This window comes from Musa acuminata, chromosome BXJ2-1 (assembly GCF_036884655.1).
Source record: "Musa acuminata AAA Group cultivar baxijiao chromosome BXJ2-1, Cavendish_Baxijiao_AAA, whole genome shotgun sequence".
In the NCBI taxonomy this organism is placed as follows: domain Eukaryota; kingdom Viridiplantae; phylum Streptophyta; class Magnoliopsida; order Zingiberales; family Musaceae; genus Musa; species Musa acuminata.
Genome location: NC_088338.1, coordinates 13,340,746 through 13,412,403, shown reverse-complemented (window position 1 = coordinate 13,412,403; position 71,658 = coordinate 13,340,746). Strand labels below are relative to the sequence as shown.

The 71,658-nt window shown below is 36.6% G+C and overlaps 7 protein-coding genes, 1 long non-coding RNA gene and 1 other non-coding gene across 13 annotated transcripts; 3 read left to right on the top strand and 6 right to left on the bottom strand.

Moving 5' to 3' along the window:
• Positions 1-15,174: 15,174 nt before the first annotated feature.
• Positions 15,175-19,792, top strand: LOC135598982 (cullin-1-like). Its single transcript, XM_065093573.1, has 18 exons — positions 15,175-15,266; positions 15,355-15,454; positions 15,960-16,145; positions 16,252-16,299; positions 16,371-16,574; positions 16,645-16,722; positions 16,797-16,886; positions 16,983-17,063; positions 17,154-17,205; positions 17,602-17,750; positions 17,822-17,971; positions 18,061-18,116; positions 18,197-18,317; positions 18,392-18,553; positions 18,710-18,853; positions 18,939-19,157; positions 19,254-19,421; positions 19,547-19,792. The coding sequence occupies exons 1-18, from the start codon at positions 15,229-15,231 to the stop codon at positions 19,646-19,648; spliced, it is 2,148 nt and encodes a 715-aa protein (XP_064949645.1). The 5' UTR covers positions 15,175-15,228; the 3' UTR covers positions 19,649-19,792.
• Positions 19,793-20,215: 423 nt separating this feature from the next.
• Positions 20,216-20,558, bottom strand: LOC135598983 (uncharacterized). Its single transcript, XR_010481755.1, has 2 exons — positions 20,418-20,558; positions 20,216-20,337 (listed from the first exon to the last, which is right to left on the bottom strand). It is a non-coding gene; the product is annotated as an uncharacterized LOC135598983 (long non-coding RNA).
• A 64-nt stretch (positions 20,559-20,622) lies between these two features.
• LOC135598981 (pentatricopeptide repeat-containing protein At5g12100, mitochondrial-like) lies at positions 20,623-25,132 on the bottom strand. The gene is made up of 2 exons (XM_065093572.1): positions 22,825-25,132; positions 20,623-20,760 (listed from the first exon to the last, which is right to left on the bottom strand). The coding sequence occupies exon 1, from the start codon at positions 25,073-25,075 to the stop codon at positions 22,922-22,924; it is 2,154 nt and encodes a 717-aa protein (XP_064949644.1). The 5' UTR covers positions 25,076-25,132; the 3' UTR covers positions 20,623-20,760; positions 22,825-22,921.
• Positions 25,133-26,294: 1,162 nt separating this feature from the next.
• LOC135598120 (pentatricopeptide repeat-containing protein At1g31790-like) lies at positions 26,295-28,429 on the bottom strand. The gene has a single exon (XM_065091659.1). It carries the CDS (start codon positions 28,391-28,393, stop codon positions 26,945-26,947), a length of 1,449 nt encoding a protein of 482 aa, XP_064947731.1. The 5' UTR covers positions 28,394-28,429; the 3' UTR covers positions 26,295-26,944.
• A 14,142-nt stretch (positions 28,430-42,571) lies between these two features.
• Positions 42,572-46,043, bottom strand: LOC135586363 (SPX domain-containing protein 4-like). The gene is made up of 4 exons (XM_065093568.1): positions 45,949-46,043; positions 45,462-45,803; positions 43,276-43,435; positions 42,572-43,191 (listed from the first exon to the last, which is right to left on the bottom strand). Exons 2-4 carry the CDS (start codon positions 45,753-45,755, stop codon positions 42,761-42,763), a joined length of 885 nt encoding a protein of 294 aa, XP_064949640.1. The 5' UTR covers positions 45,756-45,803; positions 45,949-46,043; the 3' UTR covers positions 42,572-42,760.
• LOC135598980 (uncharacterized) lies at positions 45,809-53,201 on the top strand. Of its 2 annotated transcripts, none has more exons than XM_065093571.1 (3): positions 45,809-46,035; positions 47,066-47,210; positions 52,816-53,201. In XM_065093571.1, the coding sequence occupies exons 1-3, from the start codon at positions 45,856-45,858 to the stop codon at positions 52,881-52,883; spliced, it is 393 nt and encodes a 130-aa protein (XP_064949643.1). In that variant the 5' UTR covers positions 45,809-45,855; the 3' UTR covers positions 52,884-53,201. The 2 variants fall into 2 exon arrangements, with proteins under 2 accessions (XP_064949643.1, XP_064949641.1); XM_065093569.1 differs by lacking the exon at positions 52,816-53,201 and adding an exon at positions 51,562-52,062 and having other exon boundaries at positions 45,813-46,035.
• LOC135599599 (small nucleolar RNA snoR104) lies at positions 50,465-50,583 on the top strand. Its single transcript, XR_010481948.1, has one exon. It is a non-coding gene; the product is annotated as a small nucleolar RNA snoR104 (small nucleolar RNA).
• Positions 53,202-55,573: 2,372 nt separating the features above from the next.
• Positions 55,574-56,114, bottom strand: LOC135598119 (putative glutaredoxin-C14). Its single transcript, XM_065091658.1, has one exon. It carries the CDS (start codon positions 56,040-56,042, stop codon positions 55,731-55,733), a length of 312 nt encoding a protein of 103 aa, XP_064947730.1. The 5' UTR covers positions 56,043-56,114; the 3' UTR covers positions 55,574-55,730.
• Positions 56,115-59,131: 3,017 nt separating this feature from the next.
• On the bottom strand, positions 59,132-63,782 carry LOC135598118 (lipase-like). Of its 4 annotated transcripts, none has more exons than XM_065091655.1 (11): positions 63,665-63,782; positions 63,421-63,510; positions 63,131-63,210; positions 62,372-62,437; positions 62,186-62,233; positions 62,020-62,087; positions 61,467-61,539; positions 61,219-61,380; positions 60,447-60,641; positions 59,549-59,637; positions 59,132-59,478 (listed from the first exon to the last, which is right to left on the bottom strand). In XM_065091655.1, the coding sequence occupies exons 2-11, from the start codon at positions 63,485-63,487 to the stop codon at positions 59,268-59,270; spliced, it is 1,059 nt and encodes a 352-aa protein (XP_064947727.1). In that variant the 5' UTR covers positions 63,488-63,510; positions 63,665-63,782; the 3' UTR covers positions 59,132-59,267. The 4 variants fall into 4 exon arrangements, with proteins under 4 accessions (XP_064947727.1, XP_064947725.1, XP_064947729.1 ...); XM_065091653.1 differs by having other exon boundaries at positions 63,611-63,748; XM_065091657.1 differs by lacking the exon at positions 63,131-63,210 and having other exon boundaries at positions 63,665-63,704.
• Positions 63,783-71,658: the final 7,876 nt, after the last annotated feature.

The window sequence follows — 71,658 nt, the reverse complement described above, 5'->3', positions numbered from 1 at the left end:
TCTCATGATGGAGAAAATCGCGTATGTCCTTAATACGGTGATGCCTACGCCCGAGGAAGGGGCAAGCGAAGATGAGATCACTCGCTACATGAAGTACATTGATGACTCCACTCTTGCTCAGTGTTACATATTGGGCTCCATGACTCCTGAGTTATAGAGATAGCATGAAAAGATAGATGCCAGATCCATTCTCCTATATGTCCGTAAACTGTTTGAGGAACAAGGAAGGACTCAACGATATGAGATATCCAAGAGCCTCTTCCATGCTAGGATGACTGAGGGGACACTAGTTTAGAACCATATCCTAAAGATGATTGAGTGGATAGGGAAACTTACAGGTCTAGGAATGGTCCTAGAGAATAACTAGTGTATGGATCTTATGCTTCAGTCCCTACCATATTCTTTTTCACAGTTCATAATGAATTTTAATATGAATAATCTTGAGGTGTTAGGATCGAGTTGACACTAAGGGGGGGTGGGGGGGGGGGGGGGGGGGGGGGGGTTGAATTAGTGCAGCAGATAAAATCACGTCGATTTGAAATCTTGTTGCAATTAAATCCATTTCGGAAGATGTTAACTTGAAAGTATACGGAAAAGTGCAGTGGATGTAAAGCAAGTAAGGCAGTTTGTAGTTAAGGTAAATAGCAAAACAGAAATGCAAACTAATTTATAGTGGTTCGATCGTCGTGACCTACATCCACTCCCGATTCCTCTTCCATCGAGACCATCGACATCCACTAACGATCTTTTTTCAATAGGTAAAGACTAGTCATCTTCTTACAACTCTATTCTCCTTTTGGCAAGCTTAGGAGAGAACCTTTATAAGTTTCACACCTCTCTTAGAATGAACTCTAAACTCTTAAGAGGTGGAGGGGAACACTCAACAATTTTCAAGCTTTTTTAACTAATTTTCATCAAGGATTCATTTTTCCTTTTTACCAAATTCTTGCCATTCTAAGTAGGAAAGAGTATGGTATTTATAGGCCCCAAATGTATTTAAATATGGAGCCCAAAATTCAAATCCCCGAGATTTCGGGGTACGGGCGGTACCATCGCTTACAGCCTGACATTGGGCGGTACCATAGCCCAGTCTGGCAGTAATACCGCTTGGGAGACTGTGTTTGGATGGTACCACCGCCCAGACTAGTGATACCACCGCTTGTTCTGGTGATGCCATCGCCTGACCCAACTTTTGGGTCATTGAATGGGCCTCCCAATGAGCCCAAATTAGTCCCAATTAAGGCCCAATTGGCCCCTAACTGAGTTAGAATAATTACACCAAAAGCTAACTCAATTAGCCTCCTAAACTACTTCGATCTTAGATATATGATTACATAGTATGAATCCTTTGTCCGGCATGTCATTGGTTCATCCGGCACTCGTCCAATCATTCGGTGCATCGTCCTCTTTTGTAGCCTTTTGCCCAATCGACATGTTGACCTCTGTAACTCCGATCTCCTTGGTGCAATGTCTGCTCCTTCAGCCCGATGCCCGAATTCATGGCACGAGTCTTCTACCGACACGTCGATTAATCCTTCGGCCCGACATCCAATCTTCTGACATGTTTACTCCGGCCCAATATAATTCTTCCTACTTTAATTAATTTGTCTCTCCTTGATTGAAGCTAGTCCTGCATCACTTAAAAATACATATTAGATCACAAACTCATCAATTAATTTCATTATCAAAATTTAAGATAACAATCTTCCCATTTTTTATGATGATAACCAATTAATGATGGGGTTAACCTTAACTCCCCCTATAAATATGTCATATTGATAGAACCTTGAATTCAAGTCAAGTCAAATTTAATCATGAAATCATTATGAGTCCAAGCAATATAAAATCATGCATAATCAATTTTTCAATACATCATTTCATGCATGATCATCAACATAACTTCTCTCCCTTTGTCATCAACAAAAAGGAGAAGTACAACTAGCATATTTTTGATATATAATTTCAAATCACTGCATAATTTCATTATTGCATATATCATTATGCAAGCTAGTAATTTTCTTTCTTCTCTTTTGAAAAGTATAATTTTTTGCTTCCTTTGCAAAGTGCAAGCTAGCAAAATTTCATATCATTTTACAACATGCAAGCTAGCAACCATTTTATGTTTTGCAAGTTTATAAATTTTGCTAGATGTTCAACTTAGCATGTTTGCTTTTCTTTACGATGTTCAAACTAGCATGTTTTTGAATGCGAGATAGTAAATAGCAAGTTTAGAACATGCAAGCTAGTAAGTTTTTTTACATATGAAAGTTGGCAAAATTTTTACATCTTTTGAGATGTGCAAGATAGCACTCTTGCTTCTCTTAAGATTGCAAGCTAGTAAGTTTTTAGTGATGTTCAAGATAGCAATTTCTATTTTCTCTTTTGAGAAGTTCAAGCTAGCAATTTTGCTTTTACTTGGGATGTGCAAGCTAGTAATTTATCCTCTTTTGTCATAGGCAAAAACGAGAATCATTCAACAATACAAGTGTTTGAAAGCATATCAAGTAAATTTTACACCAATTTATCCAAGCTAGCAAAACTCTCCCTTAATATGCAAAACTTTTCCCATTACATCATTTTTCAAATCATCACATGAAATATATCAAGAAAAATTAACTTAGTGATGAGATATATAATTCATGAAGATAAATTACGACTATCAAAAGATAAATTATGATTCTTTTTTGATAACTCAAATAGCGAAAAGAAGAATCATAGTAAATGATCTTAATTCAAAAAAAATCTCATGTTATAATTCCAAAAATTCACAAGAAAAATCATGATTCATTTGTGATACAAACAATTATTTTCAAAATATTCATCATTATTTTCAACTCATTCAATTTGTCAAATCAATAAAGTGACTCCCAAGAGATTCAAAATAAAATAAAAAGATTTATCAATCTCTCTAAATGCAAGTGATTTCCTTTCTCTCCTTTGTCATTGTAAATAAGAAAGAAGAATTTTTAATGATGCAATTTATTTCTTTCTTACATCAATGCTCTAAGCATCACATAAATACAAAGGTAATCGTATGAAAATTATGACATAAAAGATATTAATATCAAATCATAAATGCCATAAGACATGATTTATTTCAACATATCTATTCTTTTTTTTATAAATGACAAAAAGAAACATAGGAGATCAAATGATATAATATCTTGATTCATGCATAAGAAATCTCAAGTTATAAATCTCAAAAAATCAAGATAAAGCTTATTCAAATTCAAATTGTCAAATCATCAAAATTACTTTCAAGAGATTCAAAATGACATAAGCAACTTTATCAATCTCTTAGTGAAAAAATCGATAAGATAGAGAAAAAAAATTTCAAGAAATATTATTTTATCTTTTTAGTTGTTTCAATTCATGTGATTTATTTCATATAAGCATGCTAAACATGCATCAATGTTTAAAACCAAAAAAGAACTTTCATTACGACAAAGATCGATAATCTATAAATCACAAAAATAATCATACATAATTTTAAAATATAAAACCATTAAACATGATTTCAAATCATCATTATGCATCATTAAATCATCAAGTATGATTTCATTAACCATAAAATATTTTTAAATGAAATAAAAAAGCAATACGAAAATCATTAAGATATATATTAATGCTTTAAAAACATATGTAGGATTTATCTTAAGCATTAGATTTAAGTCTAATATTTTGTTCCTTTATCATAAAGTATGTAATTTTCGTGATCATTTTCAAAATTACTAGAAGGATAAGTATGATTCCTATTTTTTTTTTATAATGCAACTAAAAAAAATTATAAATAATTTTTAAAACTAATTTAATAACAACTCATGAAATACATCATGTAATTTCGAAATAAAACAAAGGAGTTTCGTTTGAGTTGTTTACCTCATTGTCGAGAGTCATCAAAGTGAAATTCGTCATTTCATCTTCATCGGTTTGCTCCTCGTCATTGGATGAGCTCGATTCATCCCAAGGTACTTCCCTTTTCTTGTGTTCATAGCAAGTAGTTGCGTTCTTTTTAAGTTTATTTTTGTTCTTTGATTCTTGTTTTAAAAACTTTTTAAGCTTTATTGTGAGAAGTTCAAGTTCATCGTCACTTGAGCTTTCGCTCAAGTGGTCTTCTAATGTTCTAAGTGCAAAATCTTTTTTTTTTCTTTGGAAGGTAGTTCTCAAGCTCTTCATGAGCATTACAAGTCATCTCATAGGTCATTAGTGATCCGATAAGTTCGTCGGGAGGAAAGTTGTTTAAATCCTTGGCTTCTTGAATGGCCGTTACTTTAGAATCCTAATTTTTAGAAAGAGATCGTAAAATTGTGTTCACAAGTTTAACGTTTGAAAAACTTTTACCAAGAGCTTTTAGATTATTGATGATATCCGTAAAATGGGTGTACATGTCTTCAATAGTCTCGCTTAGTTCTATTCGAAATAACTCAAAATCATGCGTCAAAATATTAATCTTCGAATCTTTAACTCTACTAATGTCTTCGTGTGTAATTTCAAGAGTGTGTCATATATCAAAGGCCATTTCACAAGTAGAAACCCGATTAAACTCATTTTTGCTCAAAGCACAAAATAGAGCCTTCATAGCTCGCATTTAAAGAAAAAGTTTTCTTCTCTAAATCATTCCATTCGTTCATTGGAGTAGAAGACTTTTGAAAGTCGTTTTCAATTATATTCCATAAGTTTAAATCCAAGGAAAGCAAGAAAACTCTCATCCGAGTTTTTCAATAAGTGTAGTCCGTCCCATTGAACATAGGAGGACGAATGATAGAAAAGCCCTTTTGAAATCTGAAAAAAGCCATTTCTCTTGGGTGTTAAACCAAATAAGAAATAATATGGCTCTGGTACCAACTGTTAGGATCGAGTTGGCATTAAGAGGAGAGAGGGGGGGGGGGTTTGAATTAGTGCAGCGGATAAAATCACGTCGATTCAAAATCTCATTGCGATTAAATTTATTTCGAAAGATGTTAACTTGAAAGCATACGAAAGAATATATTTGATGTAAAGAAAGTAAGGTAGTTTGCAATTAAGGTAAATATCAAAATAGAAATGCAAACCAATTTATAGTGGTTCGGTCGTCGTGACCTACATCCACTCTCAATTCCTCTTCCGTCGAGGCCACCGGCATCCACTAATTGTCTTCCTTCAATAGGAGAAGACCAACTACTTTCTTACAACTCTATTATCCTTTTGACAAGCTTAGGAGAGAACCTTTACAAGCTTCACACCTCTCTTAGAATGAACTCTAAACTCTTAAGAGGTGGAGGGGAACACTCAACACTTTTCAAGCTTTCTCAACTCTTATTCATCAAGGATTCGTTTCCCCTTTCTACCCAATTCTTGCCATTCTAAGCACAAAAGAGTAGGGTATTTATAGGCCCCAAATAGATTCAAATTTGGAACCTAAAATTTAAATCCCAAAGATTTCGAGGGTACGGGCAGTACCACCGCTTGCAGCCTGACACTAGGCGGTACCACCACCTAGTCTGGTGATACTAATGCCTAGGAGACTATGTCTAGGTGGTACCACCACCCAGACTGGTAGTACCATCGCCTGACAACCTCAGAGACCAGGTTTTTTGAGTTTTCTAACTCACAGGTGGTTCCACCGCTTGACCCAACTTTTGGGTCACTCAACAAGCCTCCCAATGAGCCCAAATCAATCCCAATTAAGGCCCAATTAGCCCTTAATTGAGTTAGCATGATTACACCAAAAGCTAACTCAATTAGCCCTATAAATTGCTTCGATCTTAGATATATGATTACAAAGCATAAATCCTTTGTCAGGCATGTCATTGGTTCATCTGACACTCGTCCAATCCTTCGGTGCATCATCCTCTTTTGTAACATTTTGCCCAATCGGCATGTTGACCTCCGTAACTCTGATCTCCTTGGAGCAATGTCCGCTCCTTCAGCTCGATGCCCGAATTTACGGCACGAGTCTTCTGCCGACATGTCGACCGATCCTCCGGCCCAACATCCAATCTTCTGATATGTTCACTCCGGCCTAATATGATTCTTCCTGCTTAAATTAATTTGCCTCTCCTTGATCGAAGCTAGTCCTGCATTACTCAAAAACACAAATTAGATTGAGGAATCATATGTCGTTAGACATGGTACGGTCCTTGATGAGTTTCGCTGACCTACCTATCTCATTATGGGGATATGCCCTAGAGACCGTAACTTACCTTCTAAACAGAGTTCTAACTAAGTCGGTAGTATCTACACCATATGAGATATGGAAAGGGAAGAAACCCGATCTTAAGATTGTTAAGATTTGGGGCTACCTTGCCCACGTTAAAGGACACAACCCCGATGAGTTGGAATTAAGGACGGAGCGGTGCAAGTTCGTGGGATACCCCAAGGAAACTTGTGGGTATTATTTCTATCATCTCGAGGACCAAAAGATCTTTATAGCCAAGAGAGCGTGTTCCTTGAGAATGAACACATTCTTGGCAGAGACAATGGGATCATGATAGAGTTAAGCGAGGTTGGAGAACCTAGCTCAAGCACCACTCTATAGCCTGAGTCTGTTCAGGTACCTAACACACAAGTTCCAACTTTACGTAGGTTCGGCAGAGTATCTCATTCTCTTGAAAGATATGTGGGACATATTAAAGAAGAGAATGTTAGGGATATTGATCCTCAGACCTATGAAGAGGCTGTTATGAGTATAGACTATGGGAAGTGGCAAAAAGCCATGGATTCTGAGATGGATTCCATGTACTCCAATAAGGTTTGGAACCTAGTTGATGCATTCGAGGGTATTGTATACATCGGTTGTAAGTGAATCTTTAAGAAAAAAATCAAAGTAGATGGAAAGGTAGAGACCTATAAAGCAAAGCTAGTGGCTAAGGGGTATCGTCAAAGGCAATGTGTTGACTATGACGAAACCTTCTCACCCGTAGCCATGCTAAAATCCATCAGAATTTTATTAGTTATTACATCACACTATGATTATGAGATCTGTCAGATGGATGTGAAAACTACATTCCTCAATGGCAACCTCGAGGAGGAGGTGTATATGATATAGCCCGAGAGATTCATGTCCAAGGACTGCCCAAGTAAGGTGTGCAGGTTGCTTAGATCCATTTATGGACTAAAGCAAGCTTTCTGAAGTTGGAACATAAGGTTTGATGAGGCAATCAGATCTTATAACTTCGTTAAGAATGAAGATGAGCCTTATGTATAGAGGAAGGTAAGTGAGAGCGCTATCACCTTTTTGGTGTTATATGTGGATGACATCATGATTATTGGGAATAATGTAGGAATGCTATCCACAGTAAATGCTTGGTTATCTAGATATTTCTCCATGAAGGACTTAGAGGAAGCATCCTATATCTTGGAGATTCATATCTATAGAGATAGATCCAAGAGGATGTTTGACTTGTCCCAATCTAGGTACATGGACACCATTATCAAAAGGTTTGGCATGAAAATTTTCAAGAGATTCTTATATCGATGAGACATGGGATATCTCTTTCTAGGAGTATGTCCCCAAAGACTCCTGAAGAAAGGGCGAACATGGATAGGATACCCTATGCCTCAGCAATAGGGTCTATCATGTATGTCATGCTATATACCAGGCCTAATATAGCACATGTTCTGAGTATCACGAGTAGGTATCAAGCGGATCCAGGCTTCGAGCACTGAAAAGTAGTAAAGTATATCCTTAAGTACTTAAGAAGGACTAAGGATCTTTTACTAGTATATGGAGGTAGTAGCCTCAGAGTTGAAGGCTACATAGACTCGAGTTTTCAGTCCAATGTCGATGATAGCAAGTCGAATTCGGGCTATGTGTACACCTTGAATGGAGGAGCAGTGTGCTTGAAGAGTTTCAAGCAAGATACTATTGCTGACTCGACCATAGAGGCGGAGTACAATGCTGCAGCAAAGGCAGTAAAAGAGGAAGTCTAGATGAAGAAGTTCATCACAGATCTGGGAGTCGTGCCAAGCAACGAGGAGTCGATTCTTTTATATTGCAAAAACAATGGGGCGATTACTCAAGTGAAGGAACCCAAGTCTCATCAGAAATCTAAGCATGTTATAAGGAGGTTCCACCTAATTAGAGAAATCATGACCCAAGGAGATGTAGCAGTGGAAAGAGTTCCATCCAAAGATAACATTGCAGATCCACTAACAAAGCTATTGACTCAGATTGATTTTTAGCGTCACAAGCGTCTGATAAGGATCATACACATAGGTGATTGACTTTAGTTCAAGTAGGAGATTACTAGTCACAGGTGTCATGCAAGCCAATTACGTGAGTGATGGCACATGTGACTTGACACACAGTCCTTTTGCTTATTATATTTTGACATTTATCACTTTATATTATTTGTTGCATATATATATATATACATACATATATATATATATATGTATATATATATATATATATATATATATATATATATATATATATGTATATGTATGTATATATATATATGTATGTATACATACATATATATATATATATATATGTATACATACATATACATATATATATATATATATACATATATATATATATATATGTATGTATGTATATGTATATATACATATATATGTATATATATATATATATGTATATATGTATATATATATATATATATGTATATTTGTATATGTATATATATATACATATATATACATATATATATATACATATATATACATATATATATATGTATACATGTATATGTATACATATATATATGTATACATATACATGTATACATATATATATACATGTATATGTATACATATACATGTATATATATATATGTATACATGTATATGTATACATATATATGTATATGTATACATATATATATGTGTATTGTGATGTCCTTTGATTTATGCAATGAGAATCAGATTGTGATACGATCACGATAATGAGACCGATTCACCTTTAAACATAAATCCTAAATAATCCCGGTCATAGGTTATTCGAGAGGGACATTGAGATAACCAGACATACTGGTGTGTTGTATACCCGTATATATGATGGATGCAGCTGGTCTCATAGCTGCTTGTATGGAGACACTAGCGATACAATACAGGTGCTCATTGGGGAATGAGTTCACTAATTGATCTACTTACGAAATGCTGAATGGTTGATGATGCCTTATTGTCAGACAGCGATTCCGTAGTCTCAGTGGTGTATCTAGTCCTTAAACTTGAGATACCAAGGATGTCCTATATAAGTGCTCCACTCTTTGATACTAGACTTATAGGTTTGGATGTCCCAGATCTAGCACAACCGATCATCAGGAGTGGCAGTCAACCTTACGAAGGTTATTGAGTGTCGATAGAGGATCATCCACTCTCGGTGTCATGAAAGGAATGTCCCATGTGTTCTTGCTCAGATAAATTCCTAGCTATGGTCATTTGGATTGAGAGAGAAAGAGTTCTCTGGAAGAATGCGATTAGAGCGAGACTCGAGTAGAAATTGTATGGGTTTGACAGCACCATACCCGGTATACAGTCTTTGGGATATTAGATGGATGAGGGACTACAGGTTAACGGTAACCAAGGACAAACATGTCCAATGGATTGGATTCCCCTGTATCGTTTGGGGACTGCGGTGTAGTGGTCTAATACGTCCGTAGTCGATGAGTCGAGTTAATTATTATGGAGATAATAATTCACTAAACCAGAAGGAGTTCTGATAGGTATAACTCACGGCCAGCTCGATATTGGGCCTAGAGGGTCACACACATATGGTAGGCATTGCGATGAGTAGAGGTTCGGATATGAGATATCTATCGAAACCCATATCTTATTGGATATCCAATAAGCCCCTAAATTATTGGATCCTATGGATGAGATCCAATAAGAGCCCATGAGAGATTGATTATTGGATAGAGATCCATTAATCTAAGAGGCGTAGGTAGTTGGGTGGAGATCCAATACCCAATAGGGGAGGATCCATTAAAGTTAAGTTGACAGAGGACCTCTATAAATAGGAGAGAACTAGTGGTTCATAGGCTAGAGTCTTTTGCTTCCTCTCATATTCTCCTTCCCCTCTCCACTTCAGAGAAGGCCTGGAGTTTTGAGGAGCGTCGTCACAGCCTTGCTGTGTGGATCACCGCTAGAGAGGAGGGCACTTGACCTCCTTCACCCTCTCCTAAAGATCTATAGGGATTCAAGGATATATGATCTCCCTAGGTTACATAATTTATCTCACACGTGGTTTTCTATTTTGTAGATTTTTGTGCACCAATCTTCACACGATGACGAACATATCTTTGGGAATTGAGGATTTTGTTTTCTGTTCTTCCGCTGCATATGTAATGTTGCCCCCAAGATTTTCCAATAGCTCAGTCACATCAATCTATAGTACCCGAGCCATGCTGCTCGGTCACATCAGTCATACAGTGCCCGAATCATGTCGTTCGGCCACATCATTCAGACAGTGCCCGAACCGTGCTGCTCGATCACATTAGTCTTTAGTACCCAAGCCATGCAGCTCGGTCACGCCAATCTATAGCGCCCAAACCATGCCTCACGGTTATGTCAGTCTTCAAATAACCTAAGCCGTGATACTCAGCTGCATCAATCCTTCAATATCCAAGCCAAGGTGCTTGCTGTCTCTGACCGAATTGCTGCACCCAATGTCGAGCAGTGTCTCTTATCAAATCAAAATCCTAACAGTCTTCCCCAACTGACCCTATCTATGACCGATCTCTACTCCTAGAAATCCCCGGCCAACCACCGGTCGTACCACTAGTCATTATACAAGCAAACTCGACTCACGAGATCACACTGCGCCATACACAAGCCCCTCGGGGAGTGACCCGGTACAAGCCACTCTCTAAGGGAGGGAGAGATTGATAGGGCACATTTTGGAAACCTACCCTCCAACCACTACTCATAGCCACATCAGCGTCAAGGTCAACATAATGGACCACGCCCCCCGCTCAACGTCGTTTCACAAAGGTTGAACGACGTTGATCGAGTACAGCGCTGTTCCACAAAGATTGGGATGGTGCCGACTAAGTACAGTGCCGACCCACAAAAGTGGGGACGGTGCCGACCAAGTACAACGTCGTCCCGCAAAGATCGGGATGGCGCCGACCGAGTACGGTGCCATCCCGCAAAAGTCGAGATGGCATCGCTCGAGCACAGTGCCATCTCGCATAGGTCAGGACAACACCAACCAAGTACAGTGCCATCTCGCAAAGATCGGGATAGCACTGACCGAGTACAATGTCGTCCCGTAAAGGTTAGGATGGCATCGAGTGCGACACCGCTGTTCGACGCCATGGCACTAAGGATGCCCAACCTCTGCTCCAAGAGTAAGCTCGTCACCTGATGGGTCAGCAACCATAAATATGATAGGTACAACCAGTTCCCGGGCTGAAGGATAAAAACTCATCACGGGGCCGACGACGGGGATCGGTTCTTAGCCCATTTTCTATCCAGTTCTAACAAAATCTTCAGAGGGGTCGAAGTCAGGAGTCCCCTTCCCGACCCCGACCTGTGTGTAGGGATCGACGATAGAAAGGAATGCGGCCAGCCAAAGGGGAGTCTCCAGATCTTAAAGCTAAAGCCCAAGCCCGACCCCATCGGATGACAACTCCCATCGCTCGAGTATCGACGTGGATGATCTTACGTACCTGGGATCAAACCAAGCCGTACTAACCTCTCAGCCACGGTGTAAAGGATCGCTATAAGTTGCCATAACCATAAGCTCAAGGATTCTATTAGACTCTACACCAATAACGTGCTCAGTAAGGCTTATTTAATGTTTAAGAAAGCAAACGTTTAAGAAAGCAAACGTTTAAGAATTGAAGTCTAATTCGGAGAGTGTATATCAAAAGAGTCACAAGCTACATTATTAACATTATTAGTATCAGTGGGAAATATTTTGTTTTGGATGTCATAGTGCCACATTATTATCATACTAACTAGGCAAGCTTAGGAGATGCCATCTCAGTGCCCTAAGACCTTGTGGTCAATTGAGTGATGCTTGTCGAGTCTTAATTTGATTGTCAACTCTAGAATATTAATTTTTTATTATTTATATATACTTAGACATTATCAAAACATAAGAACTTGGATTTATTTGTATGCCTTCCATATTATATTTCGAATTTTTTTAAATTTCAATAGAATTTATATTTATTTTAATATTTTTATTTTTTATTATTCATTTGGGTTGATCTAATTGGTTGGTCCATTTTAGTTGCTAAAATAAAGTGTTTACTTGTGCTTGTACTATCTTGAGTTGGATAGTTTGCTTGTTTACTAACATATATTTTTTATGTCCATAGTATATTTTGTAAGGTTTTTGGAAGGTTGATATTTTACGGATGAATATTATAGAGGTATCATATAACTTAGGCAAAACTAATTAAGTTCATGATAATAAGGTAACGAAAACAATATGACATTTACGTATCTCATAAGTTGCATATATGATGGGTTTCGTCATATGCTTCACAACATCCGTGCTTTCATCAAATGCTTCCAAGCTAAGAAGATGAAAACTTGAAAGAATAAGCTCCTATTGAATCTCTAAATAGAAAGGGGACTATCCTTAGTTGTCAATAGTAGGCTATCTCTAAATATTTACATGTCTCATTTGGAAGATAAGATGGTGCTTGGTGCTTGCTCGTGATGAGGGATCATCGGATCCACAACTATAACAACTATAATTGATTATCCATCGATTTCTATGTAGCCACCGGGAGGTAGGGGTTTATGTCATGCCTATCAAAACTTGAATTTTTTAGGTAAGTTGTAAAACACGTTATATAGAGATCTAGTAGATACCTAATTGGGCATAGAGACTAGGACAGTCGATGTTAGGATTTGTGTAAGTGTATTTGAATTTTTTTTTGGGAAAATTAATTAAATAAAAATATAAGAGAAATAAAAAAGCAAGTAGGTGCCTAAATAAGAGCACAAAAGATGCAAGCATTTACATTGGTTTGGTTTCACGACCTACATTTACTCCTTATTTATTCATTTGAAGCCATCAGTTTTCTCTATCTTGATCTTAGTCTGAATGAGTATAAATCAACTAACCTTACACCTTTCTCTGTTTTAAGATTTAGTAGTAAGTCTTACACTTAAAAGTATTCCTCTCTGAATTATTCATCGCTTTATAATGAACAACCCTTATAATTTAAAAAAGGATTTTTTGACAAGACAAACTTGACACTAAAAGCAAAAGAACACTTAGTAACTCTCTCCTCGAATCACCAACCTAGTGAAGTTTTATAAAGGCTCCAACCACCCCAAAACATGGAGTATATCAATCAAAATAACCTGAAACTAGAGTATTGATGGTATTATCATTGCTCTAGGAGATGCTACAACTGAAACATTGAGTCGATACTGATCAAGCTATCTGGGATATGCTGGATGGTATCACCACTTGTATGGGCATTGCGACTACTTAGGTTAGGTGGTGCCATTGCCAAGCATAGTCAAGCCTAGTAAGGACCCAAACAGCTCATAGAAAACCCCATAGTAGCTGGTTGACCTAGTAAAGAGATAGTTTTAACCTAATTACAATTCAACTGCAGCCTATAGCTTTTCGACTAACCATTCAACACATTAGTGATCCTTCAAAATATCAATCAATCATTCGACACATTGACAATCCTTTGGCATGTTGATTAATCTCCACGATATCGATTAATCCTATCATTTAATGCTCAATTCTTCAACTCAACGTCCGATCTTTTGGCACAATGTTTGATTCTTTTCTTAATGTCCAATCCTTTGGCTCAATATTTGTTTATTTGATCATTTCATGATCCACACTCTTAAAGTATCATTAGTATCACTTATACAATAAATATACTTATAAAAATATCAATTATCTAAATTCATTAATTGATTTTATCATCAAAATATAAGACTTGATAATAAAAAAGAGTCATCACTAGCAAGGTGAGATTTGACTCGATTGCGACACTCTTGCGAGCAAGAGGAATAAGGAGTTAAGCTCGATATTGGTTATAATGTTAAAAGTCAAGAACAGCATTTTCTAACCAGTCTCTTCTTTGGGGTACTTTGATTTTAATTTTCTTGTGATATCTTTCTTTGGGCCCTCCTTACATCAGTATGTTAATGTCAAAAAGGATCATCAACTCCATGTGAACTGATGTAACCCTATTCCAAATATTGTTATGTTTGAAAATTAACGACCCTTTGTAAACATCCAAGTTGACTAGTCCTCAACGTCTCCTTCTTCTAATAGTAGATTCATTTCAAATCGTAGGATCATAAAAAAATATAGTGAAGACATATCCAACGAGTTCCCTCTAACATCTAAACGAATGAAGACCTCAAGAGTATAAATATAATTTCAAGAGTTCAAAGATAAGTATATACCTAGAGTTCTCACCATTTATAAATCCTAAAGTGCGAAATGAAAATTACTCTTTTGAATGTTACATTAGCGTTTAGGGTTTAGGATTTAGGGTTTAGGGTAAGCTTATATATCATTCTCATGTTAACCGAGAAAGCTTATATAGTAAGTATTATAAAGTGCCATGCTAACCGATCTATGATGTTTGTGTTCAGTCGTGATTGATCCTTTCACAATATTACAATTAATTATCAATTGAATTATTAATATTGATATATATACTTGAATTATATTTTTTATGTCATATGGAATATTCCTTTAATTTTTATAATGTTAGTTTTTATTTATTGTCAATTTTGTTCGATCAAATTGGCTCGTCCGATTCTCAATGCATTGAACCAAACCGAAAAAGGAATAATTCTTAAAGAAAAGGGGAGGGAAAATAAAGAAGGGATTAATGTTAAAATAAAAAAAGTAAAGAACAATCTGTAGGCAAATAAAAATAAAAACGGGGCGCTCTTTAAGAATTGTTTTTTTTGCCAAAAATTGTCCAAATTACTTTCGGGAGGGTCTAAAGAAAGACACGGAGAGCCCCCACTGAAGTTGCCATCACCAAATGGTCGGCTGCAGGCGTGGGTTGGATTCGATGCATGGAGACGCCTACGCCTCCCCTATATATAATAAGCCATTCGTTTTGGGTCTCCCATCCCATATTCCTACGTTTGTCGAACTTGATTTCGGCTGTAGTATAAGGATCCCGATTCTTTCCCGCAAGGCGTTGCCGTTGGATTCTGAGGTGGTTCTTTAGCAGGATGCCGAAGACGGTGGATGTTGAGGCGGGAATGGCGGTGCTGAAGCAAAGCGTCACCAAGCTGACGAACATCCTGGAGGGCCTTCCCGAGATGCCGTTCAACACGATGGAGTATATGCTTCTCTGCACGTACGTTGTGTCCACCTATTCCTTCTCGCTTTCGCTCTTATCGTTCCTTCGTCTGATGATGGATTTGTTGCTCTCGTTGTTATGTCAGGACTATCTACGATTTTTGCACTATGAAAACCCCCAATGATCTCAGTGAGCAGTTATATGCGGAGTACAAGAAATCGTTGATGGACTACCTGCATTCCACGGTGAGCATGAACCGCTTGCATCTGGATTTACACAATCTTAATAAAAAGAAAATATTTTTTTTCCCGTGCTTATCTGCTCAGCTTTGATGGTGGAATTGAGTTGGGCCTCGACACCCCTTGAATAAGTTACCTTTTTTGTACTCTTCAGACAACTTGATTTCGAGTAGGCCGGTTGACTATTAGTCGCTTGCATGCAATTGTGTCGATTATAAGTACCATCGGAGTTCAGATTTAGTTTCGTTTGCAGATGCTTAATATAGGTTTCACATGTTTTCGCTTTTTGTGAAAGGTAAAACCATTGGAGAAACAGAAGCTCTATAAAAGAAAAAGGAGGAATACGCAGAATTCTGTCGTCTGTGCATTTTGGATGCAAGTTTGATGAACGATTCAAATAGAACTTGCATTTTGGATACGATATGATCATTCCATCATGTAAATTGCAAAAGAAGTCTGTATCAATGCCATCTTGTCCTAGTCTTACGAGAACTTCTTCTCTTTCGATCAGGTCTTACCTTCTTTGAGGTCGAAGAACGATGAATATATGCTGAAGGAACTCGTCCGGAGATGGTTAAATTACAAAGTCATGGTCAGATGGCTTTCGCGTTTCTTTCATTACCTCGATCGCTATTTTGTCAAGAAGAAGGCACTTCTTCCACTCAAGGAAGCTGGGATTACTTGCTTCCGTGACCTGGTGCGCCTTCATCCTTCTTCTGTCACATCTCTGCAACATGTTTGCTTTCGGTGTATTGAACTCGAGTCTCCTGCGGGAGTTAATTGTTTTTTTTTTGTGGTTATAGGTTTATGAGGAGATGAAAGGAAAAATAAAAGATGCCGTCATCTCTTTGGTAAGTCTAGTCACTTTTCTTCCTTTCGAGCATTGAACACGTTCATTGATTACGCTGTGTGTTTCAAGCAGATTTATCAAGAGCGAGAGGGGAGTCAAATAGATAGACCTTTGTTGAACAACGTCGTGGAAATTTTCATTCAGATCGGTTTAGGAAGTAAAGAGTATTATGAAGTTGACTTGGAAGCCCCTTTGCTTCAAGACACCGCTGCCTATTATTCCAGGAAAGCTTCAAAATGGATTCTCGAGGATTCATGCCCGGAATACATGTTGAAGGTACTTTTGTTGCGCGACCATTCAGTAATTATCACTCACCTAACGCTGAAAGCGTCTTGGCTTTTGTTAGGCTGAGGAGCGCTTGAAGCAGGAGAAGGACAGGGTTGATCATTACTTGGACCATACCACTAAACAGAAATTGATAGAGGTATATTTCGATAATATCGATGAATATTTTCAGCTGGATAAATTCATTTGAGTCGTCATATTGTTTGTTTATAGAATGTGGAACATCAGTTGCTGTCTGTAAATGAAATCCAACTTCTAGAAAAGGAAAATTCTGGATTGATTGCATTACTTCGAGACGGCAAGGTAACTCTCTCTACCTCTTAGATGCCGATGAGTTAGATTATGCCCCTTTCAGGATTTTATGAAACTTAACAACCATTCTTCTAATTTGCATTTTAGGTGGATGACCTCGAGCGTCTGTATAGGCTCTTCAGCAGAATACCTGAAGGCCTGACTCATGTTTCTCAGTTGTTTACGCAGGTTTATCTCAGTTTTATGATGTTCTGATTTGATGCAGTCTTCAGTAAATTATTTTACTTGAATCTCATGGTCATTGAAACATCACTGCAGCATGTGAAAGCTGAAGGTACAGCCCTAGTCAGCCAGGCGGAGAACGCTGCGAGTAGCAAGAGAGTATGTGGCCATAGTCTTTTCCTTTGATATGTTTGCAGAAGTTGACTGTCGTTTGATCTTAACAAAAACAAGATCCACAAGAAATTGACGTGAAGATATTTAGTTGACTTGTTTTGAGGAATCCTTCGAGGCATTTTATCTCTTTCTCATAGAAAAAAATAATACTAAATATTAGCATAAGAATCGTTGTCCAGTGGTGAACCTTTAATCCTTAGTCAATTGATTATTTAGTTTCAACTCTTATTATCAGCATCCTTCAGTACTTCCGTTCTTGCTGACATGCACACCATTAACAACGCTGACAATGTAAATCTTGCAGGCAGAGAAAAGGGATGCTGCTGATTCGCCGCAGCTGGTGCGTAGTGAACCTCTCGATTAGCTTGAGCAGATCAATCGGTTCAGTTTCTTTCTGAGAATCATGAATTGATGAACCTCTTGGGTTTTCAGGTTTTGATCAGAAGAATTATTGAGCTGTATGACAAGTATATGGGATATGTCCAGGAAAGCTTCCAGAATCACACCCTTCTCAACAAGGTTTGGTTTGTCATGCACCAACCACTGTTCCAAGTCTTCAACTTTGCCTAAGGATTGTGTATCCCTTTTAGGCACTCAAAGAGGCTTTTGAAGTTTTCTGCAATAAGAGCGTCGCGGGCTCCTCGAGTGCCGAGATGCTGGCTTCCTTTTGCGATAATGTTCTTAGAAAAGCAGGAAGTGAGAAGCTCAGTGATGACGAAATTGACAGGACTTTGGAGAAGGTAAATGCCTTGTTTTGACATGAGTGTCTCTCTCTTTCTATTGTGGAATGAATCTACAGTGCAACTGAACAAATCTTCCGTCTTTGTAGTCCATGAAATTGCTTTCTTACATCAATGACAAAGACCTGTTTGCTGAGTTCTCCAGGTATAAAGGCTGTCGCATGCTGAGCTATTTACGATGTCTGTCATTACGGTCATGTTCGAATTTGCGAAATTGATTTGCAGGAAGAAGCTTGCGAGGAGGTTGCTGTTTGACAGATATGCTAACGAGGATCATGAGAGGCTCATTTTGACGTACCTAAAGCAGCAATGTGGAGGGCAGTTCAGCTCAAAGATGGAGGGCATGGTCAGTAGCATCATGTTTGTATGGTGATTGGCACTGAATACGCGGGTTGGCAGACTAAAATTTGTTTGTCTCAGGTGACTGATCTAACTCTTGCTAAAGAAAACCAATCGTGTTTCGAGGACTACCTCTACGCGAACCCCCATGCGCATCCAGGGACAGAGCTCAGTGTCAGTGTTCTCACGACTGGATTCTGGCCAAGTTACAAATCATCTGATCTCACCCTTCCCGATGAGATGGTAAGGCAAACCCATTTTCTTGATATGAATGATTGATTGCAAGTTTTTCACCCAAAAAAAGCAATTATAATTGATCAACTTTAACTCGAGGGATTTGACATGCAAAAAAAGAATGCTTGGTCGCTGCTGATTGCTAATTTCGGTTGCCGCTTTCAGATCAAATGCATAGAAGCCTACAAGAAGTTTTATGAGTCCAGCACCAAGAACAGAAAGCTTTCGTGGATATATTCGTTAGGGACATGTAACATCAATGCCAAGTTTGATGCCAAATCCATAGAGCTTAATGTGGCAACTTATCAGGTATCTATCGGATTCTTTTCGTTCTGATCATGTAAAACAGACATGGATGCTAACTGGAAGTATTCACATGATGAGACGTGAACAGGCGGCAGTTCTTCTGCTATTTAACTCCGCAGATAGATTGAGCTACGCAGAGATCAAAGCTCAGCTCAACTTGACCGATGAGGACATGGTCAGAGTGCTTCACTCGCTTTCTTGTGCCAGATATAAGATTCTAAAGAAAGCGCCAATGACAGACACCGTCTCTCCCAACGACATCTTCGAGTTCAATTCCAAATTCACCGACAAAATGAGAAGGATTAAGGTCTGGACATGACTTTCCTCTTGAATGCTCAAGAAGAAGAAGTTCTTTCTTTTCGGTTTTTTTGGTTCTTTGATTGACACATTCATTCGACTGCAGGTACCTCTTCCCCCGGTGGACGAGAACAAGAAGGTGATAGAAGATGTCAACAAAGATCGAAGATATGCTATTGATGCTTACATCGTGCGCATCATGAAAAGTCGAAAGGCTTTGGGTCATCAACAGTTGGTGTTGGAATGCATCCAACAGCTTAGCCGCATTTTCAAGGTAGTATAGATAGTACCGATGAATCGTATACCGAAACATAGGAATACTGTGTGTTAATTAGAAGGGTCTCAGAAAGAAGACAACTTTTCAGACTGTCCTAATTAAGTCGTGGTCTTAATTTGCAGCCTGACGTAAAATTGATCAAGCAACGAATAGAAGATCTGATCACCAGAGAATTTTTAGAGCGGGACGAGGAGGACCCAAACATTTACAAATACATTGCCTGATCGACCTGATCTCAATCGATTACAAGCTTTCCAGACTCGAAGATGCATCTCGTGGATTTGCCCTAACTCGGTAGCTTATACCAAGAGAAAGAAGAAAACATATGTACTGTAATTACATGACCTCTGACCATAGAAATGCATTGTTCTCTTCTTTTGCGGTTTATACATTGGTTGATTCCTGTCATCCTCGATGTTTTTCGACTGGCACTTGCAAATCCAATCACTCCAAGATAGCCAGGTTGACGAGTGGCATCAGCAGTCGTATGGAAAGCTGGTGCTGCAGCTTGTGGTGCTAATGCTTGAACCGTCCATGCATAAAGAATTTATCATGAGAAGTCCAAAAGAACAAGCAATAATTTAAATCCTCAACCAAGTGAATTCGGTAAAATATGAATCTGATACTCCATTATCTAATGAATCTGTTACACCATTATCAGACCAATGAACAATTAGAGTATTGCTGAAGCTACACCTATTGGTGCAGTGATCTGAGAGGCTGATACCAGCATGGATAGTTGCCATGCTAGACTTGCTTATCATCATATTGGTAAGAAGTTGCTGCAGCCGTCAATTCTTACATCCACGCATCAGTACACTTTCTGATTGCATTCATATCCAAGGTTCACAATCTTGTGTAGCATGTGTCGATATACAAGTACGAATCGAGTTTTGGAAAACCCTGAGAAAAACTGAAAAAAAACACTGGTACAGTACCAAAGTACATGCCTTTATTGAACGATACACGTACAAAGCGTATCACTCAATTTACCTTGGTCCATGTATCGATAGACTCTTGAACGGGTGCCATGGCAAAAATCCAAGAAATAAAGCTTCTTGTCCCTGTAGCAATGAGCGACTTGGAGTGGATAATTCCAATGTTCAGAAAGAAAAAGTACCCGAGGAAGAAACATGCTGATCTTTTCATATTTTGCTTGAACCAGATGATAAACAAGCTCTCAAGACATCCTCAATCAAGATAATGCTGTTGGCCAGTCTAAGCGTAACATCCAAAGGTAATAACGAAAGCAAACATGGTTACCCTCTGATACCTGAGTCTTGCCAAGGCAAATATAGGCCAACGAGCAAAATGCAGATGACTCGTATCACCTCACCTGTCGATGAAAAGAAATGCTAATTCAGTTTATGGACAAGTAACAAAAAAGTAGCAACAAGAAACAAGTCCAACAGTTATAGAAACAGCAAACACCTTGACTGCTAAAGTTGGCACCATAATGCATGACAACATCATCATACAAACCAAGAGTAATTATATGAAGCACATGGAGTCCTTAGAATGAATTATGAATACCTTGGTGCAGTTGTTAATATGACATGCTTACAACAATATGAATGCACAATTATGGCATGGAGTTTCTAAACTCCACCTAGGCATTATCACTATTAATTCCAAGTTTGAAAAAAAGGGAGGTTTGTATGAAGCAACTAGATCATCAACTAGAAGTAACCCAAGGCATCTCATCACCTAGATGTTCCAAAGAGCAAAGAGCTACCATGTTGACACCCATTTTGACAAAAAAAAATATATATATATATATACAAGAGTTCATCCAAACAATGTTTGTGACATTGATCACAATGTTGGATAGTTAGGAAAAAAGAAGTTTTGTTGAGATAAGAATATCAAGATGGATGTGTGTGGGTCACTATAGAAGATAGAAAAGAAAATGTTTACATTCATGAACAATTATACACACCAATATAAGATAAGATGAGAGAAAATTATTTAAAACTGAACAGTCATTTCCAAACAATACATATATAAATGTCTCATACAAATAAGGTGTCTCAATTAAGACTTCAATGGTATAAGAATAGGAAAGGGAAAACCCATAAAATTGTTATTGGAAACAATAAGAGAGATTTAACTATTCTTAGTTTGATTAGTGATATTACTATAAATAGAGCTCGATGGTAGGAAAAATTCATATAGTTGATCTTAAATAGGTGGGGCATTATAACTTCTTGTTGTTGCACCAAATATTATATGTTTCCAAGATGACATGCTTAGGGCCATGTTAGAAGAAAAACTAGTGTTTTTAAAAGTGCCAGGTGCCAAGATCCCAAAATGTCTGAGGCGCTCTAGAATATTAAAATATAAAAATATATTTTAATAACAACCAATGCTAAATAGTTCCAAAGAGGGAGTAAACGGTGCTAAATATTGCTAGACAATTTCAAACAAGGATTAACCATGCTAAACGACTTTAAAGTTTAAAGAGGGACTGAGAATGGTTCTAAAGAGGGATTAATGCTAATCAACTTTAGAGAGGTGATAAGAGGAGTAACCAGCCTATGGAGGAAGGTGGGGAAGGAGACGGCGGTGGCAGAGGGGGCTTTGGACAAAGGTGGCAGTGGAGGGAACTGCGCACGAAGGCAGCAATGGCAAAGGGAACTGTGCACAAAGGCACACTGGGCGACAGACCACAGGTGGGTCGAGCGATGATGTAGGGTTTTAGTTTTCATCGAGCCAAGCACACGAGGAGGGTGGTTGGTTTAGTATTAGGGTTTAGTTGGTTCAATTGAACCAACTTGCCTATTCAATCGAACCAAGCAGGAGCTAAGGTCACAATTCACTCAGGGCATTCACTGAGGGGGTGGTGGTTTAGTGTTAGGGTTTAGTTGGTTTGATTGAACCAAGCAGGAACTCAAGTCACAATTCACTCGAGCGCTCACTCAAGGCGCCCAAGTGGTGATTCAGTCAAATGCATCGCCCGAAAGCTGTGTGATGCGCTTGGGCCTCACCTTGCCTCGCCCTAGCGCCTAGGCGAGTGCCTGGGCGTCTATTAAAAACCTTAGGAGAAACATGTCGTTGGTTCAATGTAAATAAAACTTCAAAAGAGATGGAAGATAGATAAAAGATGAAACATGTCATAATTCTCCTTTTAAATAATAGGTACCAATTCTACAGACTATAACTCTAAGTGCTGATGTCTAATCTATCAAATGTTGCCCTTCAATTAGGGTTGGGACATATGGTATTATATTAGAATTCTAATGGTGACAGATGTTGCAATGTCAAATTAGCAATGGTGAGCAAAGATTGGATATCACAAGAAATGCAATAATTTAAAGAAGAGATCCAATGAAATAGTTGAACTAAGAGGATTCTTATCAATTTGAAGATACATATATCAAGTTCTGTCTGCATCTCATACCTTCTCCTGAGATTTCCAAATACACCCAGAGATTTCTGCATATTTTATTCGGATAATATCTTTCAGCTACAGCTCAATATACACCTCTTTTCATTTCTTACCTTACAACAGGTAACATTCCCCTCTGTTCCATCTCTTTCTGTAAAACAACTACCTTTTCTTGATGTCCATAATTAGCATAACCAGACATTAGTGCACTATAGATATCCCTATCAGGAAGCAGTTTCTTCTGTAGCATTTCTTCAAATAAATTCTCAGCATCTTGCATCCTTCCTTCTAAGCTCGTCTGACTAATCAAGGCATGATAAGTAGACAAGGTTGGTCTGAGGCCTAGCTTCTCCATCTCTTTGTAAAGCTCAATAGCTTTATCAGTAGAGCTGGTATTACAATAGGCAGATATAAGAATGGTGTACGTAACTGCATCAGGGCTTAAACCTTCATCTCTTAACCTGAGGGCCAAGTGTTGAACTTCTGATAGATTTCCTTTGAGAGACAGACCTTTTATTAGAGTATTATAAGTCACAATACTAGGAGATATCCCAGTTTTCTTCATTCCCTCAATCAGTTCAAAAGCCTTTTGCAACTCTTCCTGTATACAATATGCATCAATTAGAATGTTGTATATCTGCACATTTGGTCGAATACCTCTTGATACCATGTCTTGGAAGAGTGCTTCTGCTTCCACAAGCATGCCTTGTTTGCAGAAACCATTGACCAGCGATCCATAAGACACAACATTCAATTCCAGCCCCATATCCTTCATCTCCTCAAAAATGTCGAAGCACCTCTCAAAGTGACAAGCTTGCGCATAAGCATCGATGAGTGGATTATATGTCTCCACTTCTGGTGACACTCCCTTCCCTACCATCTCCTTGATCAACCCCTCTGCCTCAGCCATCCTTTGCAATTTGCACAGCCCATTTACCAGTGAATTGTAAGTGATGCATTCGACTTTCAATCCAAGTGACTCCATCCGGCCCATGGCCTCAAAGGCTCCTTCCATATCTCCTATGCGACAATATCCATCAACAATCGTATTAAAGATCACACTGGTTGGGACCAAGCCTTTTTCTACTAGTCTCTCCAAGACCTCTTCTGCTTTGGCAACTTTTCCATACTTGCAAAGTCTATTCAACAATATACTGCAAGTGTACGCTCCTATTGTTACACCCTTTTTAACTGACTCCTCGAATAAAACCAATGCGGCTTCCACATCGCCACTTCTCGAGTGGCCATCAAAGAGAGCACTGTACGTAAATCCATCAGGCATGAAACCAGCTGCTCTCATCTCATCCAACAAGGAATTTACGTCATCCATCCGGCTGGCACAACAAAGCCCCGATAGCAAGGTATTATACGTGACAAGGTTTGGCTTCAATTTCGAAGCCCGCATCCGATCCCGCACACCAAAAGCAGCATCCAAATTCCCAATTTTACAATACCCATCAACCATCGTATTATATGTGATGAGGGTTGGTGTGATTCCCCTCCTCTCCATTTCTTCAAACATCTTCTGAGCACCATCCAGGCGCCGCTCCCTGCACAGGCACGATATCAGGCAATTGAAGGTGAAAGCATCCGGCTTTAGGCAATCCTTCTTCTCCATGCAATGAAATAACTCCATCGCTCTATCCAGATCTCCGGATTTGACAGCCGACTGGATGGCCTTATTGTAGGCGTAGGTGTCCGGGCGAATTGGAGAGGCGACCAACCGGTTGAAGAGAGACAAGGCATCGGTGTACCGCTTGCGGGATACAAGGGTCTCAAGCAGGAGATTGCACGAACGGAGACAGGGGAACAGGTGGGAGCTTTCCTGGGCGACGAAGGAGACGAGGTCGAGGGCCTCGTCAGGGAGGTTAAGCGAAGCGTAAGCGGAGACGAGGAGGCTGGCAGCGGAGTGGGAGAGCGGGTGAGAATGGGAAAAGGAGCCGGCGAGGGATCGGAAGAGGTGGGAGGGGGGGGGGAAGAGGGGCTTGTGGGAGAGAATTAGGGTTTGGCAGAGTGATAGGGACGAATGAAAGCAGCCCTTTTGCCGGAGCTGTGCACGCAACTTATCCAATAGTTCCTCTGCCTGGTCTCCTCCTCCGCCGCCGCCGCCGATGCTGCCGTGGATGTCTTCTCCTCGGCGTTCGAGGATATCTGATTCATTAGAAGAGAAACATCTTCGAGGAGGAGGAGGGGGAAGATGAAGGGAGGAGAGGCGGGAGGGATTTGGGGTTCGACGGAGAGAGTGGCGGACGAGTTTCGCCATCTCTCCAGCTCCCGTGACGGCGGTAATGGGATTCTGCAGAGGTTTAAGCTTCAGAAGATATGAATATAATAATAATATGTATGCGTATGCAAAGAGACTGGCATTCATAGGTGATCATACGGTCTCCGCTGCCCGTTACACACGCCATTGTTAAAAATAACGGCCTTAACATTCATTATAACGGCTGTCGGGACCCGTTATATGTTTCACGTATATATATATATATATATATATATATGTCCGGTAGACTCGGATTAATGACTAGTAACCATTAGTTTGAAAAGAAATGATTGATTACCACTTAGAGATTCGTGCAACACCTACAAGTGGCAAAATTTGAATTACTTGATATTGTTTGTTGTATTCTATCTTTGCTCAAGATAATACATATCGATCGTTGCTAATGACAATTATCTATGTTTCCAACTTGATATGAGTTCTTTGCCGTACAAAAAAAATACCCTATCTTCTTCTGAAAATAAAATAAAATAAAAATATTGAAGTATCCTATCTGCAAATATAATCTCTATCTGCATGATATAAGGTAAGAGCATTCAGTAGTTTTGCTGCAATTGTTTTTGCGATAGGTAATTATTCTTTCAAGTTAGTACTACTGTCAATCATCTTGAAAATGTCAACTAAAAATACACTGCCAAATTCACTTCTGCAAGCTGATATAAGCCAGAAGAACTATTATCCTTTTTCCATAAGGAGTTCATCTGCTCATTTCTTACATAATCCTGCTTGTTTTTTAGATGGGAAGGAAGTTCTAGGTTTTAGAAGTATTTAAAGTAGAAATCTTGGAATAAATCATGCCACTATGATTGTACAAGGCTGCATCAGCCCAAGTTGAATGACAGAAGGAATGTCTCTTCACTCACCAACTTATGTAATTTTTTTCTCATCAAATGACTTTAGCTGGTCGAATCATCACTTCACAGGAAAGGCATTAACATCTTTTGACATTTGGACAGCTGTAGCTTTCCAGACTATAATTTGCCAAGAAAGTTGTGTGATGTTCTTCAAAGTATCAACTACAATGACTGCATACATTCACTTTCAAGCGGCATGTAAAACATAATTTTTAGAACTTGATAGTCAAGGCTAAGTTCTTAATTTGTATTATACTAGCTTGCATGTCAGAGATGTTCAACATGCAACAGCATAATAATACCTAAACCAACCGATTTATATAGCATTATCAGTGAGCTCACACGTATGAAAAAACAGAAAAGTTCTCTATTAGAGATACAGAAAGCCAACATAATATACTTTTATACAGCTTTTTCAGTGTCATAGTTACATACTCCAAAATTCTAAGACAGTATCATGTGGAACAGAGACATGTAGGCTGACAGCAAATAGAGTATACAGATTTTTTTATGTCTCCATGTTCATATACAATGTCCTTTAACATCATGGAACACTGTTGCTTCTGCATGGCCATATTTTAGCTTTCATATACGTGTATCTGTCAGATAGCTCTACCAATGTTCCTGCAGCGGAACATGAGAAAGTATCAATCAAATCAGAAGTTCCTCTATCTTCATCTTGCGAACAATGAAATGAACAATAAAGTTTGCGTTGAAGTGATCAGAGTGGATGACACATTTGCACATGATTCATACTATTGATCAGTGGACTGCTAGTCTGGATTGTGCAATTTGAACATCTATTCACATACTCATTGTGACATGCATCTGCTGCTGCGTCTCTGATCATTTCTTTGCTCGATTGCAGAATTCGTTCATGGTGGTTTGTCTGTTCATGAAGAACGACAAAGCTGAATCTGTACAAGAAGTCTTGATCTTTCTGAAGCAAGACTTCCAGGTCCAGTTGACGTTACAATAGAGAAGATTAGCCGTATCTTCATGTTTCCTGCACCTGTTTTACGATGTCCAAAGCCGTCATTGCTTCGTGGACTATCGATTCTTGCACGTTGATTCCTGCGGCCTTCATTTCATACAGCAACTTGACAGCCTCCATGCCGCAGCCACTCCGCGCATAGCCAATGAGCAAAGACTTCCAGCACACGCAGTCTCGCATGCCGTCCATCGTCGCAAATGCTCTCTGCGCCTCAGTTGGAAGCTCGTGTTTCATGTACATGTCTACCAAGCTGCTACAGACGAACCCATCCGAGCTTGTTCCCAATTTGATGGCAGCGGCATGAACTTGCTTGCCGCTCCAGCCACCGTCCCCCATCTTCGCGCATGCCGAGAGAGTGCTCGAGAAAACGTGGCAGTTCTTCCTCCGTCCTGCTCTTCCCATCTCTCTGAAGACGCCGATGGCCTCCTTGAACCGCCCTTCTCTAGAGTACCCACTGATCATGCACGTCCAAGCCGCTGCACTCTGAGACCGCGTCCCCTCGAAGAGTTTTACGGCGCTGCCGTGGTGCCCAAGTCTGCCGTAGAATTGGATGAGCGACTCGCCCACATCTCCGAGAAGAACAGCGTCATCGCCTCCTAGCACCTTGATGGCCAGCCCGTGAACCTGCCGGCCAAAACCCAGCTCTCTCGTCCGAGCGCACGACCGGAGAACGGTGACGAGGGCTTCCAGCCAGCAAACACCCGGCTCAAGCACCGGCGAACGACCACCGCTTCTCACGCACATTTCCACGAACAGCCGCAGCGCATCGCCGTGGCTGCCGCTGGCCGACAGGGCGGCGATCACGACCGCCAAGGAGGTGGCATCTCTAAAGTGCATTTGGTCGAAGAGCTGGCGGGCTACGTGCTGTTGGCCGCAGGCGGCGAACATGAACAGCAAGCGGTTGGCGAGGTGAAGGCCGGCGGGCCGGCGCAGGAGGTCGGGGAGGCTACGGCGGATGTGAGCGCAGACTCTGGCGCCCTGGGCGGCGTCCCGATACTCGGCGCACTCCTTGATAAGGGAAACGTACAAGTCCTCGTCCACGGGGAGCTGCAGGACGTCCATGAGGCGGAGGACATCGGTGGGAGTACACGACGAATTCTTTACATTTCTGCCACTGCTGCTGCTGCTGCACTCATCGCCATCGTCATCGTCGTGGCTGCTGTGATCGGGTGCGTCAACAACAGGACGACGTGGGGAAGGCTTGGTCGGGAGCGGGCGGGGGTTGTTTGCTGGTGATGGTTGCTGGGGGCGGCGCAACGGGAGCAGCACCTGAGGCGGTACTGGAACAGGAGGACGAGACAGCTGCGGCCTCCATCTCACTGCTGCTGCTGGGGATGTGCTGCTGCTGCCGCTGTTACAATAGCGGTGGCGATGTGTAGGCTTGGGGATCATATGAGGCAGAGGCGCAGCTGCTGCGGTACTCCCCGTCGTCGAGGAGAACCCCATTCTCATTTGCACGGCTCATGGGTATCTCGAACACGTAATACGGAATCCCCCCCCTTTTTAACCCGTTCCTTTGTTTTGTGCAACAGCTTTATATGGATCGGATACGTATTCCAATCCAATCCGTTGCACTGAAAAGAAAAAGATATATTTCATGCGCTTAATGTGTAATGTATGTAATTTCACATTGCAAATTGACTCTTTCTTTTCTTATTTGCCGATTCACAGTGATCAATCATGGTAAGTTTTACATGTCTCAGCTGGCAAAATAAATTGTGATTCAGAATTTTTTTTCTCGAGAATATAACTTTTCGTATTAATTAATTATAATACTAACTGATATCGACTTAATACAAAAAGAAGATGAATTTGTGGCAAGCATACTGATGACGATCGAATGACAAAAAATTATCTAAAAATAAAAATAATAATAATAATAATAATAATAATAATAATAATAATAATAATAATAATAATAATAATAATAATCTCTTGTTACACACTGACAAGTTTTTTGCCAACTGATCCCTGCAAAAAAATCTGAATAATTAGTGATCTAAACCTAAATAATTAGGCATCTTAAAGGATGGAAACCATCATTATCAATGCATTACAGCATGTTTCGAACCATTCATAATACACATACTGAGAAAAACTTGCACTTAACTGCTCTAAGAAGTCAGTATTAAGTGCCTTCTACACAATCAAACATTGTTAAATTACAAGCTCATATCATCTTCAGAGAAAATACTCCTACCTTCCATGGGGCATGACGATTTCTGCTGCCATTGTTCAAGCCAATTATGGGTTGTAGCTGCAAACTCCAACCTTATTATAGACTCAGTTATAAGATAGTTCTAAAAATTTGCCTTTAGACTCACAATACAATTAATTATTTTGCTCCAGCTCCTGGTAGTACCCATAAAACCCCATCGATCCTAATAACACAAGCTAAAACTACCCCTTCGGTATTCAAGCAAAGTCATAATATACAACTGGTACATGTTCCAGTAATCAAACTCTGGTGTATCACCATTTGTTCTTCCATTCCATGTTAGATAAACCTATTTTGGTTACAAACAGATAGAAGCAGATGTAATTACATCTGTTACGTACACCAGCAAGTTGCATCTCAAAAAAAAACCAAAAGGCATCATAAGTACCTGATGCAAGAGGAGACTACTCCCAATTCAATCTAGCATGACATAGTGACCATCAATAGATTTTGTGTGAACAAACGCCTTAACCTTTTGATGCAGACATAGCATTAGTGGAAGAATATAATTTACAAACCAAATACAACGCTATTCTTTTTTACAGCTCAAATTTTAAGGCAACTTCAAACAAGTTATTTGTGGTTCTTTATAATTGGATAAGATATATAATAAAATTAATTAGATTCTGATATTGGTCAATAAAAAAAAATACATATTATAGTAGGATTTCTTAGGGGATGCGCTTGATGGGAGAAACTCTCCTAACTTATCCTAGATCTTCTGCTTTAGGGACCGGATGAGGTATGTTACACATCTCATATAGAACGCAATTGAAAGATTAAAGAAGGAGAGTCTAATTATCCTTATATATTGACAACGATTTTGGATCTAAAGATGATGCCCTTGCAGATCATATAGAAATCCTTTTCAGATGGCATCAAAAGATATGCATCGTAAAACATATATAATGTTATTTGATTTTAATCCTGGCATATAAGATTTTTTTCGCATTACATATAGCATATTACAAATTTTATGTTTACAATTGGTATCAGAGCCTAGGTTCTTGAGATCAAATACATTAGATATATTATTTTTATTTACGATACTTGAATAATCTATATTTTGTTGATATGCATTTCTATCTATTCTGTTTTATCGTCTACTTGTAGATAATGTTAGATTTCTTATAAACACGATCTTTAATAATCGCAAAGGATCGCTATGCAGCGCTGTTGTCGGCCTTGCTACGTATGGCCAGCAGATTTGTTGACGACAATGGCTGCACCGAGCAGCTTGCGCACTGTAGTTGCGTCTAAGCGATAGTCGTGTGCGAGCAAGACATGCCCAGGCAATGGACCACACTCAGGCATAAGCCACATGCGAGGTTAGTGTTGCAGGGGGGTCGCACAATCGGTAGCCACCCGCACGTAGCAGACATACGCGGGCAGGAGTCGTGGCCAACCGTGCGCAAGCGACGACAGCTTCTCGTGAGCATAGGTCGAGCGTTGGGCAAATCGCGTAGGCACCGCGCGGGCTTGGATAATAGGTTTTTGATATATGAATTACAATAAAAGTTTTATCATTTAAAGAATATTTTAAATTATATTTTGTATTATTGTATTAGTCTTGTAGCCAGCAAAGTAACCTAGACCAATAACTTATAAAATAACATTAAGGAATTAGTCCTAAATTATATTAAAAAAATAATATTCATAATGACACACATAATTATGAGATTTAGATAATCCCAATAGAGAATCTTCTTCAAATAATTATGTGATATTGTAGGATGATAGTGTTTTGGATATTCTTACAATTTAGGGTTGTATACCTAATTATAACAACACTATTCCACAAGGATGATATTAGTCATCAATAGATAATCTTGAGTGAATACTAAATATATTAATATTTCACCCAAAGATATTTTGAAAAACTCAAAGCATTAATATTATTTTATATTTTATAGTGGTACTTCCATCTATACATTCTTATGCTTCTAGTGTCCCTGTATTCTCTAGATCAAATTATTCAGAATGGTTAGAGCATGTGCAATTTACACTAGGCATATTAGATCTTGACTTAGCATTGCTTGTTGAAAAGCCTGCAGACTTGATTGATGAAATTACTATAAAACAAGTTAATGAAATGAAAACTTAGGAAAGATCTGATAGGCTTAGTTTAATGTTCATAAGAATAAAATCTTTTATGCCTATTATAAGCATAAAATCTATAATATGTTATATGTAATGTGAAAAAAAATCTCTTATGCTAGGATTGAAATCAAATAACATTATATTTGTTTTACAATGCATACCTTTTGATGTCATATGAAAAGGGTCTCTATGTGATCTGCAAGGGCACCGTCTTTATATCCAAAATCATCGTCAATCTATAAGGAGAACTAGACTCTCCTTCTCATCTCTTTTTATCCTTTCATAGGACCACTTAGATTGATAGTTCAGGGAGGTTTAGCGAGAAACTATAATATCTCAACTGTGTTCTCTATGAGATATGTTGCATGCCTCATCCAGAGTCCCTAGAGGTCATTTCTATTTATAGGCGAGAGCAGAGGGTCTAGGATAAGTTCTTAGGAGAGTTTCTTCTATCAATAACATCCCCTAAAGAATCTTATTATAATATGAACTTTTCTATTAGCCAATATATGCCATCAAAATCTAATTAGTTCTATTATATATCTTATCTAATTATAAAGGGTCATAAAATCTAATATTCTCCCACTTGACCTATTAATTGATAAGATATAAAAGATATTTAAAATCAAAATAAATAAAATAAAATTTGTTTGAAAATAATTTTACATTACAAAAATTTTGAAAAGTATTTTATACATGGCCATGAAGTATAAAAACAAGCCAATAAGTCAAATAAACATAATAATACTATATTAAGTCCAACTATCAATACGAGTCATAGCAATTGTATATCATCAATGTCATACTCCCTTCTACGTACCACATCATTGTTAGTCCTTCCTAATATAGTCCATAATGACTCATATAATTTATCTTGTCAAGATAATTATATTATCATATTTAATTATAATATACATAAACATAAATATAAACATGATAGTAGAAATAAATAACTTTAATTGAGCAAAAAAAAATATCAATAATAGTATCCACCTAAACATCCATCACTATATCTTTTATGACTTACTCACAAGTTCCATTCTAAAAACATATTCTTTAAATATTTTATAATGTAAAGCTTTAGTAAATTGATTAGTAATCATCATAGTGATGCTTAGGTTCTGAATTGACACTTGTTATTTTTGGACTCTTTCTCTAACCGCCGAGTACTTTATCTCGATATGCTTAGAACCACTAGAGTGCTTGTCATTCTTAGAGAAAATACTGCTGCGGTATTATCATAAAATATCTTCAGTAGTTTGGCAATTAAGTCAACTACATCAAGTCTTAAGATAAAATTTTACAACCATAAGACTTGATTTATGGCATCAAAGCATGCCACGCTTCCATTATTGATGATGCAATAAGCGATTGCTTTATATTTTTTCAAGAAATTGCCCCACCAACTAACATTAATACAAATCTTGAAGTGGACTTCTTACTATCGAGGTAATTTACAAAATCAGCATATGAATATCCCGTCACTTCAAGCTGATCTGATCTCTTGTATGTGAGCATATGATCTTCAGTCCCTTGTAGATATCTCATTATTTTTTTTTCAATTTTCCAATGTTTCATTCTTGGGTTGCTTTGGTATCTTCCTAACATTGTAACTGCAAAACTAATATATGGTCTTGTACAAGTTTGAGTATATAATAGACTTTCAACTACGCACCCATAAGAAATATTCTTCATTTGATTCTTTTCTAAGTTATTTTTCAGGCACTGGTTTTGGTTGAATTTTTCACCTCTAGTAATAGGTATATCATTGATTGAGTAAAGTTGCATATTAAATCTCTCCAAGATATAGTTAATATATCTTTTTTGAGACAATCCTAATAATCCTTGAGATCTATCTCTGAATATCTTAATGTCAATAACATAGGCTGTCTTATTCATATCAACTATCTTAAAATTATTGTTGAGAAATATCTTGGTTTTGTATAACAAACCAAGATCACTACTAGCAAGTAAACTTTCATCCATATATAAGACAAAGATAATAAACTTGCTTCCACTTACCTTTAGATATATATACTAATTAATAATATTTTTCTTAAATTCGAAAGAAATAATGGTATCATTAAACTTTATATACCATTATTTGGAAGCTTGTTTAAGGTCATAAATGAATTTATTAAGTTTACAAGCCCAACCTTCTTTTCACTTTTCTATGATTCCTTTAGGTTATTTCATATATATTTTCTCATTTAAATCTCTATTCAGAAATATTATTTTCACATCCATCTAGTGTAATTCAAGATCATAATAAGCTACTAATGTCATGACGATTCTCAACGAGTCCTTTCTAGAAACTGGAGAAAAAAGTCTCGTTATAGTTGATGCTTTCTTTTTGAGAAAATCTTTGGGCCACGAGTTTGGCTTTATATCATTCGATATTGCCCGCCAAGTCGTGTTTTGTTTTAAAGACCTATTTACAACTAACTCTTTTACAATTATTGGATAATTAAATGAGTTTCCAAACATCGTTTTGGACCATTGATTTTAACTCTTCTTTCATTGCATTATACCATTTTTCAGAATCGTAACTTTATATGGCTTGTGAGAATGATAAGGGGACTCTTTTTATTCATATATCATAATTTAATTCTTATAGATATACCACATAATCATCAGAAATGACATATTTTCTTTTCTTTTGAGATCTTCTCAAAGCTACAAATTGTGATTGTTCTATAAGATCATTAGCGACGACATCAACGTCATGTGAGAGTTCATTAATGTTATTTTATTGTTCACCCTTATCAATTCTCTTATTGATTTGAGGAACAATAATTTCTTGAATAGAAGATGATATTGGAGAATTAACTTGAATCTTCTTAATATCAAAATTGATCCTTCGAGATTTTTCACTCCCACTAATTTTTTTTTTCTAAGAATATTGCATTACCATATTCTACTATTATCGTACCATGATTAGAGCAATAAAATTTATATCTATTAGATTTTTCTGGATAACCAATAAAATATCCATAAATAGTTCTTGGATCCAATTTCTTTTTATATGGATTGAATACTCTTATCTCTGTATAACACCTCCCAAATATATAAATATCTCAGATTATGCTTTCTATCGGTCCATAACTCAAATGGAGTGATGGAACCGACTTACTAGAAACCCTGTTCAAGATGTGCATAGCTGTTCTAAGAGCTACACCCCATATTGACTCAAGCATAGAGGAATAACTCATCATGCTCCTAATCATATCCATAAGAGTACGATTTCGCCTTTCAACAATACTATTCTATTGTGACACACCTAGTAATGCATATTGAGCACAAATACTCTATTGTTTTAAGAATCTAGCAAATGGACCAATATTCTAATCAGATCCATTATATCTACCATAAAATTCATCACCCTTGTCAGATTTGACAATTTTAACTTTTTTATCTAATTGTCTCTCGACCTGATTATGCACACTTCAAGAGTGTCAACGGCCTGAGACTTTTCATATATTAGATAAATAGTCATATCTGGATAGGTCATTTATAAATGTAATGAAATATCTTTCTCCACTAAAATAAGGAATATGGAATGGTTTGCAAATATAAGTATGAATAATCTCAATGAGTTCTTTACTTCTTATGGTATTTTTCTTTGTATGTTTAGTTTGCTTTCCCTTAATGCAATCTATACAAACATCAAAATTAATGAAGTCTAAATATTTCAAAATATTATCTTTGACTAATCTTTCTATTCTTTCTTTGGAGATATACCACAATCGTCTATGCTATAGTATAGAAGATATTTCATTATTGAAACTACGTTTCAATCCAACACTTGATTGCAAGGTCAATAATGTCTTTGCAAACTCAAGATTCAAATTAATTCTATACAAACCATTACACAAAATTTCAGAATCAACTTTTATTGAATCATAAAATATACTAAATTTATCGTTACCAAAAGAAAGACAATATCCTAACTCATCAATTCTAGATAGAAAAACTAAATTTTTAGAAATAACAGAAACATAACATGTGTCAACAAGATCCATCAGATGACTTGTCTCTAGGCGTAGATGATAAGTCCATACTCATATCACTTTCACTTTGAGACGATTTTTCTAAATCTTTTATGTTCTTTTAGTTTTCATATTGAAAGAAATCCTTACATATTATTAGTAATATTAGTTAAAGCACCAAAACCAATCCACCAAGTATTAGAAGGAAAATTTATAATATTTGATTTGAAATATACAATGGTCGAGTTTATATTTTATTTTTTCGAACTAAGTCTTATGTTTAATGTAATCATTTTTCACATGTCCTTTCTTGCCACAAAAGAAATACTTTACTATAAAAAAAAATTTTCATTAGTCTGTTTAACATTTTCAGACCCAACAAATTTGTTTGATGGATGATGCTTCAATTTTCTTTTCTTATTTCCAACTCCTTGAGTAGTAGTCATGACATTATATGAGCTTTTCTATCTTAATCTGAATTTTTCCTAAACACATATACTAGTTAACTTATTCAGGTCCTACTTATCCTTATTTGTATTATAGTGAATCTTGAATGAGCCAAACTGAGAAGGAAAAGAATTAAGAATAAATTTCACGAGGAAAAACTTATTAACATTCATACTTAATGCTTTAAGTTTTGCAACTTTATCAAACATATTGAGGATATAATCATGAATTCCTTGAATGTCATCATATTGAGCCGTAATCAGTTGTTTCATTAGTATGTCAACCAATGACGTATCAGCAGATTTAAATATGTCTTCAATAACCTTTAAATATTCTCATGCATTAGTTACAATCGGTAACGAAGTCTTTATGTTCTTTTCAATCATCATTCTTATGAACATTAAACTAAGCCTATCAGATCTTTCCGAAGCCTTCATTTCATTAATTCGTTCTATAGTACTTTTATCAATCAAATCTATGGGCTTTTCAATAAGCAATGCTAAATCAAGATCTCATACGCCTAATGTGAATTGCATATACTCTGGTCATTCTGAATAATTTGATTCAAATAATACAAGGACACTAGAAGCATAAGAATGTATGGACGGAAATACCACTGTAAAATATAAAATAACATTAATACTTTAAGTTTTTTAAAATATGATGAACTATTGATATTATCTATATTTCACCATTGGATGAAATATTATATATCTAGTATTCATTTAAGATCATCTATGAAGGATTGATACCATCCTTGTGGAATAGTGTTGTTACCTTTAGGTATACAACCCTAAATTACAAAGATATCCAAAATAGTATCATCCTATCTCATCACATAATTATTTGAAATATATTTTTTTGGATTATCTAAATCTCCTAATTATGTATGTCAATGTGAATATTATTTTCTTAATATAATTTAAGATTAATATCATTTGGTCACTTTGGTGTCTACAAGACCAATACAATAATATAAAATATAATTTAAAATATCCTATAAATGATAAAACTTTTATTGTAATTTACATCCCAAAAACCTATCATCCTAGGCCACTTTTGTAGCTACAAGTGAGATAAAATTTAAAGAGATGAATTATAATTAATATTCATCAATTTTTTTTAATTTAATTTATGCTAAGCAATTCAATAATAGAATAATAATCATAATAATTATTAAACATTAATCAACAAAAGAAAAACTCATATGATAACATATAAATTTTGCCTTCATGTGAAAGATAAATATTATTTTATAATTTTTAATATATACATGTGAATAATCAAATGAATATCCAAGAACAATAATTAGATTTTATTTACCATATGTAAAAATATAATCAATAAGTAATATGAGAAAATTATAAAAGTAAATCATAATTTATATTTTTTTTAATCAAAATTAAATCCAATCAAATAAAAAAAAATCATGATCAAATTCAATCATAACTATAATAAATTATATTTATCAATTTTATAATTGAGGATATAAATTAGAATTTTCAATTTAATAAGAGCAAAACTGTAAATATGTTGATAGGACATAAATTGGAATTACGAGATTGTAAAGGGCAGAACTATCAAAATATTTAAAAAAATAAAATATGAAAGGGCAAAGTTGTAATTTAATAAAAAGTAAAACCCTAAGGCAAAACCATAATTTTGCCAAAACCATAATTTTGTCGTCGTCGCGTGCGCGACTGCTGTTGGTGTGGCCTGCCCACCAACGTGGGTTTTAGTCATGCATGCCAATCGCGTGTACGCACTACCGCCCGTGCGATTGCCCGTGCGATCAGCCCAATGCTCGGCTTGTGCCCGTGAGTGGCTGTCGTCGTCTACGCACGTCTGGCCGCAGCTCCTGCCCACGCACGGTCGTTGCGTGCGAGTGGCTACCAATTGTGTGGCCCCCTTGTAGCACTAACCTCGCGCGTGGCCCATGCTTGAGTGTGGTCCACCGCCTGGTGTGTGTGCCCGGCTACCGACTGTGTGAACATCTGTTGCGATGCGCACTCTGCACGGTGCAACCGTTGCTATCAACAGATCTGTTGGACGTACGCAGCAAGCCGACAATAATGCTACACAACGATCCTACGCAATTATTAAAAATCACGTTTACAAGAAATCTAATGTTGCCGATAAGCAAAGAGCAAACCAGAATAGATAAAAATACAAATCAATAACATATGGATCATTCAAACATCATAAATAAAAATAATAAATCTAATATTTTTGATCTCAAGAACCTAGGTTCTAATACCAATTATAAGCATAAAATCTATAATATGCTATATGTAATGTGAAAAAAATCTTTTATGTCAAGATTGAAATCAAATAACATTATATTTATTTTACGATGCATACCTTCTGATGTCATCTGAAAAGAATCTCTATATAATCTACAAGGGTACTGTCTTTAGATCCAAAATTGCTGTCAATTTGCAAGGAGAACTAGACTATCATTTTCCTCTCTTCCTACTTTGATCACTTAGATTGATAATTCAGGGAGGTTGAGAGAGAAACTATAATCTCTCAACTACGTTCTTTATGAGATATGTTACATGCCTCATCCAATCCCTAAAGGTCCTATCTATTTATAGGTGAGAGCAGAGGATCTAGGATAAATTATTAGGAGAGTTTCTCTCATCAAGAGCATCCCACTATTAGCCAATATCTACGACCTTTATGATTATTAAAAATTACATTTACAAGAAATCTAATAGGTAGATGATTGGCATACACTAAAGACAGGCAGAGCAAGTTTTAAGTATGCTAAAAGATAACAAAAAAAATGAGATACAAATCACTACAAGCAAGAGCTCTTGAACTATCGAGAAAGGAACATAAACCTGTTTATTAATGTCTAACCAGCAAATAACAAGCATGAAAATCCAACATTTCTAGTTTCACCTGCACAACTGCCATCCAATTTCGTGTTGGATTGTGAAGTCCATGAAAAGCCATCCTGCAGCTGTAATGAAACCATTAAATCTTTGATTTAGAAATCCCTGCATTGAGCTTATATCACACTAACAATGAAACTGCAGAAGCTACAACAATACTTAAAAACAAAAGGAGCTCATTTTCTTATTATATATATATATATATATATATATATATATATATATATATATATATATATATATATATATATAATAAGAAAATATAATAATAATAATAAGCAAAAAGAGTATGTCATGTCACACGTGTCATCACTTATATGATTGGCTTGCAGGGCACATATGACTAATAATACATGTCATCACTCACGTGATTGGCTTGTAGGGTACCTATGATTAGCAATAGGTTACTCGAAAGAGATATCGAGATAGCCAAACAAATCAGTATACTATATATCCATCTATATAACGGAGGCAACTAGTCTCATTGCTGTTTATGTGGGGACACTAGAGATATAGTGCATGTGCTCATTGGAGAATAAGTTCACTAAATGATAAGTTCACTAAATGATCTGCTCATGGAATGTTGGATGGTTAATGATATCACATCGTCAAATAATAGTTCTGTAGTTCTAGTTGTGTATCTGATCTTTATACTTGAGACACCAAGGATATCCCTGTATGAGTACTTCACTTTTTGATACCAAATTTATAAGTCTGAAAGTTTTAGATCTAGCACAATCGATCATTGGGAGAGGTAGCTAATCTTATCAGGGTAATTGAGTGTTAATAGAGAATCATCTGCCTTGTATGTCATGAGAGAAATATCATATGTATTCTTGCTCAAGCAAATCTCTAACTAGGGTCATTCAGATTGAGAGAGAATAAGTTCTCTTGAAGAATCTGATCCTCATATATTGTTTGGATCTGTTAGGTGAAACCCATTAAGAGCTTAAAGTGGATAATTGGATAAAGATTCAATTTCTATTAAGCTAAAGATAATTAGATAAAAATCAAATATCAAATATACGAGGGTTATTGGATGAAGATCTAATACTCAATAAGACAAGATCCTTTAGAATTAGCAACAAAAGCTCTTTATAAAAGAGATGTGGGACTAAAATGGTTATAAGGCTATCCCCCATAGCTACCACCTCTTTATCTCTCTCCCTACTTTGTTCTCAGCCGACTACCCCCTCTCTAGTACAAGAGAGCATAAAAAATGATTGCTCCTGTTGTATTGGTGGAGATGCGTCGCCACTTCATCCATTATGTATATCACTACTAAATAAGAGAATGTGAGATCTCCTTCATCAACAGACTAGAATATGTAGATCAGGGATGTACAAGTTCTTTTAGGTGAGATCGTCTTATGTAGTTTTCAGATTCATAAGTTTTTCACTCCCAATCATCGATTTGATATAAACCTATTTTTAGGAAATCAACTTCTGTTTTATTTTTTTGCTACACATATGATGCTCTCTTAGGTTTTCCAATATTCCCCACATATGAACTCACCCAAGAAAAAGGAGATGTGTTTTAAAATCAAGATGCATGATAGGGTTGTAAGGACCCTAGTAAAGGTATAGCATGTTCCCGAGTTAAAAAAATCTAATTCCATTTCCCACTTTGGATACCTTAGGCTATGGCTACTCTGGCTAAGATGAAAATTTTAAAGTAAAAAAGAGAGCTCTTCAGGTGATGAAAACTAAAAAGAAAAGTCAACTCTACATCCTTCAAGACTCAACAGTAGCAGGTGATTTGATTCTTTCTAGTTCGTTTATCTTATATGAAACTATACAAAGATATGACACAAATGGAATTAAATAAGTAATGTTTATTAGGTGATAGAAAGTTATCAAGATTTAAATAATGTGAGCACTATATTTTTGAAAAGTAAGAGTCAAGTAAGAGTTTCCTTTCCCACTAGATAATCTCACACAAATAGAATTCTCGATTATATCCATTCAAATTTATGAGGTCATTCATCAATAGTGTCTCAAGGAGGAGTTTGCTATATACTCATGTAAGGAGGAGTTTGCTATATACTCATCTTCATTAATCACTTCTCAAGGAAGATATTATTATATTTTTTAAATATAAGAGTGATGTTTTTAAAAAAATTTAGATGTGAAAAAATATGATAGAGAAATAAAGTGTGCTGGACGCTTCCTATCCACATTGGTCTAGAATTTTATAGTAGTAAAATCAATAATTACTATGTGAAGGAAAGAATCATTTGTCACTTTATAGTGTCTTACACTCCGATAATAGAGAAAATAACCTAAACCATCTTAGAAAGAGTGGTGTGCATGATCTCAAACACTAAGCTTCCAAAGTCATTATTGGTCGAGATATAGTCGACTATATGCTAATTGATAAATAAATCACCATCATCTACTATTGAGTTCAAGATATTAGAAAAAAAAAAAAAAAACGTCCCTTACGTCTTATTCACATTTATAAATTTTTAGTTATAAAGTATACGTAAAGGTGAATAATGATAAACTAGAACCTATATCAAAATATTACATTTTCTTAGGTTATCTCTTAGGGTTAAAATGCTTAAAGTTTGGTACCCAAAGACTCATAAAGCCAAAATACATAAGAACAATGAGGAGGCTGCAAAAGATATAGATTCGACTAAACAAAGAAATTTTGATTCTAAAATCATCCTCCATACCTAAAGAACTTGTCGTCACCCCTACATCTTTGAAAGATGAAACAAAGGAGGAGGAACTACAATCTAACTGAGGAGTGACCTTGTAGTATTGACCTCAACCGATAATATCACAGACCACATCTAAACCCAAAATATGTAAACATCATCACTTACGCATTCGTTGTTACAAAGGAGTTGCAGCATGCAGAAGAGCCAACTTCATATAAGGAGACTCTTGATAGTTCAAACTAAAAGAAATTACATCAAATGAAGATAAAGGAGTTACAATCATTATTAAAAAATCATACTTGAGAATTGATAAAGCTTCCACCTAACAAAAGGCTAGTTGGGTGCAAGTAGATCTTTAAAATCATGGAAGGAGGTAGTTACTCGCCTTGTGGTTAAGGGATATAGATAGATAACAAGTATTGAATACAAAGATAGTTTTTCTCAGGTTGTTAAAACTGAGTCATGATACAAAGATAGTTTTTCTCTAGTTGTTAAAATTGAGTTATGAGTCAGTTCGACTTGGCTCAGTGAGTCAGTTTTGAGAGAAGAGGAGAAGAAGTTTTCAAGCTACTCAAAACTGAGTTAGACTTGGCTCAATCAAATCAACTAGGGATGTCAACCTAAGTCAACTTCTCACGGGCCCCCACCTTCGCATAGCACATCGCCTTCACGCAACCATTACATGCCTATGCTTCCAACGCACACTACTGCAACGGATGCATTTAACGTCGTCACCGCTTGCCACGTGCCCATACCGATCGCCTACTCGTGACAAAGCTAGCACCACCCCTCTGTAATCCTTGCGCATGACCCCGCGGCCCTCACCACTGCCCACGTATTGCAGTTGCCTTCTGCTCATAATGCTCCCCACTGTAGTCTTTATCGCCGCCGTCACTCGCTACACTCGCCCGCGTGTTGCTCCTGGCAGTCACTCATGTGCAGTCACACCTCTCTGCTCGTGGGCAACGGCCCTCCACCTTCCCTCGCTCACATAAATGGAGCTTTGGGGTACAACAGCGAGGAAGCGAAGGAGAGAAGCAGAGAGAAGGAAGGAGCCCAAATCCGACCAAAGTTCTTCTCTAGTAGGCGATCGATACCTGATTGAAAGTTGCAAGGATCGTGTTACCCTAAATAACAGTACAAAAGGTGGAAGAAATAAATCAATCTTAGCTTAAAAGAGAAATAGCCAATATGCAATAATTCAACTGCAATTTTGGTCTGTATTGATACCTCGAAAGAACCTGATTGAACATAATAAGACCGCATATATGGCAAAAGATGAATGACATCTGCTTAACGAGAGAAAGGTGCACAAAACCTGAACATTTTTGTGATAAAGGTCTATCGTAGAGCCAAATAATACAAAATTTACACATTTACAACAATGGTTAATTTCCGTAATGAATTATTATCCACGATAGAAGACTGATTCCATTGTGCACTCAGGAGCTAAAAAACAGAAAAACAGTAGGCAGATTTCTAGACACAATGGGAGACCTAGTCATCAGAATGTACACTTTCTTGATCTACCTCCTGGTTCTGTGAGTTTGCCGACGAGTCAGAAGCTGAACTCTCAGTGGTAACAACTCCAGATCCATCATCATCATTGTAGGTGGAGCGGGCCTTCTGTAGTCTTTGTATTATTTTGATAGCGGCCTTTATGCTTTGATATACACCAATATTATCTGCTCGAACAGATGAAACCTCAGGATTACATGTTTGATGCGTTTCACCCTTTTCTGTTTGATGTGATTCAATAACCTCTGCTTCCAATGGGAAAAGCACCTCGATATTTGCTTCGCACTCATGGACTAACCTAGTCAGTGGTTCGGTTGTGAAGAATGGTTGATGACGAGCATGTTGAGTGAAAGGCAGACTTAACAGACCTCCTGTTCTCTTGTCATATTTTTTTAGTATTTTGACAAGGCCTGTAGTCGGAGTGCAATGGTAAATTATTGCAATTTAACTTTGTCCATTACAACTATGGATTACACGAGAGGTAACTAAATTACCTGTAAAGTTGAGGGAGCTGTAGTTCTTCAAAAGAACCATCTTCCCATGGACAGTGACAAAATCTTTACGAATCTCCAACATCTCCTCACTAAATTTTCTGTCAGATGTAAATGTTCCACGTTTGCGCTCTTTGATTTTCTCAATTCTTTCCTTGAGTCCCTGGAATCCATTAAAGACGTATAATACTTAGTTAATATGGGACCGCAAACAATAACCATAGGAAACAAGAAAAAATGAAAGCAAGTGCATCTTCAAGATGTTCGAACTCCAAACACTTTATTTCTCACAGAAATATTCTAAAAGGAAAAGGCTGACTAGTTATGATAACAAATAAATCAGCTTTTTCGCTTAGTCATAACCACGTCCACAAGTAGCAGTTACAGTGATCAATATGGATTTCAAGATTAAGTAGAGACACTGAGGTCAAAACAATCAGATACAGTATCAGTGATTGTCAAATGAACACAGTTCATCTTCACAGAGAAAATAATTTCAAGTATCAACCTTGGAAAAATTTAAATTAAAATATATAAAGTCATAATAAATACTTTTACCAAGAGAAGAGATTTGTAAATCAGGGCATAGAAGATTGAAAGCCTGGATGAAAGAAAGGGATAACATGACACATCCTATTGAAAAATTACTCCCTTAAAAATGACATAAAGAAAATAATAAAACTATTTAAAAATTATCATTAAAAATGCTAAAATACCTCCAAAGAAATATTTGCTTTCCATGTAGTTATACCTAGTATGATTTTTCTGTGTAACATCACATATATGCTACATCATACTTCTTCATGAAAGCAATGCAACTTCATTATTTTGTAGGTTTACTCATACTAATTCAGCCTTTTCATTTTCCAGTTGTGCTTGTCTCAAGACAACCATCTTCTAATGTCTTATGCTCAGTTCTATCCTGCTAGCTCTTTCACTAATAATTATAGTTGTTAACATTCAGCAACATTTACACCATTGCTTGTACAGTAAAGCTAGAAATTAGGTGTGAATGAGTGTTTTGACCAGTTCAAAAGGTCAAGAGGTGAAAAATAAGTAGAACATTTCTGTAGAGATTCAAACTTCAAACTTGGGGCTACTTTTGAAGCTAGAAACATTATTTATCAAGCCTCCATCAAGCAACTTCGAGTGATCACTGATAAATAAATAAAAGACATAAATTAGACCTTATCACGAAAAAAAGCAGAGGACTAACTAGAGCTCCTCTACACCTATTAGCATAACCCTCTTTATCCTTCTGAATGGCTACTCATTTTGGTCCTTTAGAACTTTAACACAGAAGGATTCCTAGCAAAAAGAGGATATCACTAGAGACGTAAATGTAGAGTCAGTCATAGTAAACAAGACAAATTAAATAACCAAAAAACAGCAGACAAGAGAACATATTAAACCTAACATGATAAAAACTTCCACTGAAAACCGTTTAACTTACCCTTTAAGATTAAAGGATAACTTAGATGTCGATCTAAAGACATAAAGTGACTGCTGTTTTTCAGATTTTTGTTTACTCAGCCAGATGTGACCCTCTACCTTAATATGTGGATTGAAGGAATCCTTAAATCACATAAAAGACAGAAAACATAGTTGTCCAAATCAAGAATTAATTTGACCCAACACTTTGCTATATCATCGACCAAGTAGGATTCCACCAGAATCATTATGAATAATTGAATCACATACTCTGGTTCCAGCTCCAGTAAACCCCTACCTAGCTCAAATCTGCCTTTGTATAAATAACGATATTGTCAAGTTGCCTTTGAGAAACAGCCATGTAAGTGGACTTTGTGTAACTATAAAAAGGTAGCAGCTTTGCCTAACCAATCTATAAACACAGCAGTACTACCTCAGCTTTTTCTCTCCACATGTAATGTCAATTACGTCCAAAATCTTGAAGTGTCGATTCAAGAGCCGCATGCCTTCTTCTCACGTTCAAGTAGACTAAAATCAATACATTGATACCATATAGACATTAAAAGCTTCCAAGGAGATTGCAGGAGTAAATCATGTGTGAATTTGGCCGATTTGTTTCCCAAAAAATGGTGCTGCTCTTCCTTCCTTCATGATATTTCACTCCGATCAGGAAAGTTTTCTCCATGGTAATATACACGAATTTATGATGGACCATCGCCTACTAAATTTAAGGAGGGTTCGACGATGAAGTCAATCACCTGCAACCAGATCACGTAATACTCCTCCTCGTCGACATAAAAGTCATTGAACTTCTTGAGCTGCTCGTTCAGGACGGCGGCGAACCACGCATCGAGGGCGGGGGCCAAGGGCCGGGCGGCGCCTCCGGTGGGGCGAGGCGGCCCTTCCGCCTGAGGAGGCAGCCCCTCCGCCCGAGGAGGCGGCGGCGGCAGGTGCTTGATGAGCTTCTTGAGGGGCTTATAGGGGAGGAACTTGTCCCTCCACTCCGGCAGTGTTTGCTCGAGGAACCTCCGGAAATCCTTCCCAAATTTCATGCCTTTCTCGCCCACTCCGTGATGGGGTTCTTGATCCGGCAAGAATAACTGAGGAAGACGACGTAGATTGAGGTTGAAGGGGGATCGAAGGGTTTTAAATATGGGGAAGAGGGAGAATAAGGCCGGCGAATTGGGAGATGAGAGCGAGGGAGGAGACGAGAAAACGTTCGAGGAAGGAGTTTGGGATACCCACCCACGTCTACGTCGTCGTCAGGTGACGGAGTATATTCTTCCTCCGGCTGCGTCCTTATCCGCCCACCGCAGAAGAGAAGGAAACAAAGTATAAGATTCTCTTTCGTTATGATTTTTTTTTTTTTTTTTGCAAAGTCTCTTTGTTATGAAATTTACTAAATTTTATAATTATATTTTACATTTTGATAATTATACTGTGATTTTTTAAAATAAAAATACCTCGGTCTTTTTTTTACTAGAGAAGTCTATTATTAGTTTAAACTCATGATTCTTTGTTGTGAATTTTACTATTTTTATATTGTTTATATAAATCTTAATTCTTTTTTTACACTTTGATCTTTTACCTTATATTTTTTTAAATAAAAATGCTTCAATTTTGGCCATTATAAAGAGTAATATGAGTCTAGTATCATTAATATATGAGCTTAAGAAAAAAGATTTTAGATCATGATAAAATGGTATCTAACATAATGTTAAACGTGCTGAGGAACTTAAGTAGCATCATGCTAAGACAAGGCTCAACAAAATTAACAGGTTATATATTTTTTGAATACATTTACATCATTTAGTAGAAAAAAAAAGCATGCTATAAAATTTGGAAAACTAGAGAATTATGTGATAAAAGATAAAAAGTATTGACTCGCATGACAAATTTCTCTCATTTTTCATTTATGTTGATTTTACATAAATTAAAATATTTAAAATCTCGATAAAACCAAAACGATGCTTGTTAACATATTAAATTCTTGTTGTGCTTTGGCATCTTAATCGAACTTAATATATAATAGAATTTACTTTTGAATCATACTAAGAAGAAAATGGATTCTTTTCCGTAACGTTTGTGTTTGATTGCTGGTTAAATTTCTACCGCCCGCGGAAAGGTCAATTGTTTTGCTTATGAATAAAAATTGATGGTGTGGTTTAATTGAAATGATTTTAACATTTTATTTTTAAGAATATAATTTTGTTTTTAGTTAAATACGCTAAAAATATGTAATATAATCTGTGATTTTTAGATTGTAGGAATATAAATAATTAGACGAACTGAAGTGAAAATTTCAAGTGGACTGATACGCAAAATTCGCTCGCCATAAAGTATCGCCACTGCTTCGATGTAGGGTTTGGGTTCGATCGACCGACCACGCCGTCCGAGGTGGTTGATTGCTGCTGCGGCGACCACGCCCAAGAGGATCTCACCCGCGTCGTCCAAGCGCGGCCATTATGTCGGATCCGGCGCCGGCCTTGGCTTGGAAGCCCTCATGGGTGAGTTCCTTTCCTCATCATCTTGTCCTCGTTTCTTTCGACACATTTTTCCTACTTCTGCTGGAAAGTTTATTTCTTCTTCTAATACCGCGTTATGGGGATACTTTGTCTGTTTAGATCACGAACGAGAGCTTAGTGCAAATTGGATTTGCTATTAAGTTAAAAGTATTGAAACGAAAATGGAGTCCTGATTGGATGAGGTTGGCATTAGAATTATGACTGCAGTGATAGTTGAGAATGTGATGGTGGATATACACATTGATCATCAATCTTTTTGTTTTTTAGGCATATGATGGATTATTAACAAGAGCACATGACTAAAGTTCTATCAATCAAGGCGGATCGTGCAATTTATGCTGACAAGTGGTTATGAGTAGACACCTGTGAACTTTAGGAAATTTGATGAACACTTACTAGGATACTATAGCGAATCACAAGTAGACATTTTGTTAGTTTTGTTATTCTTCTTACTAAATTATTAGTTTTGTGTTATTATGTTATGTGAGTATCAACCAAACTTAATGTTTTGTGCTACCTCCTTGATGTTTAAAGTTTAAACATCACCATATGAAACTTATAAAAAGGGCTATTCATTAGTAAAATTTTAGCTTAAACATCAACTTGGAGGTACATTACATGAAGCCTTCAAATGCTGCAACATTACAACTGAACAAAGTAAGTTTCATATGTTTTGTCTCTCAGACTTATTACCTTCTGATGACAATATAAATGCTAAGAGAAATATTAATTCTAAGAGTAGAAACTGCATACTAAGGTTTTTAAAATATTATATTAATTATAAGAGAAAAAAATTATGTTAAGATTTTAAAAATATTTTTTCTCTTCGAAGTTTTTAAATTTTGATATTTTGGAAAAAATGATATTAAAATAGTATTATTCTTAGGGATTAACCTTAAATAGTTATTATTACTATTACTATTGTTATTAATATTATTGTGCTTGTAGAAAAAGTAATCTTAAAATAGCATTATTTTTTAAGGATTAACTAAAAAAAGTATAATAATAATAATTATTATTATTTAAAATGTCATCTCCTTGTCTCGCCCTCTTTGCTCCCAGTTTCCCTCTACTCTCGCCCCTTGCTCCTCTCTCTCAGTTTTCCTCTCTCACCCCTGCTCCCTCTTAGTTTCCCTTTGCTTTCGCCCCTCTCAACGTCTCGCTCCTTTTCTCGTCGCTTACAAGAGTAATATCCACTTTATCCTCTTTGTATTTAGATCATTGACGGGCTTTGCTATCTCCGATAGAAGGGAATCACCATAGTCGACCAGCTTCGCCAACTCCGATAGAAGGGAATTGTTGTTGCCATCGGGCATTGTCAACCTTCGGGTCAACATCACGCAAGAGATTGTAAGCGACTCGATCGACCAATGTCAAGAATTACACAACAATGAAAATGCCCCACTACACTTGAAGAAGGATAACATTGTGGAGAGATTGTAGATGCATCGCACACTTCGGGCTAAAGTGTATGACTTTGGCTGCCAGGTGGCGGTACTGATGGGCTTCTGCAAGCGAGTGACGAATGGTATCTTGGAGGAGTGTGATTGCCTAATGGAGACGCAAGTGAAGATAGAAGATGACATCACTTGCACGAAAATTGCATCGATAATAAGTTTGTGGCGTAGGCACAGAAACAAGAAAATGGTGCCTATGCTACAAACTTATAATCGATGCAATTTCCTTACAAGTGATGCCATCTTCTATCTCTGCTTGCATCTCTATGAGGTGGTCACACTTAGAGTTATTTGCCCTCTCATAGAAGCCCATCAATACCATTGTATAGTCACTAAAGTCATATGCTATCGTCTTGATTTTCCGATGTGTCTCCAATCTCTTTGCAACATTGTCCCACTTAAAGTGGGGGTAAGGCATATTTGTTGCTGTGTAATTCCTTACATTGGTCGATCAAGCTGCTCACAATCTCTTGCGTGATGTTGGCTCAACGGCAGTGGCGATTCCCTTTTATTGGAGTTGGCGAAGCCTGTCGGTGGTCTGAATACAAAGACGACAGAGCAAATAATTACCCATGCGAGCAACGAGAAGAGGGGTGAGAGCAAAGGGAAACTTTGTTGGCCAATTGGCTTTATGCCCTCAATACACAACAAAATATAAGTTTTAAATCATGTCATTGTTTTAGAGAACCTGACTACCTATATTTTTATGTGCCTAAAGAATAATTATACTTTCCTAAGTGTTACAAAGTAGATTTTTGTTTTTGTTTGTAGTTAAATTTGTTTAAAATATTGAGTGATATTTAGTGTTTTTAAAAGTACTAGGTGCTAAGGTCCCAAAATGTCTATGGCTCCAGGTGCTAGACCAAGCAAAGCGAGGTGCTCCAGAATATTAAAATTTAAAAAGTATATATATTACGATTGATAAATATGATCATAAAAATAAAAATGATATATCAATTTGAAATCATATAAAGTACCAAATTACATTATTCATTTTCTAATAACAAAAATATTAAAAAAGTGGAGTTTAATATCAAATTCAATGAAATATGCTAAACAGGGTTCTATTGATGGAAACCTATGCTAAATAGTGTTTTCAATATAGTGCTAAACAATTCTAACTCCTAACAGAGTAACGTGCACCCTAAGAATGGATTGAGAAGAGAAGTGATCTGCGACCATAGAGGAAGGTGGGGCAAGGAGAGGGCAGTTGATGAAGCTACGGATGTCGGCCTTCGCTTTCAATCGAACCTTGCTAGAACCTTGATCCAACTTGACCCGCGTGCTTGCCTGAGGTGCCTGATTCCTGGGCTCAAGCAAGTGCTTGAGCGGCACTTCATTGAAATGCCTCACCTTGACATGTTGAGAGACTCTCGGGCCTTGCTCGAACGCCTTTTGAAAACAGTGGTGATATTATTTGTTCTTTATTAATAAAACTTTTCATGGGACCATGAAAAGTAGAAAGAAGAAGATAATTTGATGTGTACGATTTGACAGTGTTTCTTCTTTCTCATTGATTGAAAAGCTTTTATACATTGATCTGCTTCACTGGTGAAAAAAAAGTAAAACATATTTGCTTTCTGCCCTGCATGAATTTGCATGACCTTTATTGATGTTAATAGCTACCAAACATTTTCTTAATATTTAATGAAGTCATTTGCTGAATGCAATTCATCTCTTAAGTTCATTAAGTTTTTTAATTAGACTTTTGTGTTTTAGATGTTTATTTGGTGGGGTGACAAGGGTCTATGTGAAGTGAAACACTATGGAAGAAAAGAAGGGGGGCATATGTTAAAAGAGATGTTCACCCGATACAATCTTCCTATACTGAAATTTGTATTTTCCTGCTTGTAGTACTGCAAGAAAGTTCTACAAGTCTCAAGATACAAGACATGCATCTATGAGGACATTAGGTAAAATTCGGAGAGCAAATCTTTTGAAGCATTGTTCGGATTTAATACCATATCTTGTGATGATCCGAACAAGCTGAACTTTTCTTGAAATTTAGTTGGGTTTTCATTGCACATGATATCTTCTGGTGAGATTACTTTTTGCACTTTTGACTTGCTTGATAATGCATATGCATTCTTGTCTGGACTATAAATTGTATTATAATGTAGGATGGGGTATCTTGATACTGTGTTACATGACGAAATCATTTTTTTAATTCTGTTTTGTATATGCAATCCAATTATCATTATGCTGGTATTTCATCAGATGGAAAATGATTGACTGCTACATTTCTTTTGTTACATTTATGATGGTTATTCATCTGAACTAATCGTAACTGGCTTCCCAGCAAGAAGGTACTTGTGTAAGATTCTTCAGCAAGTATACTGAAACCATTGCTTGAATTTTTGTTCTTTAAGTATGTGACTTGATTTAGGAATATAGGAATAGAGAGTTAGTCATCAGGGTATCTTAGAGAACTAAGTACCTGGTGGTGACACCTTACATCTGATTATAATCATCACTATGCAAGCCTTATACATGCTATTTTGGTTGTTTACCCTGTCAATATTTAATCTGTGATTCTTAAAGGGGATATGTACTCTGACTAGGAGCTCTGCAAGTTATTTGGCCTAGTGTAATGGTGTACATATGTATCAGATGTTACAAAAGATGTTGTCAGTGTCACAAGGTCTTTACTTGAATGTGAAGTCATTGGTTACCGTAAAGCATTGTAAAACCAGTTAAGTGATAGACTGTTCATTAGTTATTTGTCATGACAAACTGGAAATTTGTCATATTTTAGCTATTGTTTTGTTGATACATTGTTACCACAAGTCTTGAGGCATTGGGAGCAGTAGTTTAGTACTTTAGGGTATCTTCTTCCTGCTATGCTTTGTGACATTGAGATGCATTTTCCTTATCAGGCATTGCTTGCTCGCCAGATGTGCAACAGAAGTGGACTGAGGACAGGAAATATGACCCACGTCTTGAAGATGTAAGAGAGAACTGAGACACGGTCAAACCTACTCCATCTGTGGATCACTGTTGCTGATATTTTTGCCAGCTGTGCGAGGTGGTACTGTTGCTACTGGGATTGTAGATTATGTCTGTTTTGGGCCCTTTGCAACAGGAAGAACCTACTTGAGGAAGAGTGATTTGGTTGTGGTGAATCTGGACTATCCAATTGAACTGGTTGATTCTATCATCTGAATTCAGTGGGATGTCAAGTGTCAATTAGTGTATGCTTATAGAATTCTACTTTTCTATACTGCTTTCTGGTTTCTTGGACCTGCAGAAGCATTACTTTAGTGTGAGCTGCTGCTCCCAAATTGTATATATGTTTTTTTCACTCAAAAAAAAAAAATTGTTGTGGGCATATCAGATTTTATGATTATTTGAGCAATGCGCCCTTGCTTTTCTTTCTAGTTTTTAAAAGTTGATTTCAGTACTTTTATACTCCTTGTTTGTCACATTAATCTGAAGAGTTGTGGTTATGCTTCCTCTTTGGCTGTATGGTTATGTTTCTGGTTCTTCTGGTGACCTAAGAGTGGCTTGCGCCATCTACTTGAGATCATTATGGTAGGAAGATTTGGAGACTGAATACAGGCAGTTGAGTATTACTGAAAATGCAGATCTTTTATAATTTGATCCCAAAGCAAGTCTTGCTTTATTAGGCACGTAAGTTGTTTGATATACATGCATCCAAATCTCCTTTAATGTTCAGGCCCTCTTTTGCCTAGGTTTATCTTGCTGAAGTAATATTTTGGTTGAGGTCTGAGTCACACATTTCATAACTGTGGTTGTTGGATCATTTATGAGCTGAAAAGGGTGGTGATTTTAATCTTAATCAGTGAGATGATTCCATTGGCTGCAGATGTGCATGGCTTGTTTAATATGTCCCAAATGTTCTATTGGAGTCCTCTGTTCTAACAGCTGTTCCTTTATGGTCAGAGCATTATGTTTTTGTAGTTTCATTTTAATGCAACCCACAGGGTCTCGCTGTTGCATGGGAAGATAGAGTTTAGGTCAGAGTATTTGCTTTTGTTACACAACTGCTTCTATGATAGTAGAAATTGCTTGATATTAGCTAGAAGGTCTTGCGGCTTTTAGCAACTTTTTTCTTCAAAGAACTGGATATGATCCTTGATGTGGTTGCTAAAGTTGGTATTATTGTGCAGGTCAAAACAAAGCTGGAAGTGAAATTGGAGGGTTTGGCTTCAACCTCTGGATTGCTGAGGGAGGGTAATCGCTGCGGCCGCGACCCTTAAGGAGATGTGTTGCTTGTGTGGCTGTGTCATCTTTACCAATAGACTGACTTCTTCACTCTCGAGTTGTGATCATATGGTCATCATATAACCGATAAGGTTGGTTTTTTCTTGGCAACTTAAAAGGTGATTAGGATTCAAGCCTGTGTAAGTGCATTGACATCGAAAAGAGCTTCATGTATAAGTCTTTTTTGGAGGGATTTCGTCTCTTGGGGTTTGGCTGCCCCTGTAAGTCCTGATGTATTACAAGGATGAAATTCTAGTTCTTTTACCAAAAAAAAAGCCAAAAAGAAATTTTCTTAAAAGTTGATGTTTTTGGCAATTGCTTGACTCAAATTTCTTTGAGGATTATCCGATTTTAGAATGTTCATTATCTCGGATTATCCATTTGTTTTGTGAGCGTGATCGATCGGCCAATTGGCCTAATCATCGCGAAAGATTGCGAGGGAATGAATGGCATGCTTAACTTCTTTTAATAGAATTTTATTTATTTTTGCATAAAAGAAGAATGTTCATTGTATGATTACAACATGAAATTAAATCGTTTCATTTATCTTGCATTATCCAACCGGCAATATAGCGACGCCATGATTCCCCCCACATGAACAAGCATGCGTTTGTCAGCGGCAGAACCATCATCGTGTTCGAGGTATTGATTCCAAGAACAAGTTGGGTTTTGAGGAATCGTGAATGTTTCACGAGGCCGAAGTCTTCCTCCACCACTTTGCCCTTCTCAATATTCTCTTATCCTTGACTGCATGTAGGGGCCAGAGGGTATAAATCCCATGTCATGTGCATCAACTTAGTGGTATTGAGGCCTATCTGTGATGCTGCAAATCGACCTCGCACTTTATATGCTCTCACTGTCATCACTTGCCAAAGTTTTTGAGTGGAAGTAATTGTTTGAGATACATCTATTGTTGTACTTACAGACAAAAAATAAAAGGGTTTGCCTAGAGAGTTGAAAATCTAACCAAGATAGTGGTTGAATTTATGGAAGGAATAATCACATGCATTAGTTTTCTAGGAATGGATCATTTATTGGTTGTAATTTACCTAAATTATACTTTACCTTCAAAAAAATACTCACATTTTCGATATTTTTCAATCAATATCCTCATTTTATTTTTTAAAATGGTATCTCTAATTTAAAAATATTTAAACCGTCCTTCGAAAATTTTTTTGATGTGTAACTATTTTTGACTCCTTACAATGTTTAACTATCGTAATATAAACACTGTATGACATATTTGAAAATATTATAAATGATCTAAATGAACTCCTAACATCAACCAAACCAATAGCAAATCTAAAAAATATAATATCTTAATGATGTATTACAATATGATGCTATTTATAGAATTTCTAATAGCAGTTATAGCATTTTCAATACTTCAGTAAAAACATGGTAACGATTAAAAAATAATAAAAAATATGAAAAAAATTGATGAGAAAACCTTTAAGGGATATTTTAGGTATTTTTTTAATTAGGGAAACGGTTTGAAAAAAAAAAAGTAATATAGAGGTACCTTTTGAAGAAAAAAAATCCAAAACATGGATATTTTTTAGAGAAATCACCATTGTGTTAATTCAATTATCATTTTTTTTCTTTTTTTAATTTCCCTTGGTAAGAAAAACTTGTACGATGGATTAGCAATCAATTGCTTAAATCGAAATCAAAATGAAATTTTAAATTAATTATTGATTTAAATTTGAAGTTGAACGGAAAAAGAAAAGAATATAGTAAAAGAAGATATTGATTAACATTTAAATTTTAAGAAAGACGTTAATATAACTTGGTAACAAAGATATTAAAACACTCTAATTATAACGTTGTCATTATAAATATGAAACATTATATTATAATCATAGAATAGGCATATGGAACATTGTATATAATTTGTAAATATAGAACAGATTTCATCATCACCAAAATTAATAAATCAAGTGTTAATAGTCAACTAATTAATTATAATATATATTATATATAAATAAATTGAAATTTTATTTCCAATTCAAATAAAGAAATTCATAATTAAAGTAAAGAAAATGGAAACTAAAGGTTTGATTTTATAGTATACTATATTAAAATAATAACCAAGCATTTATTATTTATATTAATATGCATATATATATATATATTAAATTATACATAATTTTCATATATTAAAATAATATATTACATAAAAATCCTAAATAAAAAAATAAAGATTTATTAATTGCAAATTGCCTAGTTTATAATTATAAAAAAAACAGACAATTTTAATTCAACCATCATTTTTCTCCTTTTTATTACATAAAAAATGCCTTAATTAACATCAATCAACTTCATGCGCATACTTGAAGAATTATTGCACTTCAAGTATAATATTTGCTGTTTTACTTTCTCAAGCAGAAGTGTGGCTGTATAATATATTGGCTTTTTTCTTCACCACGAACATAAAGCATGGGAATAATTTACGTTAGATAGGGTTTGGGAACACTATGAACAAAGCCAAGTTGCTTTTCATGCCTTCGATCCTAATTTGTGGGTCACCCAAATCTTTCATCGGCCAATGTGACGTGACTTTGGTGGGGTTTCTGCAGGTCAAACGAAGTCTTCACCAGAGACAGATACATGATGCAGAGAACACTGTTCATATCTCTACAGTTAGTTCATGACGCACAGACGAAGAAGAAGAAGAAATTTTTGTTGACATCGGTCTCTGCAGTTTATTTCCATACATCACGCACAAACAGGAGGACGGAGAAGAAAGAGAGGGAAGAGACTTCCATACTGAAGCCACTCCATACAAAGCCAGCATATCCACAGGTAGCAGTAGGTGTAGTTAGAGCCAGAGAGCTCCGGCATCCCTCAGCAGCGGCACCAGATTCCCACCGAGATGGAGCGTCATGATCCTGTCCGTCGATCCGACCAGCTTGCCGCCGATGAACACGGCCGGCACCGGCGACTTGCGGCCCAGCAGCTTCACCAGCGCCTTCTCCATCTCCGCACCTCTCGGGTCCTCGTCCAGCTCATGGACGGCAGCATTGACGCCAAGCTCATGGAACAGGCTCTTCACGCTGTAGCAGAAGCAGCAGGAGCTCCGGCTGAAGATGACCACAGCTCGCTGCGAAGCCAGCTTCGTCACCTTGTCCATCCCCGGATGTTACGGCTCTCGGTGAACTACTCCTTGGTGCGCTCGGTGCTTGATTCACTGCTGCTCTCTGATCATCTTGCTTATATAGGCATGGAAGTCCACTGGTCTCGGTATAATCTAACGAAGTCCATGATCACTAGATATTTGATCACGCAGTATCTTTCTGGGAGTCTGGCTGCGATCACGTCTTGTCTCGGAACAAGTTGGTACCGGAAGTGGGCCTCGATTATCAATGTACTTTGTTTCAGTACCGATAAGGCTCTGCAAATTAGGAATATGGGGGAGGCAAACTCCGCTGTCAATCTTTGATGCCACAAGCACATGATGCCTTGATAAGGTTTGAATTCCCTCTTCATTGTTTGGGGCTGTCGAGTGATGCAGGTTTTTGTCATGTTCCTGTTTCTGGAACGACCACAGTCTCAATATAAAAACTATAATTATATTTCTCTTATAGGAAAATAAAATTAATATAAAAAATTAAAATCAAATAAGAAGTTTAGATGTGGTTATCTTTTGACATCAGTCATAAAATTTTTTATGATTATAAATACATTATCGTTTGATCCGAAAGTTATAGTGATAAAGACTAAGAATAGTTAAAAAATATCATCTATTTATAGATAAAAATAAAAAAAAGTAATTAAGAGAATTCCTTTTATTAAGATTATTTCTTATTTATTGATCGATAACTATAATCAAAATTCAATCAAGTTTATAATATATTTTTATCTAATTAAATAAAATCAGATAATCTAACACAGAGAAGAGACCTCAGAAGACAAAGATGCGTAGGTATGGAATAGCATCAATCTGCTGCTGGCCACATATTGAATGACACAGACCACACCATCTCTCCACTCTAACAAGCTGAACTGGTTGTTTCTGATGCGAAAAGTTGCATTGACTTTGTGTTGAGCATTTTGCCTGCCACTGTTTCTGGCATCAAAGCAGAAAATATGTATGATTTAGCATCTTTAGTACATCTGAGGTTGAGAAAAGACATCATCCGTAGTAGATAAACAAGGATTCGAGCTTGTGGCTGATGGTAATGTTCATTGGGTTTGAACTCAATGATAAGTTGGTTCCCTGGGAATTCAGCAAAATGCGTGTTGAGACTTCAAGCGAAAGCTTCATTCTGTTCATACCGCTGCCGAAACCTCTCCATGTTGATGCCTCTTTTTGATGTTGGATTGCTGTCTATAGATAGATAAGGATTTTATGCATCAGCAGTCTCTCAGAAACGACATAAAAAGCTCAGAACCTTGTTTGTACTAAGCAGATTGACCTCCACAAGAACTAGATTCCAGATCATGGTTTGCACACTTCTAGTCATTGGAGTGAGAGTGAAGTAAGAGGAAATCACATCATTTGGTTTGGAATTGAAGCTGATGGTGGTAGTAACCTTTGGGTTCTTGAGGAGTCAAACATGTTGCAGGTCCTCTTGCCCCTTCTGTCCATGACCAATTAAGATGATGACAGCACCAAGGTATCTGAAATGAAGGACTTGGCTCTTCCATGGCCACATGTGGGGAATTCTCTACAAAAGGAAGTCAACGAGAAGATACCCATCCTTCTCTCACTAAACTGCAGATATGGTTGTGGAGCACCCATCACTGTGTGTGCTTGCTTGGGTAATTTGATTCATTTGAAGCAAGGTGAGTCATGGAATAAAACTTTTCTGCATGTGGTGGCTTGTTCAGCGAACACAGATGCTTCAATGCAGATTAGAATATTTGCTGCTTGAAGTGTTCATATCATAGTAGTTGACTCCCATACAAAGTGCATCATTCTCAAGTCCACAATATTCTTGCATCAAAGCATCACAAGATCAAAGTTCCGTAAGCGTTCTTTACTCATTAAGCTACTATTTCTAGACCCACATTGGGGTTTAAGCTTCTCCTTTGAGAGCTGCTTAACCTTCTGTTCGATCTTGGATATCCAACGAGATGAACGGCTAACCTTTGGTGAAGTCCACACTTCCACCTCTCAGTTAGCTTGCATTTGATGCTCGGAGATGGATAGGGGGATGAAGCTGGCTGGTCTCGTGGAAGGCTGTGGGTGATCGTCTGGTCTAAAGACCATCAAGAAGCTCTTCAATGCTTTCGTCTGGTACTAATTACATCTTCTTGTTCCTTGCAACATGAACGCTGGTTCATAATTTAGATCAACAAGATATTTGTCATCAGAAACAGTGAGTGAGTTATCATTCTTGAAAACATTGAGGATTTTTCTTACAGTTTGTTCAACTCTTTAGAAAATGGTGCCTACTAAATCCACGCTTCTGATTAAAAATATTATTATTATTAAAAAAAGAAAATTGATTTTGCCAATTTCTTCCTTACAATCCAAGTAATCAAGATTCGAGTCATAGTGTTTTGGATGATACCATAAAAAAGATTTTTTTTTATAAAGATAAATGATGAAGATGATGATACCAACTAAACTACCCAACATCCTCAAAGAGCTTAGAAATAATGTTTTAGATGTCAAATATGTCGACCAAGGTTGGTAAACTAAAGTTAGTTGTTTGTCAGGGTTGAAAGCACTGCATGATAGTGACTGGATCTGCCATTTGTGTAATCATCTCAGGTGATATGGGGGGCAGAAAACAATCAGGTAACTTCAACCCTTTCAACATCCAAATGTGTTGTCCATGCATATCATAACTCGAAATCCCTCTAAATAGGAGAAAGACAAAGAATCAGACAGAAATCATTTATGAGCAGTTATGAATGTGGATGATCTTCATGAGCACATACACCCAAACACAACTAACAAGACCAAGAAACACAAATAAACTTGAATGAGCATTCTCTTTATGCATAGAACAAATTGAGGGTATTCGATCTGTTCTATGCTTGCAATAAGAGCACCTTGGTATCAAGTAGTCGTGGTAATAATGCTGTTCATAATTACATTCCTTAACAAGCACGAGTTCATGTAAAATTAAACATTAAAATACATTAATCAGTGCCTCTTATCACAAAAAAGTGGGTGCATATGTACATTCCTCTCAGGATGACAAAGATATGAGATGGTTCTCACCGCATACAGTGACAAAGAACTCTTTACAAGGCATTGGCTTTAGGAATAATTTTTCCAATGAACGAATTCTAAACAGAGTTGGTATCGGTATCCAATGGTGAACTTAATTTTAAATATACAGCAACAAAGAACTCTTTACAAGGAATGGATTTTAGGAATAATTTTTCCAATGAACGAATTCTAAACAGAGCTGCTAGCGGTATCTGATCGTGAACTTAGTTTCAAATGTGATGGAGCAGTAGGATCCCTGGATAAGATGTCACCATTGTACCCTACATCATACTGTAAAACACTAGAATCAACTAGAATGCTACAAGACTCCCTTGTGTCAGCTCTGAGTTCGACGCCGTAATACTTGAGATGGTCCCTTATACTTGTCCCATGAACGGACCTATACAAAAACAAAGCATAACATCAATGAAAATTGTAATGTTTGTTACATTAATAGAAGGTAGACATACCTGCAACAAGAAGGATCTTCTCCAGAGTCATCACAAATCTTCTCTCCCTTGTCCTCTACGCCATCCACTTTAATGTCATGAAGCCACACCTGAATTTGTTTCGAAATAAAAATGATTGCTTTTGAACTATATGGGAAAAAAGCTTAGATCAATCAAGAGGATTTTTATGGAATACATTCATGATATGATGAGTAGTCTGTGAGCGAAAAAAGGAAAAAGATGGCACACATATGACATCATATGTAGAGGTTGAACTTTCAGCTGTGAACTAAACCATTTTCAATCCACATTCCAAGAAGGAACCATCTAAGACTAATTTAAGCATGTTTTAACCAGAACCTTTTAACCTTATAACTGCTCTTCTCACTTTAATTTGGCTTGGTTAGCTATGTACAAATTTTTATGGTGGGTTTTCCAACACAAGCAAAAACAAAGATAACCTGTAATTCTATGGTTAGAGGGCTTGCAGAATAACAAGTATGGTTAAGGCCTATAGAATAACAAAAGCCTAAGCATAACTCAATGTTCTGGCTTGGTATATTTGTTTAGCATAACTTAACACAGACGATTCACCAGCCTCTAAGTTTAGTTAGGTCAAGTATCTACTGTGCATTGATCCCATCTGGCCCTCCCAAATTTAACATTGGTGTGCTGTGACACAACATTAACCACAAACATATCACCTCCCCTAGGAAAAGTAGGGGGAAAAAGCTAATGAAGGTAATGAAATTAAAAAACTTATGACATCGAAGTAAGAGAATTAAACTTAAGGAATAAAAAAGTCAGAAAAAATGGAGCTTGTGATATCATGGAACTGGAATTATGGGATTACATAATATATTTTGTTTGACTTTGAACTATTTTTTAACATTGTGACAACAAGTTCAAGCAGATATACCTCTCTTGGGAAATGATGGTAAGACTTTTTTGGGAAATATGAGTAGTACGGTGGTAAATGGGGCACTATATCATTCTCATGCGTCACACGAACTGCATTTGGCACAAACTTGCTGAAGTAGGAGGCAAAAGCAGCATTGCCTATGCGAGGTTGTCCAAAGGTCATAAGATGAACAAGTTCTACTCCGTGATTAACCTGCAAAGTTCAAGAAGAAATCCTGTTACATTAATGCCAACTAGTCATCAAGCAATGGTGTATTCGTAGTCGATGATCTCATCTAACAAAACCAATTACTAAACCAAGACTCTTTCATGCAAAATTACTAAACAAAAGGTAAATAGAATAATGACTGTCATTGCTGGCTTTCTAATCTCAGTAGAAAATTCATCAAAAACATCCTTATCTAACTACATTCACACAAACACAAGAGCTAGTTTGGTACATAATTCACATTTTTTAAAAAGAAATTACTTCATTAAAATTCTCTCTGGCATATTACTTGAAACAGTGAGTGATAAGGATATTTTTAATGATAAGGATATTTCTTAAAAAGAAATTAGTTACCCAGTCCAAGTCAATTGTCATATGAGTAATCTGAAATCCATGCTCACATTTTCGATTAAAAATAAAAAAGAGCCAGCAAGATGCAAGGAGAATCATCCCATTTCTAAATACATTGGCATAGAAGTATCATTTGGACAGTTAGCAGACCAGCCGTAAGGCTGTCTGTCTTAATAGCAGAAAGCAAATGAGAACTTTCGATGGCACTTACAGTAAGATCCAATGCACAAAATGAAGCCAGAGCCCCTCCCAATGAATGCCCTGTAACAATAATGTGGAGATTACCATATAACTCCCTTGTCCTTTGAACAGCACTAAGAATCCCATGTTGCAAACTGGTGTTATGGTAAGCAGAATAAAACCCATGGTGCACCTATGATGTCAAAAGTGGAGAATAAAGATGACTCAGAGGTATTCACCAATTGTCAGGTTCAAATCAACTGAGGAAGAATTGAATACCATTGCATCTTCTGCACCTGGGTAACTTAAGTCAAGCTGCTTCCAGAACAAATCAGCAATCCAATTCCTTATGCTGCAAAATCCAGTAAGTCAAATATGTCTATTGACTCCATAATCAGTAAATATTTCAGGAAACATGATACAGACTCCCTTTACAATTAAAGATCTACAGATAATGCAATCAATTCCTTCACTATAGATCCATCCTTCACAGCTAAAGTCAGAGTGATCAAGGATTAAAATGTCATGTAGTGTTCCCATGCCATTAGGCAGATGACATGGCACACACTGAGATATGTAACTCACATACGATTAGCACATATACATCAACAGTTCTTATTCAATGGCACACGGTACTTAACAGCCAGTACACAGCATGGAAAAGAAACTTCCATGCCAACAATGGCAAAAGAATCTGCATGCAAGCACATGTGTTGAGAGGCATGCACCTTAGTAGTTAGTTATTATCTATACTCTCAATGCTAGAGCCATCCATGTCCCCTCTGGTATTAACAGCATAATTGTAATAGATAACAGAATGTTACATTAGTACCTGGTCCCAGCGGTACCTCTGAATGCAATAATGATGGAGTTCAGATCATGAGCAATTCCCACAAATGCCTACATAGACAGTTCATATACAACAGAAGATATTTCTCTGAGTTGGGGAGAACATGAATTAGGTTTAACATACATAGAATCTAGAAAAATAAGTGCACCTGTAAGCAGTTTTGGACATCAACTACCAACTCTATCATCTGAAACCCCTGGTTGAGTTCATGCATCCAGCGTTAGAAAGGCAGAGATACTATCTTGTCAAGCAGTTAGAAAGACCATCATGGAACGAGCATCTTTAATCTTTGCAAAAAACACAAATGTGCATGAACAACTGAGGTTCCTTTTACCTTCGTCAAATCATTACACCTTGAGCAGGTCCAAGTAAAAAGTGTCATTAGATCTGTGACATAGGCCTGCAAGAGACAGTTACACTTGCAGGTAAATAGAAGCAGAACATCAATGACTAAATACTGAATATGGTTTATGTGTCACCAATTTTTAAGAAAAAAAACTCAAATCCAAGGCATCAAGTATGTTTTCCAACATAGTTCTTTTATCAAAAGGAATTCCATTGTTTCCAAAGTTTCTAATTTTCAGAATTTCAGAAATTAAAGACAAAAAAAAATGCAAACTCATAGTCATTGGACATTGGGATTCCAAATCTACTTCTACAATAAGCACCCAATTTCTCATCAATAAGAGTGGTTCACTTATAGTTAGGAATTCTCAACAAAATTAACTTTCATGGACTCAAGAATTGTGAAGTACAATTTTCCTTTCTCCCTATGAAAGAAAACACTGAAGTGCACTTCTTTTTGTACTTCCCTTGTACTCATTCGAATAATAACAAAATTCTCTCATATTTTCTTCTTCCTCCTCCTTCCCTGTTAAGGTTGCATGGGCACAGACACAGAGAACTGATACAGATGCATAATTGACAAGGAAACACAATAGAGAAAAAGGGATATATGAAAGAGACGTATTGTTTTAAAAGCATAATACTTATACTTTAAAAATATAAAAATGATGATATATACATATAATTTATTTAAAGCCAAGTTCAACATAAGTCGACGTCTTTGATCGACATTCAAGGTCATACTCACAGCAGAAGCATATTCCACGAGTATCTTGGCGAGCGTACGATTGTAGAGAGGAGCATCATCCTCATACTTGATCTTAATTTCTGTTAACCATCACGAAGAAGCGTCGCGACATTACGATTTAAACATGCAAATAAAACAAAATATTCTCACTCATCATAGGCGACGATATAACAGACTTCACACACAATTAGAGGGTTTACAGATAAACTGGAATTTGCAAATGAGCAAATCACATCTAATTCTTTGAGCTAAAATTTGAGGAATTCACATAACCAAAGATTAGTGATTACCTCTTCCCCCGGAAAAAGCAAATAATCCAATCAAAACCAACAACTTTAGCCACAGCCATCGAGCCATAACCTTTCAGCAACGACGGATTCCTACACGAAACCCAACAAAGATTAAGCCTATCGGGGATTCGCCAAGCAGTTCTTGAAAGTTTTCGACGAAAGGGAGTTGCAAAGAAGAAACTGTTGAAACCGTGTGAAAGATCGAAGCTTCGGAGGATGGACGATGCGGAAAAGATGCGGGCACCTTCGATGATTCGAGTTCTTTGGGTGAACCGAGATCGATCACGTCGGGAGCGCGGGCGGGAACCCTATGAAGTAACGAAGGTTGTCTCCCATTCGCTCGGCCAGCCGACGGAGTTGCTCTGTCAAAACAAAAAATGAAAACGTTATTGTTGCAAAATTACCTTTAATTTTTTTTGTTTCTAACGACAGATTTGGTAATTGTCGGAATATGGAGCAGAGACAGCCATGAACCAAAAACATTTTTCGTTCTGAAATCGGCGTCACTTTTTGTTCCTAACAACAGATTTGGTGGCCACATTTAATTGTTTCTAACAACAGAGTTGGATGAAAAGGGAATATGGCTGTCAGTATGAACAAATATTAAAAGATGAAAATGTTTTAAGGATGGGAATGACAAACATTACAAATACATCATCCAGAAACATTTGTTGCTGCTTTGATTGAGCTGATGATGCATTTCCGAGAGGTTCAGGAAAAGCAATTCAATCAATGCATCAAAGAGAAGAACATGTCCAACTTGGCAAGTAGGGCCAGAATACTGTGTGAGGTTCACTTTGTTTAGTTTCTTGGCTGCTACATTTCCACTCTGTGGTGGGAATTTGAGGATCCAAGGATAGGATGCACTATGATGTCATAGTTTTCAATATTGTACAGTAATATCAGATTGGCAATATATTTCATGCTAACCAAGAATACCTACTTAGCATGTTTTTATATAATACACAGGATGATTGGGCTATTCATTTGGCCCTCATTGCACTTTAGGTTAGGATTTATTGAAATATTGATCTTGAGAACTAGGTAGTTATTATTTATACCAAAAATAATTAGAGGATATCTTCCATAGATACTTCGGATAAAAATAATATTTTATCAGTCATAATGCATCGCGTGTTTTTATTCTTAGATTTTAGCATGCACTAGTAAAAAAATATCTTCTCTGACAATATCATATCATACATATTAGTACTCTTGGTACAATACAATGAGACATATTAAATGGACATAAATCAATTTTTTCTACTTTTGTTTAATCAGACAAGTGAATATGTTGTGTAATTGTAAGGAGGAATTTTTTTTTTAGCAAACCATATGATTAGTTATTGAATGAATTGGTTTGCTAATTGCACATTTTGGCTTGAGGACAAGTAGTTTGACTAAAGCTGCAAAGACTCTGCCAACTGTTGAAGAACACAATCATTGTGTGGATAAGACCTTGGCATAAGGCAACTTAGGCATTGATGAACTAACTTGAAGACTCAATTGTCTTTGAAACGTTTCAAAGATACAATCACTTTATGATGCTGACTTCATAAGGATGTCGCCTCAATGTGGTTGGGCTATTGTTGTCTCAAGTGAGTACAAGTATAAGCATATTTTGTCTTTGTGTAGCTTCTTAGTGTTATCTTTCTTGTTATCAAACAAAAGGGTTTTCATCGTTAGGTGTCGGCTCACACTTTAGAGTCGGTAGCTATAAGCCATTGATAAAAGCATGAATTAGCATGGAAGGGTATGGATCGACCACCTCTCAACCTCATTATCTAGGAAGGGATGATGGGCTGCATCATCAGGCAAGAAGAAGGCTTTAGGATGAACTTTAGATGAGGAGATTTATTACTAGTTATCTTTAGCTTCCTTGGTTATATCATAATAATTACAATCATCAATCTACTCTTCTATCCCTATTCTATAACACTATGGTTGATTTTAAAAATTTTAGTGGCTATAGAAGATCTAAGAGGATCAACAACTAGGATTTGCCCTCAAAGATCCTGAAGGTAACCTATTGATAGCTAGTGGCTTTCCTTATGTTTCCAATCCACTCATGCGGAGGGAATGATAATTTTGGAGGGATTAAAGCAAGCCTTGCTCCTCCATCTACATCGCTTTAAAGCTTTTATTGATTCACTTCAACTCATTAATATTATTAATTCCAACTAAGATCCTCTTTGGACTCTAAAGAATGTTATTTTAGATATCAAGGTCTTAACTTCATGATTATATGTCATTCGCTTCAATCATTTTGATAAAAACTCTAATTGTTTAGTACATAATTATATCAATATTTATAGATCTTAACGCTCCTATGCACTTGGATGTGTTTTGAAGCCCATGACCTTTTATTAGTAGCACAAACTTAGTATATATATATACATATATATATACATATATTTATATATATGTATGTATATATACATATATGTATATATACATACATATATATATATATACATACATATATATATATATATATATATATATATACATACATAATATATATATATATATACATAATATATATATATATATATACATATATATATATATACATATATATATATAAATATATATATATATGTGTATATATATATATGTATATGTATATGTATATATATGTATATATATATGTATATATATATATATATGTATATGTATATATATGTATGTATATGTATATATATGTATATATATGTATATATGTATGTATATATATGTATATATACATATATATACATATGTATATACATATATGTACATATATATGTATATACATGTATGTATATATATATATGTATATACATGTATGTATATATGTATATATATATATATATACATATATACATACATATATATATACATACATATATATATACATACATATATATATACATATATATATATATATACATATATATATATATACATATATATCCTAAATTGACTTTGAACCTATTTTGAATAGTAAAAAGATATTTACTAAACCAAACTATACACTTGAATCAGTGGTCTAAGATCCACAAGTTTATATAAGGATAAAAAGGTAAAAATAAAAAATTACGAAAGGATGTTTGGTTAAAAATAAACAAAAGAAAGCTTTTTGTGAAAAAAAATTATTTTTTTACTAAATTTACCTTCAGAGTAATATTAAGTTTTCACTATGAAAATAACTTTCCAGATAGTACAACTATAAGGCTAACCTGGTTGTGAACACTAGCAATAATAAGATCTATATTTTGTATATGAGATATATTAATTAAAAAGGTCAAAAGAAAAACAAAAACCTATCCAAGAATTCACCACCCGTATTCAACAAGATATGAAATATCAATCATAGAATGAACCACAAATGAACATATGAAACCCGCTAGTATAAATGGTTTTAGACTGTAAATGGAGATGAGAACTCAACTTTGACTTTGAAGATTTTCCGACAGTCGACATTTCTCACATCCTACATAGGCCATCACTACACTACAACATGCAAACAAATTTCATAAATTTAACAAACACATCCACACAATTAAACAAAACAATCAAGTTCACAATGTGAACATAAAGTTTCAGGGCTGTTTTTGAATCTATTACCTCAGCTCACGCTCTTGTTCAACTTGATAGAGCTTTGCTTCAACAAAAGCTGCGGGACATGCAGATAGAAGTCTAGGATTGTAGAGCAACTGCCTCACAAATGTTTTTAAGTTTTCAGATACTCCACATCATTGCTAGTGTTGTATTTGGCATGTTCCAAACAATCTGCATCCTGAAGTACATCGACCAAAAGAATGTTATTTAAGTTACTGTGATCAGCAGGTTGAAACATAATACAATTATAAAAAAAATATAATAATGTACCAAGCTAGATTAAATTGATATCTTAAGCAAGGTATACAATTTTGAATAATACCATCAAGTACAAGCGATACGAACCGGTCCGTCAATTGACCAGTACATGAACCGCCCGTTATTGGATGGAATGAAATATATATATATATATAAAAGACGACATCGCCTTTTTCGATGATGTCACCTTCTATAAAAATATTATATATATATGTATATACATATATATATATATGTATATATATATATATATATATATATATGTATATATATATATATGTATATATGTATATATACATATATATATATATATACATATATATATACATATATATATATATAAATATATATATACGAGACGACGTTGCATCACCTCGATAACGTCGCCCCACATGGGAGAAGGAAAAGGCAACGTCGCCAAGGCGATGTGACGTTGCCTTTTATAATATATATATATATATATATATATATATATATATATATATATCGAACGATATATAGTATCGTACCATACTGAGCAAACGTCAAAACTCTGGTATGATATGATATTTCAATCCTTGATCTTAAGGTCTATGCATGCATAAATATACTGAAAATGTATATATAAGAAAAGGATTCAGTAATTTTTGGCTTTGTTTGTGGATACTGAAAATGTAATTCGTCAAAATAACTTCCATTTGTCCTTTAGGAGGAATTGAATTCTGCAAGGACACAACAGAACACATATATAAGAAAAGGATTCAGGATTTTTTGGCTTTGTTTTTGGATTCTAATAACCTACGTAAGTATCTTCATCTCATATAAAAAATACACAAAACTGATAATACAATAGAGAAATATCACAAATATAGGAAAATGACACAAAACCTATTGGTAATGATTTTGGAACACCAATTCCAAGCATAGGTAACATAGCATTAGAGGAGACATCAAACCCTGCTCTTAGAGACAATGTGAAATTCCATATATGTATTGTTCAATATTCCACTCATATAGATGTCACCATGAGCTTATTTTTGCAAAGGTACAATAGGACTACTTCCCCATCTTCAAATCGACTTCTATACCCGGCAACATTTGAACTTTTTTTTACCATAATTTAAAAATTAGATCTATTCTGAGCTTTTTAACATAGTCAACTAATCATGGTTGAGTCAATACATAAAGCCCGCCAAAGTGTAGATTGTGCTATGCTTTGGTTTTGATTTTTGTACTTTTTACAAATGAATTCTTCCCATTAACAGAATCTATTGGAGGTCTAATTCAACAACTTAAATAACAATCTCAAGGCTAAATCAGACCACCGATTTAGCAGCAACGAACATATGATATTTTCAACAGGGTCAGCCATTTGCTTCTTTTGGCTGCACTTGCATTTTGATGCAAAGATTTTGGAAAGAAGGTTGCCAATCTTGACACATGATATCTAACAACTAGCATGGAAAGACCAGCCAATGTGCTGAATGGGGGCTTCATACCAAACCAATATAGAAGGTCCACAATGACGTTCCTGCAATCTGTAGATCATTTTTGTTGTGCAGAAAGGTGGAGGTAGCAAATAAGCACCAAGGACTTCAATAATAGGAAAAAAATCTTACTGCACAGGGAGAGACAGCTGCATACATTTGATTTCCCAAAATTTTGTAGTGACCAAAGCCTCTTACCGTGGCAGCCATTTCTACCTTGCATAATCTGATTGCATTTGACCGAGGATAAGGCCGAGAAAGGAAAGAAAGAACTTCCCCAATGAAGTCCTTGTTTCCGTGAAACCTCTGAAGGTTGTCCATTAACTCTGCTGATTGATCCAGTACATTCAGACTTATGATGATGAAACATAATACATGTCTGAAAAGCACCAGGCATGGATTTCTTGCTGTAACCTGGAATTGTATGACCATAACTTGATACAAAAGCTAAAGGATAGAAACATACAAACATTATCAAACAAGAATTATCTTCATGCAGATGGAAGTATTTGATGGGAATATCACTCTAGAATTAGGATAAATTACACTCGCTCACAAAACAAATCAAAACATTTCCCCACCCCACTTGTCTCATTTAGAAGAATATTAGAGATTAATAACTGAAAAATTCAAAAATCATTTTCCAATAGCTAATGTGGACTGAAATCCCAAATAGAGTATGTAGGAAGATACCAAATCTGTATATGCTTCAAGGAGATATGCAGAAGCTATGCGGACTGGAATCCCAGAGATCAATCTTATATCAATCTCTTCTCGTAACACAGTTCTTCACAAGGAATTAAGATGATGAGAGCTAGAGATACGAAAGCAAATGCAAAATAAAATTTATCACCTAGAATTTACTAATTGACCAACAATGTTACATAACGAAAACATAGATTGTAATATAAAATCACTAAATCAAATCTTAAATTGATTTGAAAAGAAAGTATATACATTCACATGGAATGTCCAAAGAATAATTTAATTAATGTAAGCTTCTTCATAAACTCATTGTTGAATCACCTAAACTGAGCAACTAGCAATGTTGAGCATGTGGAAAACAATAACACAAAAGAATTACCAGTAACTAATATCAAACATATCATCTCCAATTATTTCAGCATTTAATGCAAAAATAACTGAACAAAATGTCTGGACAAGAAATAAGAAATAAAAGAAAAAACATATAACTAGATTTGTGGAAAATAATCCTGGTACATGGCAGTCCAAATCCTTTCAGCAGATGGACCTGCATACTCAGTGTATCTCTCATGGTTCAGTTGTAGAATTATAGGTTATTGCAGCAGAAGCAAAAAAAAAAAACAAAGGTGCACTGTACCCATAAAGTTTTAGCTCACAAACAACTACCACATCGAAAATGAATCATAGAATTAAATCAAACCAAGAGAATAATGTAATTAGTCTCATCAAATATGGATTGCAAAACTGGTTCTCACACACGTATATGGGGTAAATTTTCAAAAAAAATCCTAAGTTCGAGAATTTTCTAGATAACACCTCAAGTATGAAAAATTCTCACAGAGTACCTCTTTTTGTCAAAATGAACATTCCACTCCTATCAGCCACCACCCTCCACCCAGCCCCTAGTCATGCCCTCACCCTACCGATTGACCCCTCCACCGCACCAGCCACCCCCCCTCGCAGGACCCGCGACAAAGGTGCAACCTCCGCGGCCAACAATGGAGGCTGCAGCTAATGGCAAGGATGCCCAGGAGACCATGCTGACGAGGAAGGGGTGTGAGGAGGCTGTGCAGTCCCTTTGCAACTAACGACCAAGGTGCGGCAACAAACCTTGCTCGAGGGCTGCAAGCGATAGCGGCAAGCCCTCCTATGAGGGCTGTGGGCCAAGTGGGGCGACCATAGTTGTAGGCTGCAGCAGCAAGCCCTTGCGCGAGGGCTGCAAGTGGCAATGATGGGCTCTCACGCAAGAGTTGCAAGTAGAGGGAGGCAGCCAACCGTAGGGCAGGGGCGGGCGGACAGGGTTACGAGTGATGATAGTGCTCCCTCGTGTGAGGGCTGCAGGTGGCAACGATGGGCCTTTTTGCAAGGGTTGCAGGTGGCATAGAGAGGGTTGCATGCAAGCGGAGGCGACGATGGATCCCCAAAAAAAAATAATTTTTTTAAATTTATTTGGGTTAAAATGATCATTTCACACGATCAAGGGAGCTCTGTAGGAACATTTCAAACTTAGGGCACTATCTGAAAAATTATCAAGCTTAGGAGCTTTTCCTAGGAATTTATATATATATATATATATATATATATATATATATATATACACACACACACACACACACACACATACATACATACATATATACTCTAGGGCTCGGCTCACAACACAACTCCTTTGACCCATTGCCCCTCGAACACTTGATGCTCGCTACCCCTACATGTCTTTCGCTCTAATATACCTTCTCCTCCTCCACTGCCTCCTTATCCTCCTCACTGGAGAGTGGGGGGTATTTATAGGATTTATTGCTAAAGGTAGAGGAAGGGATGTTAGGGACAATCTTCGAGTTGATAGCAATTACATGGGCAATAAAGGCCATCCAAATCCATTTTTCTAGTGATCTTCGATGGCTTGAGGAATTGATGCCACCAGTGGCAGTAAAGGAGGTCTTAGGCTTACCCTAAGGTTTCAACTATTGCTACTAAGGATCTATCAAGAGGATGAAGGAAAACATTGCACATGCTCCAACCAAGAGGATGATGTTGAATCTCGGATTTTGATGACGAAACCAATTGATAAAGTTTATGATCTAATATGCGTTTTGAGTAATACAAGACTAGCTTCGATCATGAAGATGTAAGGATCAAGAGTCGGGGTTGGCACTAAGAAGGGGTGGGGGGAGGGGGGGGGGGTGAATTAGTGCAGCGGTAAAAA

Coding starts and splice junctions, on each gene's coding strand:
- LOC135586363 (XM_065093568.1), bottom strand. CDS start 45,755: ATGAAATTTGGGAAGGATTTCCGGAGGTTCCTCGAGCAAACACTGCCG. Junction 43,436..45,461: donor ATTACGTGATCTGGTTGCAG/GTGATTGACTTC, acceptor AATGGATTCCAG/GGACTCAAGGAAAGAATTGA. Junction 43,192..43,275: donor CAGCTCCCTCAACTTTACAG/GTAATTTAGTTA, acceptor CTCCGACTACAG/GCCTTGTCAAAATACTAAAA.
- LOC135598118 (XM_065091655.1), bottom strand. CDS start 63,487: ATGGCTCGATGGCTGTGGCTAAAGTTGTTGGTTTTGATTGGATTATTT. Junction 60,642..61,218: donor TTTGTGCATTGGATCTTACT/GTAAGTGCCATC, acceptor TGAACTTTGCAG/GTTAATCACGGAGTAGAACT. Junction 59,638..60,446: donor ACCATCATTTCCCAAGAGAG/GTATATCTGCTT, acceptor AAACAAATTCAG/GTGTGGCTTCATGACATTAA.
- LOC135598981 (XM_065093572.1), bottom strand. CDS start 25,075: ATGGCGAAACTCGTCCGCCACTCTCTCCGTCGAACCCCAAATCCCTCC.
- LOC135598982 (XM_065093573.1), top strand. CDS start 15,229: ATGCCGTTCAACACGATGGAGTATATGCTTCTCTGCAC. Junction 15,455..15,959: donor TGGACTACCTGCATTCCACG/GTGAGCATGAAC, acceptor TCTTTCGATCAG/GTCTTACCTTCTTTGAGGTC. Junction 18,854..18,938: donor TTAATGTGGCAACTTATCAG/GTATCTATCGGA, acceptor AGACGTGAACAG/GCGGCAGTTCTTCTGCTATT.
- LOC135598980 (XM_065093569.1), top strand. CDS start 45,856: ATGGGGAAGAGGGAGAATAAGGCCGGCGAATTGGGAGATGAGAGCGAG. Junction 46,036..47,065: donor GCAGAAGAGAAGGAAACAAA/GTATAAGATTCT, acceptor GCTTCGATGTAG/GGTTTGGGTTCGATCGACCG. Junction 47,211..51,561: donor TGGCTTGGAAGCCCTCATGG/GTGAGTTCCTTT, acceptor TTTCCTTATCAG/GCATTGCTTGCTCGCCAGAT.
- LOC135598119 (XM_065091658.1), bottom strand. CDS start 56,042: ATGGACAAGGTGACGAAGCTGGCTTCGCAGCGAGCTGTGGTCATCTTC.
- LOC135598120 (XM_065091659.1), bottom strand. CDS start 28,393: ATGAGAATGGGGTTCTCCTCGACGACGGGGAGTACCGCAGCAGCTGCG.